Source organism: Microcaecilia unicolor, chromosome 5 (genome assembly GCF_901765095.1).
Source record: "Microcaecilia unicolor chromosome 5, aMicUni1.1, whole genome shotgun sequence".
NCBI classification, from domain to species: Eukaryota; Metazoa; Chordata; class Amphibia; order Gymnophiona; family Siphonopidae; genus Microcaecilia; species Microcaecilia unicolor.
The window spans coordinates 234570213-234642301 of record NC_044035.1 but is presented as its reverse complement, the minus strand read 5'-3'; the positions used below and the strand labels follow the sequence as shown (position 1 = coordinate 234642301).

The 72089-nt window shown below is 43.7% G+C and overlaps 1 protein-coding gene across 1 annotated transcript; it reads left to right on the top strand.

The window, feature by feature from the left end:
* Positions 1-23952: 23952 nt before the first annotated feature.
* Positions 23953-64242, top strand: MAB21L3 (mab-21 like 3). Its single transcript, XM_030204949.1, has 7 exons — positions 23953-23998; positions 25372-25507; positions 40492-40632; positions 42149-42440; positions 57334-57515; positions 59619-59813; positions 63578-64242. Exons 2-7 carry the CDS (start codon positions 25460-25462, stop codon positions 63809-63811), a joined length of 1092 nt encoding a protein of 363 aa, XP_030060809.1. The 5' UTR covers positions 23953-23998; positions 25372-25459; the 3' UTR covers positions 63812-64242.
* The last annotated feature ends 7847 nt before the right edge of the window (positions 64243-72089 follow it).

Sequence of the window (72089 nt, the reverse complement as noted above, 5' to 3'; positions counted from 1 at the left end):
ATTTTTCACATTTTTTGTCCTGACTAAGGTGTTCCAACTAAAGGCTCTTTTTATGACTGTGACTTTCCCAAAGAGCTTACATTTGTTTTATTTTGCTTTGGAATATTTCGTTTTTCTCTCTCTATTTTTCTATCACTTCTATAGTAATTTTCAGGGGCTTTTCCCTGGGACATACTATACTTTTATTGTTTTCTTATATACCAGTGTCACGCTATAACCATTGGGTTTGATACCGATGTCTGGGACTCACATCCATCGAAGGGGATCCCTCAATGGATGACGGTATCTCATTTATTAGATTTTGAGCAGATTTCCATTCCATTGTCGGAGTGGCCTGCGGTTTCGGCATTATTGCCCACCTATGAGTTACTTGTATAGATGAGCGCGGGGTTAATAAAGAGACGTCTAATGACTTTCGTTGCGATTGTATACAGGTTGACTAGGGCATTCAATATTCTTGGACGGCTAGTTGTAACAGAGAAAATTCATAGTCTTCCAATGTTTTTAGTTGGGTTAGTGGCAACAGAGAAAATTCCTCACCATAAATTGTTCAGTGTTTTGTGGTAAACGAGAAACATTCCAAACCACTGTTGGTCCATTGGAGGGGTTAGTGGTAAAAGAGAAGATTCCTAATCTGCGGAAATCCATTGGACCGCTGCTCTTCAATTCATAGGACCTTATTCGCTGGTTTTTTGAATTCATTTTGGGAGTGTTTGCAATGTCCCTTTTTGGGGACTCTATCATGGCCTGGGGCTCATGGCCAAGTAACCGGGAAAATTCTTGGCAGGCAGTAGAAACCGAGATTTATTCCTGTCTTTAGAAGCACACTCTGGGGAGTAGTATTTATTAATTTGGGATAGAGTAGTATAAATATATAATAGCTGACACTACGTATTTATTTACTTTCGTACTGTCTCTCTATGCATATTTCTGTTTGCAGCTTTTGTCTTGCTTTCTCCTAATGTCACTTGCGGTCAAAGCGTTGAGCTTTCCGCTAATTGGTAATTTTTATTTTAGGTCCCTCTGTTGGAGCACATTAATAGATGCGTGAGTATGATTGTGTCTCTGTATGTTCTACTATCAGGATAATCAGTGCATGTTTTTGTAAACTGTTAGCACATTTTCATTTCTAGGTCTCCCTGCTATCCCTGAAGCTGCCTTTTGAACCACTGACCTTGTACCGGGTTCTGTAGTTCATTGTCACGTTAGTTGTGATAATCTACGGAGTTGGTGATTTTTAGTTGTATTCATAGTTGGATTTCTATTGGCAATTTTATATTCGGATTTCTTGTGGAGATAATAGTAACAGATTGTAGTGATATAAGTGTTTTATAAGACTAGATTTGCTAATACAATTTGACACAACCCAGATATCGGTGTTCTGGTACCCAATTCATTATGCTGCCTCTTGAGAGAGTGATAAATCACTTCCCAGGAGACCACATAAATCTTATAAAGTTTTGCCAAATATGGCATTCCTGGAATAAGTTTCAGCCTGGACTCTCGTGGCCCCGTAAGGGCACCTTCAATACCAAAACTCTGCAAAGGTTATTAAACTTTATTTACACATACACACCCGATTCCACCCGTCATCTCCACTATCAGATTCTCAGTAGATGGCTATTGACTATCACTGATTACGTGATCCCAGACACTGTCGATCTGACATCGTTATTGATACCTAGTGAGGTCAATCTTAATCCACGACCTAGTAGACGGCCCCCTGCAAGAGGCGATTCACCCATTCCTCATAAATTCAATGCTCCTAGTGTTAACAATCAGTGCCGGGACTGTCGCCACCGAGCTGAAGTACAGTGCAACCTTTGTTTCCAATTGGGACATTGCACCCTGGAATGTCCATGCTGGCACTTTGCTCATAGTCAAAACCGTCAACCTCCTTCAGACTCCCCATCGCTAGATGTCTCGCGGTTACAGATACGACAGCCACAGAAAGACCGCAAGCGACCGAGTGACCTCCCCTCGTTAGACAACCCACCTCGCCAAGACTGTAGGAATGATTACCCTAATAATCGTGGCCGCCAGTCTCAACCTGAAAAAGGCCCACCCATCGCTAATAGACAACCTAGAGACTACTATTCTGGCCCTAGTCCTGATTGCTATGCCAATATCCAGTGTTATCGCTGCCAGCAATATGGCCATTATGCCGTTCAGTGTTCTCAACCACGACGGCATCTGCCCCGAGCTCAAGTTCGGGCAATGCGGCTATTACGCAGCCGTCTGTCCACGACCATGACTAAGCATACCTAGAAAACACAGAAGAGAAGACCATTCTGCATCACAGTGTCTACTACCCGTTCAACGCTGGCCCAGAAATCAAAATCGCCCACCCCACCCGTCCATACTAACTGACGTAGTCCGAACCCGATCTGATTTTGTTGCTCTCAGTTACTCATACTACTCAGCTCCTCATTTAGTATCCAGAAACCATTTCTCTGTATATGTATTGGTATGATGTTTCTGTTTCTATTACAGGTGACATGTCTTTATTTTATTTTTTCTAGGTTTAATTGCAAGTGTATATTTATGGTACCACACAAATGACCTAACTAAGTCAGCAAGTTATTTATTTGTTTCTAAGCATACCTTCCCAGGGGAGTTCTTATCAACTGCAGGGAAGAGCAATCCCCAGAGGATGTTCATTTTATGTTTTTTTTATATATACCTGAACTGACTTATTTATGCCATTTTACTTTATACGGGATCCCTTTTAAATAAAAGCTGTGTATTGCTCATGGTTAAAATGTTTTCTGCTTTAACTGTTACGCTGTTTAAATTGATGTTTAAATTAATGTGACATTCACTTCTTTAGTTTTTTCATGAATATAAAGCCTTCATTTTTGACATTCATGTGTGACATCTGAAAGCTTTTCATTATTTCCTTGTCTAAGAAAGAAGAAATATTTAATAACCATTATCCGTTATATGGAATGAATGCGAGAAATATTCCCTTGAACTGGCCATTTGGGGGAGCATTTTGCGCTGATCATAGATTTTGTAATATTCTTGGACTGAGAATTGGTAAAGCTTTCAGACATAAATTGAGAAAATTATACACTCCACTTTCTGATTCCTTTCTATTCAAAACAGGTTATCACAATATGGCAACTATTACTCTTTTTATCTCTCTGTCTTTCACTGTGAGTGATTGTGAGAAGAACTGGTGTACATTATTCGTGTGCAGCGGTCCTGGAATTTATGCTTTGTGTATTTAACTAACACCTTGCTTCACCTAACTCTTACCACGTGGTAGCTTTGACTGATTGAAAAGGGTTACTTAAACTCTATGTGAAGGTCAATCAAGTGGCTGCACTTTTTAATGTTTTTTCCTTTCCATTTGTCTTTTTCGAGGAACCTTTTCCTTGCATTGCCATCTGAATATGCCTTGCCGCAATTCAGATGTATAATATTTTGTTTTATTTTTATTTTCAATTTTTTTGTGTGTAAGCCTATTTTTATTTTTATTTTTATTTTTATTTTTATTTTTTTTTTGGTTTTTCATTTTCGATGCTTTGTTTCTTACCAAGCCTCTTTCCTGGCCCCCATTTATACCCACAACCCACCTCCTAGCATTATGACTTCCTTCAATAAATTTACTGGTCTGTTTTAGTTTTGCCTTTCTCCAGATGGATACACGAATTCCGCTGACGTTCCTCACCGAGGACACGACTGCTAGCAAAGAAGAACTACCCGATAATGTACAGTGGGGGAAATAAGTATTTGATCCCTTGCTGATTTTGTAAGTTTGCCCACTGACAAAGACATGAGCAGCCCATAATTGAAGGGTAGGTTATTGGTAACAGTGAGAGATAGCACATCACAAATTAAATCCGGAAAATCACATTGTGGAAAGTATATGAATTTATTTGCATTCTGCAGAGGGAAATAAGTATTTAATCCCTCTGGCAAACAAGACCTAATACTTGGTGGCAAAACCCTTGTTGGCAAGCACAGCGGTCAGACGTCTTCTGTAGTTGATGATGAGGTTTGCACACATGTCAGGAGGAATTTTGGTCCACTCCTCTTTGCAGATCATCTCTAAATCATTAAGAGTTCTGGGCTGTCGCTTGGCAACTCGCAGCTTCAGCTCCCTCCATAAGTTTTCAATGGGATTAAGGTCTGGTGACTGGCTAGGCCACTCCATGACCCTAATGTGCTTCTTCCTGAGCCACTCCTTTGTTGCCTTGGCTGTATGTTTTGGGTCATTGTCGTGCTGGAAGACCCAGCCACGACCCATTTTTAAGGCCCTGGCGGAGGGAAGGAGGTTGTCACTCAGAATTGTACGGTACATGGCCCCATCCATTCTCCCATTGATGCGGTGAAGTAGTCCTGTGCCCTTAGCAGAGAAACACCCCCAAAACATAACATTTCCACCTCCATGCTTGACAGTGGGGACGGTGTTCTTTGGGTCATAGGCAGCATTTCTCTTCCTCCAAACACGGCGAGTTGAGTTCATGCCAAAGAGCTCAATTTTTGTCTCATCTGACCACAGCACCTTCTCCCAATCACTCTCGGCATCATCCAGGTGTTCACTGGCAAACTTCAGACGGGCCGTCACATGTGCCTTCCGGAGCAGGGGGACCTTGCGGGCACTGCAGGATTGCAATCCGTTATGTCGTAATGTGTTACCAATGGTTTTCGTGGTGACAGTGGTCCCAGCTGCCTTGAGATCATTGACAAGTTCCCCCCTTGTAGTTGTAGGCTGATTTCTAACCTTCCTCATGATCAAGGATACCCCACGAGGTGAGATTTTGCGTGGAGCCCCAGATCTTTGTCGATTGACAGTCATTTTGTACTTCTTCCATTTTCTTACTATGGCACCAACAGTTGTCTCCTTCTCGCCCAGCGTCTTACTGATGGTTTTGTAGCCCATTCCAGCCTTGTGCAGGTGTATGATCTTGTCCCTGACATCCTTAGACAGCTCCTTGCTCTTGGCCATTTTGTAGAGGTTAGAGTCTGACTGATTCACTGAGTCTGTGGACAGGTGTCTTTCCTACAGGTGACCATTGCCGACAGCTGTCTGTCATGCAGGTAACGAGTTGATTTGGAGCATCTACCTGGTCTGTAGGGGCCAGATCTCTTACTGGTTGGTGGGGGATCAAATACTTATTTCCCTCTGCAGAATGCAAATAAATTCATATACTTTCCACAATGTGATTTTCCGGATTTAATTTGTGATGTGCTATCTCTCACTGTTACCAATAACCTACCCTTCAATTATGGGCTGCTCATGTCTTTGTCAGTGGGCAAACTTACAAAATCAGCAAGGGATCAAATACTTATTTCCCCCACTGTATCTGATCTGAAGGCTATGTTGCAGCAAAGAATCGCTAAATTAAAAGACAGATGCACAGACCCCAACATTACCTGGTGTGAAAAACGAGACATTATTGAGCGTGAGTTTCAACAGATGCATCAAGTGGTCCATGAGCGAAAGAGACAGGCTCTCCACTTATTAGAGTTACAAAAAGCTTTGGCCTCTACCTCTCTTTCTGAATCATCTAACTCGTAAGTCCTGCTGGCCTCCTGCAGCTGAGGGCTCAACCCTTGGTGAATGGTAGTCATTACAGGTGAAGAATCCATACCTACTGGCTATACATTGCAACGCATTATCCGTGCCTTTTTGCCTATTTCTGTTCACCATATTCCTTGCCCTCCATACATCAATAATTGAACATTTACCATCATCTCTAAATTCTAATTGTTTTTTTGTAAATATAATTTCATATATACTATTGCTATTTATGTAAATTGGCTTTTCATTATTGAACCCTTCTGGTTTCCCTTTTGCTTTTGCACTTAATTAGCACTGTTTTCTCCATGTTTACATTGTCTTTCATGTCTATTCAATTCACACTGATTATGCCCACTAAGATATAGCAATGTATCATTCAGGCATACAGTTATTTTGCTTATTCCTTTGCCAGCCTCTGGCTCTTGATGGACTGATTATGATGGTGTATGCCTAGAATAAAGACATGGAAAGATCCCACTTTATACACCACAAGTACGTCTTCAAGATCTATCCAAATGATGTTAGATCCCCCAAGGTTGTGGCAATAATCTTTACACCTTGCAAACTACTGGACCACATGTGAAAGATATACGTGTTTACTCAGCCGCAGAACCAGATGTTACCAGCCTAACCATCTCAAGACCGTCCACTTCCTTCAACAGGCCAGCCTGAAAACCCTGCCCTGTTAGATCTTCCAGATCTCCGTCCAGATTCTTCAGCGCTTCCACCGCCTCAACCATGATCGATGAAAGAACCGATACTTAATTTGAAATTTACTGTTGCTGTTTATGGACATTATAGATTCATATTTTGTTCTATTTTCAGTTTAGCAGTAATCCTATCTAGATATTGAAAAGGTTTTATTTTATTTTCCTATTATTTTCTTTATTGTTCTTTATTGTTCTAATTGTTTTTCTAAGAGTTTCCCTATTATTTCTGTTTAGGTAATTTAAAATTGAAGTTGATATTGCTCAGACACAAGGGTAACATCAAACCCTAATACTGGCTAAGATATCATAATGTAGATGTAAACTCTGTTAGTATCAATCAGTTATGCAATTGTTTAACTCTGGTGTAGGCATGTCTTTCTGTAGGTTTGACTAAGCTCCAAGTGGGGTAATGGATATATAAATTGCTTCCCATACTTCCAGGTCATTATGCATATGTCAAGATCCATGCATGACCTCTGGTGATATGAATTTTTCTAGGATTGACTCTTTTTGCTGTATGAGGCAACCTCTTGCTTACTATCCACTTATTAGTGCTCATGATTGGATGCCAATGATGAGTAATAGTAAGATCCAAGAATTCCGACCTGTTTAAGGATTCTGAATACCTATAACCTTAAACAGCAATTTGAATACTAACCACATATTTGTTGAGCCACCATAACAATGCTTAATCAAAACCACTATTCCTTCTCAAGACCACTGAGATACATACATTAGATTATCTCCCTATGTACTATGCAACAGATACAATAGAAGTCATAGAAAGACCTGAAAGTATTAGTATGACCTATACTTCATGAGAGTTTGTAGATGAACTCATGGTTTTGTCCCATTCATAAAACCTCTATCACTACAGGTTTGAGTACGCCTCAAGAGGGGTAACATCAAGATTAAGGCCCAAGGGGTTGAGTAATATAAAGGGAATTCCATATGCCCAAAAATATACCACCTAAGATTGAAGTTTTCTGTCTGGCATAATATCTGCTAGCAATCCATAAGAGCAAAACTCCCCCTCTCGTTTGAAAGCTTGCCACCTTCTGGAATGGATGATGACAAGCTTGACGAGCTTTGTGTCACCCCTCCTCAGAGGGGGTGACAAGTGGGGAATGTATAATTATAGTACAGCAAGAGACCCTCACTGGATCCACCGGAAGGGTGGGAAGGCCAGATTTTAGGACTCAGGCTGTAAAAATACCAGCTAGGTTTAAAAATCTATGACTGGCTGCGCAAGGACTTGCTTTTCCTGTAAGTTAATATGTGTCCCCGCTTGGGATCCATCCACTGGAATAGTGATGGGTCAATTTACATACCTTTAACAGCTAAAATAACTGAAAAAGTACTGACTAGGCCAAACAACAAGAAAGTGATTTAATATTTGAGAATCTGCAAAAAGCAGGTCTGAACAATGAGTCCTGACACAAACTGGTACAACTGTCACTTTAAATCAGATGAACAAAATGGAGTTTATTAGTTTTGTATAGAAGGCTACAGAGGTTATACAGAGTTCTTAAGATGGTGTGAAAAGTATTGCGACACAGACAGATGTGGAACTGTTATCTCAAAGCTTCTCAAAACATGCTGATAAGACTGCATGGGAAAGTATCATCTCAGAAATTGAGAGCTAGGTATCTCACCATTGACTTCTATGGAGAGTTTGTGTATAAAAGAGGGGACAATTTGCCATAGCTTTGGTATCCGCCCCAACGCTTATCTCAGACGGCGAAGCTCTGTCCGGTTGTACCCAGAATCTGTCTGCTGAATGTACCTGATTAAAGTCTGATGTACAAATAAAATCCTTATTCGAAATGATGATTTGTGGGCTTAACTTAATGATGAAAGGCTGTAAGTATAAATGCTTCTGCTGTATCAGGCTATCACTCGCTGCATTATATAACTTGTAACCTAAATCCAGTTTGTCATAAGGCTGGTATCTATTCCTTGCTAGTGCTGAGAGGCGGACTAATGCGGGTCTCTTAGATCTAACGTCTCTCTCAGTGGCAACTCCTCTTAGAACTTCACAACCCCCTGATTGCCCCAGTTCTAGGGCTATTTAGAGATGGAGTCAGATTAAGGTCATTTAAGCCTTCTTGGGGGGGCTTGGGACCCCTTAATTCTCAACAGTAGTTTTTACGGCTTTAGGGAGTGCATTCCAGAGTTGCGTGCTTATATAGGAGAAGCTGGATCCATAAATTGATTTCTACTTGAGTCCTTTGCAACTAGGGTGGCGATGATTTAAGTATGTTCGTGATGATCTGGTTGAGTTTCTGGTTGGCAGGTCTATGAGGTCAGTCATATATCCTGGGGCATCACCATAGATAATTTTGTGGACCAGGGTGCAGATTTTAAAAGTAATATGTTCTTTGATTGGGAGCCAATGTAGTTTTTTATGAAGGGGTTTGGCGCTTTTGAATCGTGATTTTCCAAATATAAGCCTGGCTGCTGTGTTTTGAGCGGTCTGAAGCTTCTTTATAAGATTCTCTTTGCATCCCGCATAAATTCCATTACAGTAGTCGGCATGGCTTAGTACCATTGATTGTATCAGGTTGCAGAATGTTGCCCTCTGGAAGAATGGTTTCACTCGTTTAAGTTTTCACATTGAGTGGAACATTTTCTTGATTGTAGAGTTAACTTGGCTCTCGAGTGTAAGGTTCCTGTCGATTGTGACACCGAGGATTTTCAGGTTATCTAGAATAGGGAGGGTGTAGTCTGGGGTAATTAAGTTTGTGGGTATGTTTGTATTGTATCGGGATGAGAGGATGAGGCAGTGTGTTTTTTCTGTATTGAGTTTTAGTTGGAATGCATTTGCCCATGAGTTTATAGTATGCAAGCCGAGTTTGATTTTATTGGTGATTTCTCTCAAATCATGTTTGAAAGGGATGTATATTGTAAGGTCGTCAGCATAGATGAATGGGTTGAGGCCCTGGATGGATAAGGATTTGGCTAATGTGGGTCATCATTAGGTTGTAAAGGATCGGTGATAGTGGTGATCCTTGAGGTATTCCACAGTCTGCTTTCCACAGGGATGATATATTTTAATTTGATTTCACTTGGTATGTTCTGGTGGTTAGGAAACCCTTGATCCAACTGAGTGTATTTCCATCAATCCCGAAGTAATCTAGGAGAGTAGTATATTATGGTCAACTATGTTGAATGTACTAGACATGTCGAATTGGAGGAGAAGTATGCTATTGCCTATTGCTATTTCCTGCCTGAATTTGGCCAGAAGGGTGGTTAACACTGTTTCGGTGCTGTGGCAGGGGCGAAATCCCGATTGTGATTCATGTAGTATAGAGAATTTGTATATGTAATCGGTAAGCTGTTTGGTTACCATACTTTCCATCAGCTTGACTACTAGTGGAATAGATGCTACTGGGCAGTAATTGGTAATTTAATTTGTTTGGTTTTTTTGGTATCTTTTGGTATTGGGGTGAGTAGGATGTTGCCATTTTCCTTGGGGAAGAGACCTTGTTGGAGCATGAAGTTTAGTTAGGAAGTGAGATCAGTGAAGCGATCTGGGGCGGATTTTAATAGGTAGCTGGGACAGGTGTCCAATTTGCAGTGAGTGTTGGAGGCTCTATTAACCACATGGGTAATTGTTGTGGCAGTGAGGAGCGTGAATTTTGACCAGATTCAGTCCTCTGGGTATTCTCCTGAGGCTGGGTCCAGACCATTTATGAAGTTTTCAAAATCGGTGGTGGTTTTTCATTGAAGTATTTGGCAAGTTCGTCTGCCGATGGGATGTCTGAGTTGGTTGTGGTGACCGAAATAGTGTCCAGTAGTTTATGTACGAGTTGGTATATTTTCTTCGTGTCTCTATGATCAGGTCCTATTTTAGTTTTATAGTATGACCTCTTGGCTTGTCTTATTGCGTATTTATATTTCCTGTGTATTTGCTTCCAAGCGTTAAGTGTGTAATCGTCTTTTATTTTTATCCATGCTCGTTCAAACTTTCTGGTTTGTGTTTTTAGTTTTTTCAGTTCGTCGTTGAACCATGGTACTGGATTATGTCTATGGGAAGTTATTGTATGCAAGGGTGCTATATTGTCTAATATGTTTCTGCATCTTATATCCCATTCAGAAAGGAAGTTTATGGAGTCCGTCTGTGCTGTCCATTCATTATTGTATCTCTGTTGCCAGAATGTGTTTGGATCTATTGGCCCCTAGTGATGTAAGTTGTTTGTTCTTGTGTACGATATGGACCCTTTTTATGCCATTGCAGGGATAGGTTTAGTTTGTAGTGGTCGGACCAACGTGTTTCTGTCCATTTAATATTCATTATTATTAGGTTCTGGTCAGTAGACAATTTATGTGAGATGAGGTCAAGTGCGTGCCCTTTAACATGGGTTGCTTTCATGTGTGGCCATTTAAGATCCCATGAGTGGAGGAATTCCTTGCAGTCGCATGCGTTGGTAGAGTTTGGGTCTTCTAGGTGGAGTCTGATTTCTCCTAAAACTAGTATATTGGAGTTGGTTACACAAGTGTTTGAGATAAAGTCCATGAAGTTTGACTGGCTTTCGTTCCAGTTACCTGGTAGTCTGTAAAACAAGACACAGTGCAAGTAGTCAAGCAGGAATTTATTGTGGATTCTAATTGAGTCAATTTCAAGTCGGGTTGTCTTGGACTCGGCAGTAGTATCGATGGTAAAGTGGGATCGGTAGATTAATGCTATCCCTACGTCTCTCTTTTCCTTTCTGGTCCAGTGAATGATTTTGTATCCTGGGAGAGGGGGGGGGGGCAAAGGTCAAGGATTATGGGGTCTTTTGATCATGGATCCAGGTTTCATTTATAAAGATTAAATCAAGGTTTCCTGACGTGATCCAGTCTGTTACTGTGGTAGTTTTGTTTACAACGGATCTGGCATTGATGTAACCCACTTGAACTGTTTGGTGTAGGGTTTCATTATTTGTTGTGTGGATTTTTATTAGTTGTCGTGTCTTGATATGTTTATTATGACCTTTCTTTCCGTTCAGATGATGATGTCCATGTGTTGATGAATAAATTAGAATAAATGACTATAAATTAGGACAACAAGAGAGGAGTCCTTTTACAGAGTTTTAATTGCATTTCATTACTTCTTAAAAGGCAAACACTAATAAATCACACAATATACCATATAATCTAAAGGTTCTTTTACATTAGTCTAATATCTTTACTACCTTAGCAAGTTTTAAATTATTAAACAACTCATTAATACTTAGATGCACACAGCAGTCCAGCAGCGAGAGGGTGCTATACAATTTCTTGCATTGTCACATGTATGATTATCTCCCAGTTGGTGAGACATTATATGTGTGTGCCCAATGCAAGGAGCTCCTAGCTCTTGGAGAACAAGTCTGTTCTCTTGAGGCTAGTGTAGCAGACAGACTTGGAGGAACTGAGGGACACAGAGAGGTACATAAAAGAGACCTACAGAGATGTTGTGGAGAAATCCCACCTGCAGCCTGGCAGCCCCTGTGCTGCTTTGGAGGAGGGAGGTATCCTAAAAGAAAAGCATCACCCTGGTGAAGTAAGAAGTACTCCTGTAGCCAGGACCTGCCCACCAGGGGATGCAATATCCTCTCACACTGAAGATATGTCTCCAAGAACTGCCCAGGTGGGAAAAGTTAGGAAAGCTGTTGTAGTTAGTGATTTGATCATTAGGCATGTAGATTGCTGGGTGGCTGGTGAATGTGAGGATCATATAGCCACTTGCCTGCCTGGTGCGAAGGTGGTGGATGTCATGCATCAACTAGATAGGGTTTTAGATAGTGCTGGAGAGGAGCTGGCTATCTTGGTACCATATGGGTACCAATAATATAGGGAAATGAGGGAGGGAGGTTCTAGAAGCCAAAATTAGGTTCTTAGATAGAAAGCAGAAGTCCAGATCCTCCAGGGTAGCATTTTCAGAAATGCTCACCATTCCATGTCAGGACCCAAGAGACAGGCTGTGCTCTGAAGTCTCAATGTATGGTTGAGAAGATGATGCAGGGATGAGTGATTTAGATTTGTTAGGAACTGGGCAACATTCTGGGGAAAGGTGAGCCTGTTTCAAAAGGATGGACTCCACCTTAACTGGGATGGAAGCAGGCTGCTGGCGCTAACTTTTAAAAAGAAGATACAACTTTTAAACTAAAGTTAAGGGGAGGGGGAAGAACATAGTCAACCAGGATCACATGTGTGAATTAGGAATTGGAGTAATATTCCTTTATGGCAAGAGAGACTGACTTTCTATAATGAGAAGCAGAATTCTTGAATAACAAGAAATGAGATGGAAGGCCAGTCTTTTGCCACAAGCTCTCAGAATGATATAACTGGAGGCGAGGGCCCTGATGATACCAGGGATGTGGTTCTTGACTGTGAACTTTTACTGTGGTAATAGATGCCATCTTATCTAGAATTGTAGACATAATGGAATTCCAAGTACAGACTTGGTTTTCCAGAGGAAGGATAGTCAAATCTGCTGGGAATTCAGGACAATTTGCTACAAATTATTCTGACAAAGTTTCTGGAACTGTCTGTAGATGAGACCTGAGGAGATAAGTAAAGTTTGTATAGGGTAGGCAAACTTGTGGAAATGGTCAGACCAAGCAACTGGGAGATTAAGAAATTTAGGTATGGATCGGGGCTTGGGGCTAATGACTAGATCAAGGATCTGGCTAGCAGCTTGAGTAGCAGATGAAGAATGTTGAATTGAGTTGGAGTCATAAAGGAAGGTTCCAAAGTCAGAGGCAACAGGATTTATGAGATCAGAGAAATGACTTTTGAAATCTCCTGAAATAAGTAGAGGGGTACTACTACTAATCATTTCTATAGCACTACCGGACATACGCAGCGCTTCACACTTGAACATGGAGAGACAGTCCCTACTCAATAGAGCTTACAATCTAATTATGACAGGACAAGTAAGGGATAAGGGTTAGGACAGACAGAACATATCAGGGATAGAGGACAGTTGAAGGTTTAGGTTTAGGAGTTAAAAGCAGCATCGAAGAGGTGGGTTTTTAGCCTAGATTTGAAGATGGCCAGAGATGAGGCTTGGCGTACTGGCTCAGGAAGTTTATTCCAGGCATACGGTGCAGCAAGATAGAAGGAACGGAGTCTGGAGTTAGCGGTGGAGGAGAAGGGTACAGATAAGAGAGATTTGCTCAGTGAGCGGAGTTCCCAGGGAGGAATGTAGGGAGAGATGAGAGTGGAGAGGTACTGAGGAGCTGCAGAGTGAATGCATTTGTAAGTCAGTAAGAGGAGTTTGAACTGAATGCGGAAATGGATAGGGAGCCAATGAAGTGACTTGAGGAGAGGGCTAAAATGAGCATAACGACATTGGCGGAATATTAGTCGTGCCGCAGAATTTTGAACAGATTGAAGAGGAGAGAGATGGCTCAGTGGGAGACCTGTGAGAAGCAAGTTGCAGTAGTCTAAGCGGGAGGTGATAAGAGTGTGGATGAGGGTTCTGGTTGCATACTCAGAAAGGAAAGGGTGAATTTTGATGATGTTATAGAGGAAGAAACGACAGGTTTTAGCAGTCTGTCAAATATGTGAAGTGAAGGAGAGGGAGGAGTCGAAGATGACCCCAAGGTTATGTGCTGATGAGACAGGGAGGATGAGCGTATTATCCACAGAAATAGAGAAAGGGGGGAGAGGAGAGCTTGGTTTAGGTGGAAAGATAAGAAGCTCAGTCTTGGTCGTGTTTAGCTTCAGATGGCGGTGAAACATCCAGGCAGCAATGTCAGACAGGCATGCTGAATCTTTGGCCTGGATGCCTGCTGAGATTTCTGGTGTAGAGAAGTAGATCTGGGAGTCGTCGGCGTAAAGATGATACTGAAAACCATGGGATGAGATCAGAGTACCAAGCGAAGAAGTATAGATGAAGAAGAGTAGAGGTCCCAGGACAGATCCCTGAGGTACACCAACTGACAGCGGGATAGAAGAGGAGGAGGATCCACAAGAGTATACGCTAAAAGTACGTTTGGAGAGATAAGAAGAAAACCAAGAAAAAACAGAGCCTTGAAAACCAAGCGAGGATAGCGTATTGAGGAGTAAGCTGTGATCGACTGTGTCAAAAGCAGCAGATAGATCAAGAAGGATGAGGGTAGAATAAAGCCCTTTGGATCTGGCCTGGAGAGGGTCGTTGGAGACTTTAGTAAGCGCTGTTTCGGTTGAATGACGGGGGCAAAAGCCAGATTGAAGTGGATCAAGAATTGCTTTAGATGATAGGAAGTCGAGGCAACGATGGTGAACAGCACGTTCAAGCATCTTGGATAGGAAAGGGAGGAGGGAGATGGGGGGATAGTTGGAGGGACAGGTAGGGTCCAATGAGGGTTTCTTTAGGAGTGGTGTTACTACAGCATGTTTGAAGGCATCGGGAACAGTCGCAGTGGAAAGTGAAAGATTGAGGATATGACAGATGAAAGGGATGACAGTGGGTGAGATAGTGTTGAGTAGATGAGTGGGAATAGGGCCAGAGGAGCAGGTGGTTAGTTTTGAGGAGAGGAGGAGTGTAGTTTAGTCTTCAGTGATTACAGGAAAGGAAGAAAAGGAGGCGGGGGTTTGGGGGGGTTGAGAGAATGGACTTAGGGAGGGAGAGGTGGGGGTGAACTGGTTGAGAATTCAAGTTTAATCTTGTGGACCTTATCGTGGAAGTACTCAGCTAGAGTCTTAGGAATGGCGCAATAACATAGAGGGCCTGAAATTTCATATGGCTCATAGGAGGTGGAATGTAAATTAATAGGACAAGAAGGGGCTGTGAGTGAAGGCGAAAGGTGATGCCTTCAAGTAAAGAGGAAGAGTAGGAATTGAAGTAGGGTAGTCTGAAAAGTGGAGATGAATGCCAAGCCACCACTTGCTTTCTTCAATCTGCATCCGATTGAAGAAAGAAAGAAAAACTGTAAGTAGGGGTTCAAGCCAGCTCTAGGAAAAAAGTATCTGAATCAGTAAGCCAAGTTTCAGTAAAGAAGAGGAGCTAGTTTGTTGGAGGGTAATGAGGTCATAGGTGTGACTTGCCCCTCAGAGAGCGAATGTGGAGGCAAAATTTTAAGGGAAAAGTTGAGGAGGAGGTAGGGTAGTTAAAGCTCTCCTTCAGGTGCTGAAGAGGTAGGGGAGGATGATGCCCTCATAGTACAGGGATGGAGAAAGAATTCTGAGTTGAAGGATCCAGTGCACCAGACATCCGAATATATAAAAAGTAACAAGATAGCACACAAAAGAGCACAACATGTTCCTTTGTCATGCTCCAGCATGTGCCGCAGGAGAAATTACTGCTAATTTAAAAGAGACGGTGAGGGTAAGATGGTATCTTACTTCCTGTGACATCAGTAAAAGGGGCATGGCCTAACTGCCATATTTGCAGCCCCAGTAGCAGCAGCAGAGAGCAGTTCAGGGGGAAGAATTCTGCAGGGAGAGAGAACACAACATTGCTTAATAGCATTTATTATTGTAGTAAATTTAAAACAAATTGGATAACATATTCACTCAGTGTGTAATTAAAGTCTGAAATTCATTGCCAGAGAATGTAGTAAAAGCGGTTAGCATAGTAGGACTTAAAAAAGGTTTGGACAAATTCTTAATAAAAAAAAAAGTTCATAAGCCATTATTTAGATGGAGTTGGGAAATCCACTCAAAATCTGTTTCTCTGTTTGAGTTTTTGTCAGGTACTTGTGATCTGTATTGACAAATGTTGGAAACAGGATACTGGGCTTGATGGACTTGCACTCTGTCCCACTATGGCAATGCTTATGTTAATAGTTTATCAGCATGCTATGCTGTCCTGCATACATTCTTACTAGCTCTGCATGAGCTTGCACTTATGGAAGTTAGTGCACACACTGTACCACCTGAGAAAGCTGCAGAGCATGCAGCCAAGCAACTGGAGTGTAGAAAGCACATGGCAATGGCAACCTGATGCTTTTGATATGGTGTCTAGGACCTCCTCTTTGGGTTTTGAGATGCCAGACTTGCCTAACTGCAGGCCTCTGACCTAGAACAAACAGTTCAGGAGAGTCTGGCAGACATCCCATGCCGGGGAGACGATCTTTTCAGTGACAAGATGGAAGAAGTTGCTGACCTCATCAGAAACCATGTTGATACTGTTAAGTCACTAAGAGAAGTAGCATAGAGCTCAGGAGTCTGAGTCAGTTCCCCAGTCAAAGCAAGAGACAAGCTTTTGACTGGCTCCAGGAGGGCAGGGCCAAAGCATCTGTTCTGGATGGTCTGCCTGTAAGAGGGAGGCTACATTTTTTCCAAGAAAGGTGGCCCCTTGTAACCTCAGACCAGGGGTTCTCCAACTAGTCTGGAAAGTTACTCCTTTCATTGGTGGAAAATCTCTCCAAATTGCCCACCAAGAGCATTGAAATTAAGTGCACAGCACCAGGAATTATTTATAAAGGAGCTTGTTTCCCTTTTACAGGCCAAAGCAGTTGAGCCTGTGCCACCAAGCGAAAAAGGGAAGGGATTCTACTCCAAATACTTTCTAGTTCCTCATAAGACAGGAGGATTTTGTCCCACCCTAAACCTGAGAGCCCTGAACAGTTACCTGTTACTTTTCATGATCTCAGGAAAACAATTGGTTTTGTTATTTAGACTTGGTTGCCTATACCTACATTCAGATTCATCATAAGGAAGTATCTCATATTTCAAGTAGGGAAGGACAACTACCAGTATTGCATTTTACGTTTTAGTCTCATGGTCGCTAGTGTCCTGCCATAGTTGCAGCATCACTATGCATACTGGGAGTTCATGTGTTTCCCTGCCTAGATGATTGGCTGGTCAACAGCACATCAAACGAAGGAGCTCATGAATCAGTGCAAAGAACTGTTTGGGTGTTGGAGCTGCTAGGGTTCTTCATAAACTACCCCAAATCCTATACACAACAACTGGAGTTCATAGAAGCCCTGCCAGAAATGGCTTAGGTTTGAGCTTTTCTTCTGGACCAGTTAACAAAGTGTTTCCCAAGTCTGTCCTGGAGTACCCCCTTTCCAGTCAGGCTTTCAGGATATCCCACTTAATATGCAAGAAAGATTTTCATACAGTGGAAGTAGTGTAGGCAAATCAGTCTCATGCACATTCATTGACTGGCAAGGGGGTACTCCAGGACTGACTAGGGGGATGTATTAGTTTCCATAGCACAGCAAGTTCTGTAGTGGAACGTGCTTAGGAAAGAACAGACAATCGCAGAACCTAGCATAGGAGCCGACTCTGTGGGTGCTTGAGCACCCCCAATATTGAGAAAATTCCTTGTATGTGTCCAGGGAGGGGTTATTTCCACTGGGCTTAGCACCCCCAATAATTTTGAAAAGTTGGCTCCTATGGAACCTAGTAATACTCTGCCAGACAGAAATTTACCTAGCAGAGCAATTCTCTGGACTTTGTGTGTAGGGAATGGTACTACAGAACACCAAACGGGTTTTGTTTCACACTGATAGTACCCCACTGCAGAAATATGCCAGATTGGAAATATACAGTGGGGGAAATAAGTATTTGATCCCTTGCTGATTTTGTAAGTTTGCCCACTGACAAAGACATGAGCAGCCCATAATTGAAGGGTAGGTTATTGGTAACAGTGAGAGATAGCACATCACAAATTAAATCCGGAAAATCACATTGTGGAAAGTATATGAATTTATTTGCATTCTGCAGAGGGAAATAAGTATTTAATCCCTCTGGCAAACAAGACCTAATACTTGGTGGCAAAACCCTTGTTGGCAAGCACAGCGGTCAGACGTCTTCTGTAGTTGATGATGAGGTTTGCACACATGTCAGGAGGAATTTTGGTCCACTCCTCTTTGCAGATCATCTCTAAATCATTAAGAGTTCTGGGCTGTCGCTTGGCAACTCGCAGCTTCAGCTCCCTCCATAAGTTTTCAATGGGATTAAGGTCTGGTGACTGGCTAGGCCACTCCATGACCCTAATGTGCTTCTTCCTGAGCCACTCCTTTGTTGCCTTGGCTGTATGTTTTGGGTCATTGTCGTGCTGGAAGACCCAGCCACGACCCATTTTTAAGGCCCTGGCGGAGGGAAGGAGGTTGTCACTCAGAATTGTACGGTACATGGCCCCATCCATTCTCCCATTGATGCGGTGAAGTAGTCCTGTGCCCTTAGCAGAGAAACACCCCCAAAACATAACATTTCCACCTCCATGCTTGACAGTGGGGATGGTGTTCTTTGGGTCATAGGCAGCATTTCTCTTCCTCCAAACACGGCGAGTTGAGTTCATGCCAAAGAGCTCAATTTTGTCTCATCTGACCACAGCACCTTCTCCCAATCACTCTCGGCATCATCCAGGTGTTCACTGGCAAACTTCAGACGGGCCGTCACATGTGCCTTCCGGAGCAGGGGGACCTTGCGGGCACTGCAGGATTGCAATCCGTTATGTCGTAATGTGTTACCAATGGTTTTCGTGGTGACAGTGGTCCCAGCTGCCTTGAGATCATTGACAAGTTCCCCCCTTGTAGTTGTAGGCTGATTTCTAACCTTCCTCATGATCAAGGATACCCCACGAGGTGAGATTTTGCGTGGAGCCCCAGATCTTTGTCGATTGACAGTCATTTTGTACTTCTTCCATTTTCTTACTATGGCACCAACAGTTGTCTCCTTCTCGCCCAGCGTCTTACTGATGGTTTTGTAGCCCATTCCAGCCTTGTGCAGGTGTATGATCTTGTCCCTGACATCCTTAGACAGCTCCTTGCTCTTGGCCATTTTGTAGAGGTTAGAGTCTGACTGATTCACTGAGTCTGTGGACAGGTGTCTTTCATACAGGTGACCATTGCCGACAGCTGTCTGTCATGCAGGTAACAAGTTGATTTGGAGCATCTACCTGGTCTGTAGGGGCCAGATCTCTTACTGGTTGGTGGGGGATCAAATACTTATTTCCCTCTGCAGAATGCAAATAAATTCATATACTTTCCACAATGTGATTTTCCGGATTTAATTTGTGATGTGCTATCTCTCACTGTTACCAATAACCTACCCTTCAATTATGGGCTGCTCATGTCTTTGTCAGTGGGCAAACTTACAAAATCAGCAAGGGATCAAATACTTATTTCCCCCACTGTATATATACTAGTAAGAAAGGCCCGTTTCCGAAACCAATGAAACGGGCGCTAGCATGTGGCTTTTTTTTTTGTGTGTATGTGTCAGAGTTATTTTGTGTGTGTGAGTGTGGGGTGTGTGTTCAGGTTGTTGATGTGTATCTTTTTCTTTTGTTTTGTTTTTTGGGTGGGGGGTTGGGGGATGTGCTGTGCTGGCAAAGTGGGATGGATTGGTGTGTGGCTTTGAGAGTGTGTTTCTGTTGTATTGTGTGTGTGTGGTTTTGTCTGTCAAGGTTTGTGGAGGGGGGTCTTTCTGTTGGTGAAATGTAAATGTGGTTGTAGGGGGGTCAGCCTTTGCTGAGTGGTGGATTTTTTTTCCAGGTTTTTTTTTTGTGTTGTGCTGAGGCAGCAGTTTTAGATGGGCGGAAGGTAGAAGAGCACGTTCTTGGTCTGTCAGTATTTTTTGGCTGTTTCAGGGCTGCTGTAGGGGAACGCTGGAAGAGAAATGTGCTGTTGGAAGCAGCGCCATCTTTTTCCATTGGGCTGGGGTTCTGGGCATCCTGGAGGTGGGTGACGGCTTGCCTGAGGACGGGGATGGTTGTTTTAAGTTGGCAGAAGGGAGAAGAGCACGGTCTCGGGCCGTCGGGGGGGTGATCCGGTATGTTCGGTCCATTTCAGGCCGGCTGCAGGGGGATGCTGGAACATTTATGCACTGCGGGAATCAGCGCTGTCTTTTTCCGGGTGCTCGGGGAATCCCCGAGGTGGGAGGTGGGAGACAGCTTGCCTGAGGCTGGGGATGGTTGGGCACGTCCTTGGCCGCTTCGGCAAAAGGGGAAGAATAAGGGGGTGGGGAGTTACCTTTAGCCGCGTGAGAAACCATGTATTCTTTGTTTGTTTTGTATTATTAGTTTGCATTTCTGTTGAAGAAAGAGTGGATGCCTTTCGAATGATGGAGGTGGTGCGTCGGTGTGCGGTTGTTTCGTTAGTTTGGCAGCCAGTCTCCAGTGATTCCTAGGCAGGGAAGAAGTAGGGAAAAACGCTCCACGTGTTTCCCTACTCCTCCCCCTTTGTTGGTCGCTGTTTGCTGCTGGCTGGGTCGCGGGTAATCCTTCCAGCTGGGCCGCAGCTTGTCCTGTTCGCCCATGTCCCAGATGGTGAGGGGCACGTTGTTTTCTGGCTCCTCTGACCACGTCAAGCGATCCCAAATATAGTCTGTGCTATAGGCCCTCTGGCACTCTTCAGTACCGGCATTAGGCATTTAAAAATTTCTCCCCCTCCCCCCCCTCCATGCTGCACAGATAATGAGCCATTCTGCTGGGGAATGCTCCTCCCTTATTGTCACGTAGTTTCCTCTGATTGGTCCATCTTGCGTTGCCTGGGAACGGTGTTGTAATAGTCCTTTGTGTTTCAGAACGTTGAGGGTGTTTTTTCTGATTGGTCCGTCATGCGATCCGTCATGCGAGGGCGGGGCAGAGAGACATGGTCAGTGTTGTGGCTTCACCACCATGAACTGATGAACCCTTCAGGGAGTGACTGAGTGACTTCAGAACGTTGTCTTCAGAACGTTGAGGGTGAGTTTTATTATAGTAGATATATATTATAGAATAGTAATAATTAGCAAAATGGCCAAGAAACGCACAAAATAAATACTGCTAGGATTGCACCAAAGATCTGAATAAGAATTACACAAAAATAGATATCTGCATATATATAGATATAGATATATATATTCTGTTACAGTACTAAGAATTATACCTGAGAAGAGAATGCTTAAAAGCATGGTAGACTTGGCTAATAAACCATGCCCATGAAAGCCAACACAGCCTTTGGCAGACTAGAAATTGTAACTAACTGTCCCCAAACTACAGAAGAGAACCCTGATTTCTCACCATCCCAAGCCATGTGCTCCACAGCAGGGTCTCTGGATGAAAGACAGGATTCTACCCTTTGGCTCAAGCTGTGTCGACAGTAAGCCAACCAGTAAGCATCTGGTTAGTGTAGAAATAAGTTACAGCTCTCAACAGCACTGGTAGCTGGGGTCTCGCACAAGGTTAGAAGCCGTAATTCTCAGCTTAAACTTCTCTGTAATGTGTGTCTCGCTCTCTCTCCAGAGCTATCAGCTGTGTCCACACTGGTGCCACAACAAAACTCTTGTGTTTTTTTTTTTTTTTTTTTTTGTTCTTCACCACCAAGTCCAGTACCAGACTTGTGTCCACTGTCCTTATGTGAATGTTTTGGCCCAATCATATCAAACATTCTTCCTGTCCAGCAGATGAAATGCAGGCCTGGAGAACAATGATGTCTATAGTTGATGCAGGCACCAACTAAGGAGGCTCACAAGCCTTATCTCATACTTGAATAGGTTTAAATCTGTCTTGTTACTAACTTCACACCCAAAGGTGAAATGCAGATGCACTCTGGAATCCAGTGTGTCTTTGAGTTGGCTCTGATGAACTGTAGGGGTGTCCCCAGTGTTATCACCTTTTGTGTACCGAGGCCTATGAATCAAACTCTGACTAGGCCAGGAACCATCTTTTTGGAAAATATTATCATGGTTGCCTGAATGTTTCCTACACTTCTACACTGTCCTTGAGCTGGAAGGCAGTGTAGGAACATCCGCCAAACTTTTCTTTTCCTTGATCCTACTAAGCAGACAGGCCCTGCGTGGTGCCTCTCCAGGGTGCAGGGCAGGGTGCCACCATTTTTCAAGATGGCGGTGCCAGAGGCAAGAGCATGTGGGCATCACTCCTGCCTCCCATGATGGTTTGGAGGGTGGGAGGATGCCATTAGACATGAGGGATTTATTTCTTTTACACAGGGAAAGGGGGGAGTCATTAGACTACCAGAGAATGTTTTTAACTCTGGATGGGGGGAGGGAGGGGGATCACTACTACATAGGGGGGGGGGGGATGATGCTGGGTATCTGGGGCAGGGTGGTCAAGCTGGGGGGGGGGGGGGGGGGGGGGAGGGGGTGCTGGTAGCCACCCACTCTTCTAACCCTATCCTTCTATGCTGCCCCAGATCCTGGTATAATTTTTCCTATAGTAGGCGTTTGTCTAAAGTTTGTTTTGGTGGTTTTGAAATTTTGCATTCACTGCATCTGTGTTCATTTCAATGGTGTGTATGGTCAGGGTTTCTGCATGAGTTAACACCTACAGTGAAAACCTTTCTGCTTGCCATGGTAAGGCTGTTAAACCTGCGGTAATCACGCAAGAAGCTTTCTGCATCAACCCCTCAGAGCTCTCTTGCATGCATCCTGCCATGCCACCATCTCAGTCATTCCTATGTCCTGTGTCTGTGTTAACTTGCCTGAAATACTTGAACAATCATGATGGCTGTGTGCGAGAAAAGACGTTAAGAGTGCATGGGATACTGAAACTCGACCTGCATCAAGGAGCCTCTGATCCATGTATGACACAAGCTGGTCTAGTTGGCAGAAATATCCAAGGCAAATATTTCTGAAATTAACTTCAGCCCTTTGGTCTTAGTTTTATCATTATGTGGAAAGCAAAGAGAAATGGCTTGTGGATATGACCTGAGTATTGATCTGCTGCCAGCTGTGCACCAGCTGCCACATGAAATTGGGGTCAGTATCAAAATTAGCTCATGTAGCTCCTGGCTTCTCACTCCCCACCACTAGCCCCTTCCCTAATCTGTTCCATGGTGCTGCCCTTCTAATCCTTGGCTCTGTTTCTAATGTAATAATGAGAAAGTTCTAATGAAGCCTGTCTGTCATCTACTGGTTACTTCTTAAATCTCCCAGTTTTATAGCAATTCACAAACCTGGCTGGCACATGGGAGAAAGTCACATCAAAAACAAAACCATCTTTACTACAAACTATAAAATGTGTTGAGGTATCATTTCTGCAAGAAAGGCAGTACCTTCCTTCAGATCAAGAAGTCTTTGGTTTTGATGTATCTTTTTCTGGGGGTGCTATATAATATATTTTACCTCCTGTTTATCTGCATCTTGATATCCTCCCCATCAAGAGTACCAAAACTTATCTTCAAGCTGCTCCTGTCCTGGTTTTTAACAGCATTTCATATGCATCAAACTGTAATCCTGCTTTTTTTTTTTGGGGGGGGGGGGGGGGGGATGAATTGGATTTTAGTTTGTTTTGGTTCTTTTTTATGAGGAGAGGGCAATGCAAGCAGTTGGGAACATTGCAGCTCTGTACTAGGTCCTGTCCCACCACCTACACTACTGGTACTGGCTGTGTTTTTGGTGGTCATGCTGGAGTGTTGGAAGTCACCAGATGAGATCACTGATCAATAGGTTCTGTGTTATCCTACAATGCTGTGAATATCTAGTAGCATTAGAGAAATGGGTTGCCATTCTAGTAATAAGCACAATTGATTTTCTTCAGCATTTACAGAGGAGAGACAAGCGCCAAACTTCACAGAAAATGACTTTATTAAGGCAGAGGAAGATATTGTCCTGGATTCAGATAGAAAGGGCCCTGGTGAAATGTTGGAGAATTCTCTCTAGGGATTGTTCGTAAACCCAGAGCAGTAATTGCACAGTCAATTGTTGTCACTTAATATATAAAGCTGACCCAACTGAGTGTGTTGACAGTAAAGAGAGCATACAGTTGATATGAGCTGGTAGTAGATGACGTACTGTTTAATGTCAATAAGACCAGAGAGCTGAAGGGGGACCAGCTGAGACAGGAACACAGAGAACCAAAGAGGGATCAGGTAGGACAGCAACACGAACAGTCCAGAGAAACCAGGTGAGACAATGGCAACAAGAATTAAGAGGGAAAAGATGAGACAGCAGCAGAGACAGCCTAGGTGATGCTACAGCACAGACAGCTGACAAACACTAATTGACAGCCAATAGGAATCAAGTGAGGTAGCAATGCAGAGAGCCAGTGGAGACAAGAGCCAGGTAGCAAGAGTTCAGGTTAAGAGCAGGTTTTGTATTAGAAATGTTTATGGTGAGGAGGTGTAAAAATTTATAGCCATGAAATAAAACTTTTTACAATTCTGCTGAATAAGCAGCATTGGCATAATTAGGCGTTACCTAGTTGTATGCAGGAAAAAGTCACATTTACTTGCATAAGTGGGTACTTACATGCATAAATGACCTCTTATGGAATACCATACCAACTAGCGAAAAAGTACACACCATGATTGATGCCCTGGACTTTGCCAATGGGCGTGCGTGTAGGGAAATTTTTTTTGGGGGGGAGAGGGGGGTAGGTGGAAAGAGCACACAGGGATGCATGTAAATTATAGAATACTATGGGCATGTACACCAGCTATAGGTGTAAATGGTCACCCTGATATACATGAATTCTGTGTCACTTGCACAAGTTTTCTGTCAAGAAAAGTGGGTGCCTACATTTTTGAATAGAATACGCTTAAAATAGCGACCAATGCCTTCTAAATACTTAAATCACAATTCTCTGCTCCTAGAAAAGCCAGCAATTTTTATATTTTATTCAGATGAATATTTGGAACCAGGAGAATCTTTCTTTCTTTCTTAAAACTGACAGAGCAAACAATAAATCAGTATTTCCTATGTTGGTCCTGGAGTTACCCCCCTTGCCAGTCAGGTTTTCAGGATATCCACAATGAATATGCATGAGATTGATTTGCAGCCATTATATGCAAATCTAATTCATGAATATTCATTGTGGATATCCTGAAACCCTGACTGGTAAGGGGTTACTCCAGGACCGACTTAGGAAACACTGTAATAAAGAATCATTTTTGCTGGGTTTCTTTTGTTGGTTTGTCGGGTTTCCAGCTCGGCCAGAACTGGCCCTTATTGGTGCTGTGAATTAAATGGCTAAATTATGCCACAACACAGGGTTCTCTTCTACCTCCCTGTGTAGCTCAGCATGCCAGTGACAATCCTTTGACCAAGATTGCCCCCCCAGAACCCAGTACATGTGCAAAATGACTGGGATGAATGCCCTCCTAGAGATTGGACGCTGCCTCAGTGCAAAGGCTCAACTCAGAAATGGAACCTGGATTTTCGAAGTGGTGGTAGTGACCTGCCACTGAGTCTTGATGCCAGACTCTGTTCACTTTTTAAAGCTTAACTGCTAATGAAAAGTGTGTTTCAGAAATGGTAAATAATTCAAACCCTGTTCAGCTTTATTCTTCCAGACATCTGACAGAAATTCTGATGGACTCTGAACTTCAGGACTGGAATTCATAGTTTATAAGGCGCACATTTGAAAATGAAGGATTTTACAGAAGAAGGTTTAGACTATTATCTGCAGAAGAAGGTAAGAAGGGGACTGAATAACTACCAGCATGTCTATCTGCATATTTCTGTGTTTTTGTCACACAAACATATTAAACAAACACTGAAGAAGTTGATACTCATACACTTTTATGCCGTGTGTATGCCTTCTTTCAAGCACACACAGTCCTGTCTTTCTGACTTTCCACACTGCCTCCTTTATCCATCTCTCACTCTCTTTTTGATCTCTTGAGACCCCCCTTTTGCTCCTGTCCAGAGGAGTAGCTGGGGGGAGGGGGTGTGCAAGGGGAGCAGTCGCTCCCCCAAATGGAGTTGATGAAATGAGATTGACCCTTCAGTCTTGAACCGGTGCCTATTTTATAAAATGTCTGTTCCCCCTGTTGACAAAACCTGGCTCCTATCCCCCTCTTTCCCTGACCTCCTCCCTTAATCGCCCTCTTTCTGCCTAAATCTCCCCACTGAATCTCACTTTCTGCTTACTTTTCCCCATCTTTCTAGAACTTCTCCCCCTTTTTATGTCCATCCCCCCCCTCTCTCTCTCTCCTTCTCTTCCTTTCTGAATTATGTGATCTCTCCATTTCTCCTCTTTCTCTGACTTACCCCTTGATTTTCCCTTTCTGTCCATACTACCCCGTTAGTCACACTTATATCTGACCATCTGTTTTCCTCATAATGTCTTTTGTACAAGTATGTTTCTCTCTTTCTGACTCTCCAGTCAATCTTCCACTCCTCTTCCCTTCTCTTTCTGCACATATGTTGACTTCTCTAAGCAGTTGTGTGACAGAAAAAGGAACACGTTTTTCTCATGTCAGTTGGATTGTACATTTAACATCTTGTGCAAAACCTCTTGAAAACTGAAAATGTTTTATGCTGGACTGCAGAGAAGCTACTCTTCCCTTGCATAGCATACATTACTGTTAGCTCTTCTTCAGAAATTGTTCTTAGTTGTATAATAAGCTGTTCCTTAGCATCCCTCCGGACCGGTCCAGAAAATGACTGATGGGTTGTGCATGCCTTCCAGCAGGTGGAGACTGTAGAATCTCGTGAGAATCAATAAGAGCCTTGGTTGGCCCAAGATTCAGTATTCTCAGTCTCCAGCAGGTGGAGAGCGCTTTAGTCTCTTATCTTTTTTGTTTCCTTTCTCTTTCTGTCTAATCTTTCCCTTTGAGTTTAAAAAAAAAGGGGGGGGGGGGTTAAATCTGTAATGTTTCTACTTCTGTGTACCAGCATTAAAAACAAAAAGGAAAAAAAAGAACAAGACTGTTGGCAACAGAGGCTGAGGCCTTCGGGGTTCTCTAAAAGCCAGGTCCTTCCCCTTCCCCACGATCTCCTCCCATTTTGGTTACTAGTGCTGGCAGCAGGTTTTTTACTAGAGCCGCATTGCACTTACCTCAAACCCTTCATGGGAAGGGTGTTCTGAGCTCTGGGAGAGACAGCCATGTTACTTTCTTGATTTGAGAAAACAAACTAAGCGCGAACGAGCAGCTCTGCTTCGTGCTAGACTAATCTTGGGTACAGCCTTTCCTGGTGTACACTTGGGGGATTAGCAGCTGTCTTCAGTTCCCTTTTCTTCTGAGTTAACAGCTGATTCGGCCTCCATGGTTTCTCAGATTGAAGAGAGTACTCGTCTGTCACAAGCTCTGGTTTTTGCGGGAAGCTCTGCCATTTCATAGCATCAGCCTGTTTTGTTGGTGCAGCCTGCTTCTGCTATGTTGCAGTTGTCGGAAGCTTCTTCACTGCCCATAGCTGCACAGGGGGGAGTTCCTGAGGGGCATTCCCTCCTAAATTTGTGCTGCTGATGTATTGAGAAACAGGGGTGATATAATACAGACGTGATATGAAACAGGAAAGGAGAAACAGGGGTGATATGATGCAGACGTTCAAATATTTGAAAGGTATTAATCTGCAAATGAACCTTTTCTGGAGATGCGAAGGCGGTAGAACGAGAGGACATGAAATGAGATTGAAGGGGGGCAGACTCAAGAAAAATGTCAGGAAGTATTTTTTCACGGAGAGAGTAGTAGATGCTTAGAATGCCCTCTCACGGGAGGTGGTGGAAAAGAAAATGGTAACGGAATTCAAACATGCGTGGGATAAACATAAGTGAATCCTGTTCAGAAGGAATGGATCCTCAGGAGCTTAGCCAAGATTGGGTGCCAGAGCCGGTGGTGGGAGGCGGGACTGGTGGTTGGGAGGCGGGGATAGTGCTGGGCAGACTTATACGGTCTGTGCCCTGAAGAGGACAGGTACAAATCAAGGTAGGGTATACACAAAAAGTAGCACATATGAGTTTATCTGTTGGGCAGACTGGATGGACCGTGCAGGTCTTTTTCTGCCGTCATCTACTATGTTACTATGTTACTATGAGCTTTTCTGTTACACAAATCAGCTCCCTCTTCAGTACTTCCTTCTGAAGTATCAGGGAAGCTTAGGTCATCCCTCAAACAGCCTAGGGTCTCCTGGGATCTGGAGGAAGACAATGCTTCGGACACAGATCCTGAAATGCCCTTCCTGGAGAATGTTGCTGGTGTGGATGTGCTAGAATGCTCTGAGGATGCTGGGCCTTCAGATCCAGTAGCAGATGTGCTCCTCCCCAGAGAGGACCCCTCCTTGGTGAGGATTTTCATAAAGAAGATTTGTAGGAGTTCATATCTTTGGTTTCTTCTACTTTAAATTTTGAAGAGGTGGCCATGTAGGAGCGCAAAGTTGATCTTCTTCTGGTTAAGGGCATTAGAAAGCCTGTCAAAACCTTTCCTATGGATCAGGACATCAGAGATATTTAGGCACAGTGGGAAGTTCCAGATGCTCCATTTCGCCTTTCAAGATCCATGGTTCGCCTCTACCCAGTATCGGATCAGGAGAAATCTCTCCTCAAGCCACCAGTGGTTGATGCGGTTGTCTCTGCAGTTACCAAGAGAAATACAGTGCCTGTGGATGGGGGCACGGTGCTGAAAGATGTGCAAGATCGGCGTATAGAGTCTCTTTTAAAGAATAGTTTTGATGTCTGTGCTCTGGCAGTACAGGCAGCCATCTGTTGTTTCTTGGTAGCCAGGACTTGTTTTTGCTGGTCTGAAAAGGTTTTGGATAGGATGTCAGATGATTTCTCCTTAATAGACACAGAGATGCTGAAGATTGAGATGGGATCTGCTTTCCTGGCGTATATCCTGTGTGATTTGCTGAGAGCTTCTTCAAAGTCTGTGGCCTTAACTATGGCCACTCATCGTTCCATGTGGCTTTGAGGATGGTCTGCGGATGCGGCCTCTAAGTCTAAGCTTAGTAAGTTTTCCTTTTGTGGATCTTTCTTGTTTGCTGAGGAGTTGGACAAGTTGATTAAGAGTTTTGGAGGTACTAAAGTTCCTCGACTTCCTGAGGATTGTCCGCTGTCAGCAGGTCATGGGCTCCTATCCGGTCGAAGCCATGGTGGGGAATTTTGTCTGTTTAAAGCTGGCAGAATGGCTCCCGCTCAGAAGTCTAGGTTCTTTAAGATGTCCCAATCCTTTTGATGGACTCTATGTGGAGGCAGAGATGCAGGATCTTCCTTTCAGTCCCCTGTGTGTCCTTCTCAATGAGGATGTCTGGGCCCAGCCTCTAATCCCTGCTTAGCTCAGTTTTATCGGAGGTGGGCCCAGATTACCTCTGGGTGCTAGAGGTTATTCGCAACGGGGTACGTCTTAGAGTTTGTATGGCATCTGCCAGATGCCTTTCTGGAGTCTCTTTGTTGCTCTCATTTAAAAGTGGGGTAGTCAGGGATACCCTGGAGAGGCTTCTCACATTGCAGGCCATCTGCCCAGTTCCAGCCTCAGAGATCAGAACAGGTCTCTATTCCATTTATTTTGTCATCCCGCAGAAGGGAAGGCTCCTTCTGTCCAATTTGGATCTCAAAGCAGTGAACTGGGTGCTCAAAGTCTCCAGTTTTCATATGGAGACTCTTCGCTCAGTGAGGGGAGTTTCTAATGGTGCTAGACTTAACTGAAGCCTGTCTACACTTTCCCATTCATCTGCACCACTAGTATTTCCTTCGCTTTGCGATTTTGGGCAAGCATTATCAATATTGAGCTCTGCCTTTTGGGCTCGCTATGGCTCCTCATACCTTCATGAAGGTCATGGTGGCAGCGGCCCTCAAAAAAGAGGGCATTCTAGCATATCCATACTTGGACGATTGGTTGATCAGGGTGAAGTCATATCAAGAGAGTGTAGGTCATAGCTCGAATGGTCCAGTTTCTTCAGTCCCTTGGGTGAGTGGTAAACTCTCTCAAGAGTTGCTTGGTACCATCTCAGACTCTCACCTATCTTGTAGTCTACAAGGATGAGTGCTTCTTTCACAGAACAGGCTAACCAAGCTTCAAGATCAGGTACAGAGTCTCTTGCTGAAATCGGTGCCATGCAATCTTCAGGTGCTGGGATCCATGGTGGCAACTATAGAGGTGGTTCCTTGGGCCAGAGCACACATGAGACCTCTACAGAGGTTCCTGTTGTCCTGTAGGTCTCCGCAGACAGATTCTCTGTATGTCAAATTACCTCTCAGAGTGCTGGAACACAGGATCCTCCTTTGGTGGATTCAGGTGGCAACCAGTGCCAGTCTCAGGGACTGGGGAGCTTACTGTCAGGGGTATCTTGCGCAAGGCCTTTGGAGATGGGAGGAAACACACTACTTGATCAATCTATTGGAAACCAGAGCAATTCAGTTGGCCTTAGAAGCATTTTGACATCTTTTAGAAAGCAAGCCAGTGCGCATCCTCTCTGACAATGCAACAGTGGTAGCTTATGTCAATCATCAAGGAGGGACCAGGAGTCGTCAGTTGACACAGGAATCAGCTCTGCTCATGACTTAGGCAGAACTTCATCTCTTGGGGCTGTCGGCATCTCAAGTGGCGGGAACGACGAATGTTTAAGTCACCACCCTCTGGACCCGGGAGAATGGGTACTCAGTGCGTCAGCGTTTCAAGCAGTTTGTAATCGTAGGGGAACTCTGGTCATAGATCTTATGGCGACAAATTTCAATGCCAAAGTGCCGCGGTTCTTCAGTCGCGGAAAGGATCTCACGGTGGAGGGCATAGATGCTCTTCTTCAACCTTGGCCACCAGGTCTTTTTTACGTTTTTCCTCAGTGGCTATTTTTAGGATGTCTCATTCAGAGGATCGAGGTGCACAGGGGACTGGTAGTCTTGGTAGCTCGGGACTGGCCGCACAGGCCTTCATATGCCGATCTCATGCACCTCCTCATGGACACTCCGCTGAAACTGCCACAGTCTCCCGGGCTCCTGTATCAGGGACCAATAGTTCATCCAGACCCTGCTCGGTTTTGTCTTACGGCTTGGCTCTTGAAAGGGGCATGGTTGACGAAGAGGAGTTAATCACCGAATGTGATTGTCATCATGCTTTGGTCAAGGCAACATTCCACTTATGTGAATTATATTCGAACTTGGTGTGTGTTTAAGTCTTGGTGTGCAGATCGGAATGAAACATTTCTTCATTTCAAGCTCTAGTAGCCCAGATCTTGGATTTTCTGCAGGTTGGGTTGGACAAAGGCTTTAGCACTTGTTTCTCTTAGAGTGCAGGTGGCAACTTTGTCTTGTTTTCGCAGTCGCATCAAAGGGAAATCCTTAGCTAGTCATCCAGATGTGGTTCGTTTCCTGCAGGGGGAGTGGGTTTGATCTGCCCTCCTTCTAGGCCCGTGTTTCCGGCTTGGGATCTCAATTTGGTTCTTTCGGTTCTTACTAAGCCTCCATTTGAGCCTTTGTTGGCTTGTTCCCATAAGGATTTGATGCTTAAGATGGTGTTTTGTAGCCACAGCCTCTGCTAGACAGGTTTCAGAATTACAAGCATTTTCCTGCAGATCTTCTTTCCTAGAGTTCTCCAAAAGAGGGTCATTTTACGTATCATTCCTTCTTTCCTTCCTAAGGTCTTGTCGCGATTCCATTTAAACCAAGCTATTATTTTGCCAGTGCTTGGTTCTTCATCCGGTTCAGAATAACAGTGGCTGTTACATAAACTGGATGTCAGGTGAGTTCTCAATCAATATGTGCGGGTTATAGAAGAGTTCTGACAAACAGATCGTCTTTCTGCTTCTTGGAGGCGCTCGCAAAGTTATGGTGGCGTCTAAACCCACCATTTCTAGGTGGCTTAAGTTGATGATTGCTTCTGCTTATATTCTTTCAGGAAAATCAGTTCCTCAAGGAGTAAAAGCACATTCTACCAGGGCACAGGCAGCATCATGGGCTGAACGCTTCTTGGTGCCTCCTTTGGAAATCTGTAAAGCAGCGACGAGGTCTTCTTTGCATTCCTTTTCTAAACATTACAGTATTGATGTCCAGAGTTGTCAGGAGGTGGTGTTCAGCGCAACTGAACTTACAGCTGGGTTATTAAGGTCACTTCTTTGAATGCACTTGACCTGTTACTTCCCATCAGTCATTTTCTGGGCCGGTCTGAGGGGACGCTAAGGAAGGAGATCTTAGCTGCTAATTTGCTTTCCTTTAGTCCCTCTGGACCAGCCCAGATCCCTCCTGCTGCTTTGGTATCCAGTTGTATTGCTTTTTGGTTTGTTTCAGATTCTTTTGGTTCTGCGTAGAGCTGCTTCAAGCATTTGTTGTTTATATACTGTTTTCATAACCAATTTTTTTAAAATGCCTCAAAAGACACATTATTCAAGGTTGACCAGTGTTTATGGGTGTCTCTAGGAGTCCTGTAAGTGGTTGTTCAAGCTCACCGGATGCACAGACATTGCTTTTTCTGGGTTTTCTATTCTGCTTTGTAGAGATAATACTGAATCTATCTCAGGCCAGCCAGGGCTCTTATTGGCTCTCACAAGAGTCAGTCTCTACCTGCTGGAAGGCATGCAGAACCCATCAGTCATTTTCTGGGCCAGTCCGTAGGGACTAAAGGAAAGCAAATTAGCAGGTAAGATCCAATTTCTCCTTTTCAGAGTTAGAATCATTTCTTTCCGCTTATTACTCATCTGCAGAAGGCCTACAGGATTTGCAATCTGGTAATTGTATCTCTGTTTCTTGTGGCCCAAACTTCCTAGCACTGCAGTTGGTCATGGCCTTTTAACTAACCTGAGCCTGCTTGAAGGTGACCACCTGCAAGTATCCAGCTCCAGGACTGGTGTCTCCATCACCCTAGTCTAGATAAAATCCTTCAGCCTCTCTGTACTGCCTCCTTTGTGGTACGAATATCAGTGGCCTCATTTCATGCCTGATATTAAAGTGATCAGATATTTTGCAGATCTCTTGGCTCACAACAAAGCCAATGTCAGACAACCTTTGTCGATGCCAAGGCTTTGTGACACCATAACCACAGGCTATGGATGGCACTAATTATACCCTAGCATGTAACAGTACAGCAGGTGGCCTAGGACAGTGGGTTCTTAAACCTGATGTGGAGGACCATCAGCCAGTTGGGTTTTCAGGATGCATGAGAGATTTGCATATAATGGCATGCAAATCTGGCTTGTGCATATTCATTAGAGAGATCCTGAAAACCCTAATGGCTGGTGGTCCCCCAGGACAAGTTTGGAAACCACTGTCCTAGGATATCACACAGCCTTTTATGCATGCCAAATAGTGACTACAACACTCAGTAGGGTTTCTCGGGTACTAACCTAGGCCTAGGACAACATAGGCCTATGGAACCATAAGCCACAAAAGGCCCTAAGATGAAGCCTCTCCCCCCCCCCCTCCCCCCCCCCCCCCCACTACTCTCTCTCTCTCTCTCTCTCTCTCTCTCTCAAAAGCTTTCTACAGTTCTTTAAAAATGCTATTTGTATTTGTAATTTTGTTTATAGTCGCAAATGGAACTTGTTGAAGATGTTCAGTTACCTTTGTGGAGACTTACACTATTGCCTGTAATAAATTAATAACAAAAAAAACAGTAGCATTTTTGCTAGACAGCCAAGTTGTGATGTTCAGAATATATTAAGATACTCATTAGTTTGAGCCATTACAGCTTATATTGAAATCTTAATTAGTTGCAGTTGTGCAGACAGGAAGCACTAAGGTGCACTTTTCCAACTTAAAAATACACTTAGGAGTTCCAATTAAGGGGGTCATTTCATAAGCAATTTGAGTATATAGAGCAGCATTCTACATACTCAAATACTTGATTAAATTGCCCCAGCACATAAAAGCATTAAGATAAGTAGAAAACATAGCACCTACTGTTGTGCAATTCACACATACAACTGTTATCAACAAAAGCTCAGATTATGTGTGTGAGGAACAGGTTTGAGAGAGATGGATTGGCCACACTGATCTGACAGCATCAGCAGGGCATGTATTTCCTTGAACAAGCCAGGGAGGTGAAATGGGTCCCTGCAGGGATCATCCTTGCTGTTGAAGCTAGTGTTTTGGGTTTTTTTTTTGTTACATTTGTACCCCACGCTTTCCCACTCATGGCAGGCTCAATGCGGCTTACATGGTACACATATTGAAGTGCAACCATTTTTGTTTTTGTTACATTTGTACCCTGCGCTTTCCCACTCATAGCAGGTTCAATGCGGCTTACATATTATATACAGGTACTTATTTGTACCTGGGGCAATGGAGGGTTAAGTGACTTGCCCAGAGTCACAAGGAGCTGCCTGTGCCTGAAGTGGGAATCGAACTCAGTTCCTCAGGACCGAAGTCCACCACCCTAACCACTAGGCCACTCCTCCACAACCATTGATTTGTGATGATTTGATACAATCATTTAAAAGTATTAAAAATTAATTAGTATAAAGACAGGTTTGTATTGTGAAGAGAGCAACGATACTGAATATTTAGGACTTTGAAGGAAGTTTTTTGACCAACGAATGAGACCGTGGGTGTGTATTTGAAATTACTGGTATCCTTGAATATGACCAGCATTTATATTGTCAGTTGACTATCACAGCCAGCTGAGGTCTTTTTTCCCTCCATTTTAGAGTTTGAAATTTTATAGTTTCTTTTTTGCCCTTCACATACATAATCTGAGCTTTTTTTGAGAAGAGGTTGTATTTTCCACTGTCAGCTGTTTTGGTATTCAGCCTTTTATAGTGGATTTTTTTCTCCTTTTTTTTAATTTCTACTTTTGCAATTCACATATAGTCATTTCTGGGAGTGATGAATGGGTCGAAAGAGGCAGGATCAACTCATGCATGTATTTTATAAAATAAACACATGTGCATCGATTTCTATCAGCGCACACATGCACAGATTTACTCCTGCCTTGGAGTGGGTGTATGTGCAAAAGTTTTCTGATGTGGTATCTTTATAAAGACACATGGACAAATATGTTTACTTTTATAAAGCAATATGCTTCAATATCACTTTAAAAAAAATTGTAATCAATGGAGAGAAGTATCGAGTTCTGGGGTAAATCATGTATTAGGGAAAAGACTAGGCCCCAATATAGAGACCCTTTTACTAAGCCACGCAAGCATCTACCCAGGCCCAACACATGCCAAAATGGAGTTACTGCCCGGCTACTGTGTGGCTCTTGCAGTAATTTCATTTTTGGCGCATGTCCGATACGTGCGTCTGAAAAATAATTTTTATTTTTGGACACGAGTATCTTCTTATGACCAAGCCATAAAAAGGTGCCCGAACTGAACAGATGACCACCAGAGAGAATCAGGGATGACCTCCCCTTACTCCCCCAACGGTCACTAACCCCCTCCCACCCTAAAAAAAAATTTTTTAATATTTTTTCCAGCCTCTATGCCAGCCTCAAATATCATACCCAGCTCTATGACAGCAGTATGTAGGTCCCAGGAGCAGTTTTAGGGGGTACTGCAGTGCACTTCAGGCAGGCGGACCCAGGCCCATCCCCCCCTACCTGTTACACTTGTGGTGGTAAATGTGAGCCCTCCAAAACCCACCACAAACCCACTGTACCCACATGTAGGTGCCCCCCCCTTCATCCCTAAGGGCTATGGTAGTGGTGTACAATTGTGGGGAGTGGGTTGGGGGGGTTGGGGGCACAGCACACAAGGTAAGGGAGCTATGCACCTGGGAGCTTTTTTGGAAGTCCACTGCAGTGCCCCCTAGGGTGTCCGGTTGGTGCCCTGGCATGTGAGGGGGACCAGTGCACTACAAATGCTGGCTCTTCCCACGACCAAATGGCTTGGATTTGGTCGTTTCTGAGATGGGCGTCCTCAGTTTCCATTATTGCCGAAAATCGGGGACGACAATCTCTAAGGTCGACCTAAATGGTAAGATTTGGGCGTCCCCGATCGTATTATCGAAACAAAAGATGGACGCCCATCTTGTTTTGATAATACGGGTTTCCCCGCCCCTTCGCGGGGACGTCCTGCGAGGACGTCCTCAGGAAAACTTGGGCGCCCCTTTCAATTATGCCCTCCACATCTTTTTTGAGATGCAATGACCAGAATTGCACACAGTATTCAAGGTGCAGTCTCACACGATATAAAGGCATTATAACATCCTCGTTTTTATTTTCCATTCCTTTCCTAATAATACCTAGCATTCTAGTTGCTTTCTTTGCTACTGCAGCACACTGAGCAGAGGGTTTCAAAGTATCATCAAAGATGACTCCTAGATCCTTTTCCTGGTCGGTGACTCCTAATGTGAAACCTTGCATCACGTAGCTATAGTTCGGGTTCTTCTTTCCCACATTCATCATTTTGCACTTGCTCACATAAAACATCATCTGCCATTTGGATGCCCAGTCTCGTAAGGTCATCTTGCAATTTTTCACAATCCTCTTGCTATTCAATCATTCTTCCTATATAATAATTCTCACCACCAATGTTCTAATGTGTCTGCCTGTGTCCGTGGCTCCTTCGGAGTTGCTGAGCTAGGCTCCATAGCCAGGCTGACGTCACTCACAGCTGATTCCCAGGCAGGGGGAGGAGTAGGGAAACATGGAGCAAGTGGCAGGGAGGGGCGCATCAAACAACGACCCTCCTCTCCCCTGCCCCCCCTCCAGCCACCCATGTCCTGCGACCCTCCACTCCCCCTGCAGCCACCCATGTCCAGTGACCCTACTCTCCCCTGCCCCCTCCAGCCACCCATGTCCAATGACCCTGCTCTCTCACCTGCCCTTCCTTCTTCCACCTAGGTTGTGTAACCAATTCTTCGGGGCAGGCAAGAAAGATCCCCGGTCCTGCCTGCCTGCTGCTGGTGCTAGTGCTGACGCTCCCCCGCTGCCGGATTGCTGTTCAAAATGGCCGCCGACACTTACAAGGGCAGCCTCCAAGACTTCAGCAGAAGTCTCGCGAGTCCACCATTGGAAGTCTTGTTGGCCATTTTGAACAGCGATCCGGCAGCGGGAAAGTGTCACTGCCAGCCGCCAACAGCGGGCAAGCAGGGATCTTTCCTGCCTGCCCTGAAGAATTGGTTACACAACCTGTGTGAATGAAGGAGGGGCAGGTGAGAGAGCAGGGTCGTTGGACATGGGTGGCTGGAGAGGGGGGGCAGGGGGAAAGTAGGGTTGCTGGACATGGGTGGATGCAGGGGGAGAGGAGGGTCGCAGGACATGGGTGGCTGGAGGGGGGGCAGGGGAGAGGAGGGTCGTTGTTTGATGCGCCATTCCCTGCCACTTGCTCCGCGTGTTTCCCTACTCCTTCCCCTGCCTGGGAATCAGCTGTGAGTGATGTCAGCCTGGGTGGCTGGAGGGGGGGCAGGGGAGAGGAGAGTCACTGGACATGGGTGGCTGCAGGGGGGGCAGGGGGGAGGAGGGTTGATGGACATGGGTGGCTGGAGGGAGGGAGGGGGTGAGGGGGCTCCTGAGACCAGAGAGGTGGGGGGGCCTCAAACCATAAAGGGAGGGGGGAGGGGGCACACACTCACTCACTCTCTGTCTTTCACATACACTCTCTCTGACACACTCTCTATCACACTCTCCATCTCTCACACACACTCTCTCTCTCTCTCAAACATACACTCCGAGGAAAACCTTGCTAGCACCCATTTCATTTCTGACAGAAATGGGCCTTTTTTACTAGTTTTGAATAACTTTGTGTTGCCGGCAAATTTAATTACCTCACTAGTTATTCCCATACATAGATCATTTATAAATATGTTAAAAAGCAGTGGTCCCATTGTGTTGATGTGCACATTATAAAGCAGGCATAGAGCCTTGCCTGCCTATATGTCCTGTTTATAAAATTACCCTTCCTGTGAAAACTAAAAACTCAATTGACTCGAAGTACTATGCAACGGGAATTTGAAAATATTATCTGCTATTGATAACACTAGTTAACTTGCTCTTTCTTAGCACTCTTTTACAAAGCCGCACTACCAATTAGAATACAAAGAAGCCCATTGGAACTGAATGGGCTTCGTCTCATTTGCCACACCGGAATTGCTAGTGCGGCTTTTAAAAGTAGTCCTTCATGTGATGCACTTCTGAATGGGGGAGTACTGAGAGGAGGAGCTTTCTCTGCTGGTGAGCAAACCTCTTTTTGCTGTGAAATTTTGTAACTTAAATCTTGAGAGAGGAGGGATTGTAGGTAGTGTTAGATTCCATGTTTGATTGCGTAAAGATTTAATTATTTCCTAGGTTTAAATTGTTTTAAAAGAGGTAGGTTATTACTGTATTGAGCTATGTGAGATGCCTCTTTGAAACCGATAAATGTAAGCTCCTAGTTCAAGCTTGGCTACTGTCAAAGTTAGATTATTGTAACTTGATTTTTCTGGGAAGTGCTAAGTATAGGATAAGAAAGCTTCAGACGTTAGAGAACACAGCAGTGTGTTTAATTTTCTCTTTTAAAAAAATCTGATAGGATTTTAGGGTACTTTGTCAAATTACATTGGTTACCAATAGAAGCTAGGGTTTTGTTTAAGTTTGCTTGTTTTTATTTAAAATTTTAGATGGTGTAGTCCCAAATTATATATTGGACAACATGCAGTTTCATCTTTGTCCAGATCTTGGAGAATCAACAGTAATTCTCCTTTCCGTTTTTCTTCTGCTAAAGGTTCTAAGAGATTGAAAGTTCACGAATTATTATTGGTATATCAAGCTTCTAAATTCTGGCAAGAATTTTCTTCTTGTTTCTCTCAATTTGATTCCTAAGTTTTATTTAGGAGGAAGCTTAAAGACTAATCTTTTCCAGAAGTTTGTTTTGTTTAAATAATTTAGAGCAGTTTGTTATTTTTTGCTGTAATTCCTGGGAGATTGTCCTGGCTTCTTAATAAGTGTTGTGAGCTGCTTAGAAATTTGTGGTTATAGCGGTACACAAATATCACTGTTATGTTCTGTTAAATATCTTCCCCCCTCCCTCCCTGTATAGTGTATTTGGGTTTTCAGATGGCATTTGATAAATTCCCTCATGGGACACTCATCAAGAAACTAAAAAGTCATGGGATAGGATTGGATTGGAAACTGGCGATGTTCCCAGGGCAGTAGCTGAGGGTACCCCCCAGACTTTCACCCCCACCACTAAGTGCTCACCCCACCCGAGCACCCCCAGAGTTGAAGCTCACCCTCTCCCACCTGAAAGATTCATGGTCCAGGATGGGAGCCTTCCTGGGTCCGAGGGCTCTTTGGGCAGGAGCAATGCCCAGTCACGCCTGCCCTGTCCAGTGTCGCCTTCAAAATGGTGCCCCTAGTGGTAGTAGCATGGGAAATCAAGGTGCAGTAAAAGGCAAACTTTTACAGCATCTTGATGAATCCCCTCCTTAATGATAGATGAAATGTAATGTGGACAAGTGCTACAGATAAGGAAAATGTATCTTAACTATAGATACAAAACGCTGGGTTCTGAATTAGGAATTGCTACTCATTCAGGAAAGCACTAAAAACCCATTTATTCAAGCAAGCCTACCCAAAAGACCCAGATTAATATTATGAACCCATCTACCTTACATATACCGAAGAGAAAACGACATTGACCCAGACTCTATCTACCACCTTACCTTCCTCTCTATCACCTACCTCTACCTACCCATCCATCCTATTACTACCCATCATTACTATGTTATACTTAATTTCCTACTTTACATAACAAAATTCTGTGTTACCTATTACTATGTAAGCCGCATTGAGCCTGCTTTTAGTGGGAAAGTGCGGGATACAAATGTAATAAATAAATAAATGAAATAGATTGTGGGGTAGAAAATATACTGGAAATTTTAACCCGGTTGGTGCCATGGCTGCAAAAATAAATACATAAAATAAAATAAAAAAATTAGGGATTACTAAAAAAGAATGGAGACAATATAATATCTATGTAGATTCATGAGGTGATTGACTTATGTATTGTGTGCAGCAGTTCAAGTTTCTCTGTCTCCAAAAAACCATGCTATTGTTATGTTGACAAAATTGTGTTAAATCTGTACCTGTTATGTACAGCCTCAGATGAATCTCTTCATAAAGGCAGTTAATAAATCCCAATCAATAAACTAGAAAAGTTTCAAGGGTGGCAAATTTATGAAAGGAATAGGACAACTCTCTTTATAAAGAATGCTAAGCAGGTTAGGGCTCTTCATCTTGGAAAAGAGACAACTGAGAAGGGGATATGACAGAAGTTTATAAAATCATGTGTAAGGTGGAATGATTAAATAAGGAATGGTTATTTAACCTTTCAAACACTAAAACAAGAAGTACAGTATACAACTGCTAGCAGATCAAAAACAAATCATAGAAAATAGTTTTTTTCACATAGTGCTGAATTAAGCTGTGACATCTGTTGCTAGAAAATTTTGTCAAGGCTCTTGGACAAATTACTGGAGGAAAAGTCTGTAAAAAATTATTAGCCAGGTTGACTTGTGAAAGCTATCATTTGTCCCTTGAAACAGCTATAAGATGTTGATTCTACTTTTTGGTATCTTCTGAGTGCTTGTGACCCAGACTGCCCTCTTAATGGAGGCAGGAAACTGGGCTCATTGGTCATCAGTCAGCACAAATTTTCCTATGTTTATATGTTCTTATATTCAGGGCAGGCTAATTAAATTCTCACTGCTGGTTGAGAAGGTCTCACTTTTTGGGTTTATTGGAGTGGGTACTTTTTGCCTTAGCATAAAAACAAGCTTTATTTTTTCATGCTGCTCTTCAGGAACATCTCTGCTCTCTTCATTTACTGCAGATGGATCATAGACACTGTCTGGTCTCCAGAGTGGTGGAAGAGGTAGAGAAGACCATCCAGCAGCTGACCATGGAAATTAGCACCAAGGACGCACGCTTTCAGCCGATCTCTGAGTCTGGCATCTACAATAAGAACATCAAGGTGAGAATAATTATCTTATTTCATTGGGTCATGCAAAAATAGATCAAGAAATGGCACATACTCTCCAGAGAACATATGATTGATCCTCCATACCAAGGCAATCACTTCTACACTGATACCAATCTGATACAGCCAATTTGCAAACAGCAAGTGTTCAGTTGTCAGTAACTGGCACTGAAGGACTCTTTACAAAATCCACGTAAATCAAAGCCTGCTAACTTCTAAAGAGACAATAGTATGAACTAGCGGTTTTATAGCATGCCTCTAAAACCAACAAATCTCCAGCCTCACAAGTTGGGAGGCCTCAGTGGTGGGGTATATGAGAGCAGTATGTGATTGCATGTTGACACTTTGAGTGCACGTTAAAGGGAGTGCTGAAGGGCAGTGTATGAGGTGGGAGGTCTTTTTCTAGGGGGAAATCCCAGAGAGGGATGATTGTGGTATATAGAACTGGATCATCTCAGGGGAGATGTCACTGTGAGTTTTGGATATTAGTGTGTGAGGTATGAACTCAGTGTTTTGCAAATTAGCATGTAGGAATTTCCTTTCTTTTGATGTGTGTGCATATATATAAATCTAATATAAATGATAAATATCTTACATATTATATAGACTTACAAAACAAATCTAGTAAAAAACAAAATTCACTTGATAATGTCAGACAACTTCATAGAAGGATACTGCCTATAGGAAGACCTGTGTGCCATTATTTTTGTGACTCTTTCACTGCTCACATGCATCTGCCCCACTTTCAACCCCCACACTTTTCTTTACCTCTCATGGTCTCTACATTGGTCAGGGATAACATGACCTACTGGCCAAGTGGATGACCCTGATGCATGGGAAATGCCAACCTCACTCATCTGCTTAACTACTAGTTAGTTAAATCTGTAACTTCCTTCCTTAATCTACATCTCCTCCCTTCCATTTGCATGATACTGCAGCAAGGCATAATATAGTGTGAGGATGTTTCCTTTATGTTCAAAGCTAAAAAAGAATACTTCATATGAGGAGAAGAAACCCAACTTTTCTTGGCTGGCAAGTAGGTGTTTTTTCATTTAGTTTCTGGACAACGCCATCATCCTTGGACCACAAATTTACTAGTTCTCATGCAAACAATAGCATATCTCTGATAGCACATATGTTGTTGGCCACAGAAATTAAGATTTTTTCTGTTGCTAGTAACAAGCTGCCTCCACTCCCTCCCAGCATCTCTGCCAAAATGTCTTGCACTAACTTGGGTGCATTAAAGTTTTAACCTATCTGGAAGGTATCTTATTAAAAATTCAATTCCAAGACTTGGCATTATATTGATAAAGTGCTTCCCGGCCATTGCTAGAACCTCAGGCCATCTTTTAAGTTAATGGAGAATATCCATCAGCTACAGTACCTATAGCATTGGTATTCTCACTTTATGGGCTTCAGTTACAGGACATCAACTCATTGCATTGAGAGTACTGCGGTTTCTTTCCATGTGACTGTACCTTGTTGCAAAGGCTTCTTTTAATTTTTCTAGGTTTTGGCACCTGCTCAATTACTCATCACAGTTCCCCTGTGTGGCCTAGCAGGGTATAAGCAGCACAAGAGGAGGCGCTGGCGCTACTATACTCTGAACGGTACCAGGCTGGTCTCACCTGTCATGGGCCCAGAGAAATTGCACCAGTGGCTGGAAATGGAACAGTTTTTGAAACGCTCATGGCAGTGGTGTGAGGCTGACGTCATCCTGGAAGGTGACATTGTCCCTGCCAAGGTCTTGGGGCTCTTCCAAGCACTGCTGGAGACGTCCATTACATCATGCAATCTCTCCCGTGAGTTATTGTGGTGCTGGCATGAAGGTAGAGCCAATGCAGTGAGGTGATGGAGCCCCACTTTACACAACACATAGAGATCAGAACTGAGGCATCCAGGTTGGGATGTGCTCAGTTCTGCTGGTGTTTTATAAATTATATTTTTCTAAAATAGCTGCAAGTGTGCACATGTGATTGTGCAGTAGGAACTCTACAAACCCTGCAGCTTCTATATGGAGGTGCAGAACTTAAACATGAAAGTGGCAATTTCACATCATCCACATGTCATGGACCTCTTGAATAAATTAGGGATGAGGGTGACCCCAGAGGCAGATACACAACAATTTTAGTGGTGTCTCTGACAAAAAATGTAGAATCCCCTTAAAACCCTCTCCACAAAACAATAAATGGTCCCTTGATGGCTGGTTATTTGCTTAATATATTTTTGCAGGCCTACTAATATCCCTTAATATAAATGACTAAGAGAGACTAAGGGATATTAGTAGGCCTCAAAAATATATTAAGCAAATAACCAGCCATCAAGGGACCATTTATTGTTTTGTGGAGAGGGTTTTAAGGGGATTCTACATCAAGGAAATCTGATTCCTGTCCCCAGAGAAGAGAAACAGAATAATGCTGCTGCTAGCCTGCAGTCCTGATGAAGAAAGGATTGAAGCTAGAGAGTGGTGGATCTGTTGGAGACCTGTAGGAGCGTGGGGGGGGGGGGGTAAATATATGGAAGATTTACCCAGAACTTGCCCCCCCCCCCACCCCCCCCCACCCCCACCCCCACACACACACTCCTACAGGTCTCCAACAGATCCACCACTCTCTAGCTTCAATCCTTTCTTCATCAGGACTGCAGGCTAGCAGCAGCATCATTCTGTTTCTCTTCTCTGGGGACAGGAATCAGATTTCCTTGATGATCTCTCCTTCCTCCTCTGTATGGCATACTGCATCTCAGGAGAGCACTCTGGACCAGACTGGCAGTCCCTGATTCTTATTTTCCATAAATGAGTACAGGCCTCTCTTATTTTCAGTAAGTCCAAGGTGACAGCTGTGGCTGTGAACCAGACTAGCAAACCCTGTGCTTCCTCATCATCTTCCTTAGCCCTTAGAACATTGAACCAAGACTCAGGCCCCAATGTGACAACCCACCCTGTGCAGTTCTACATCTCTTCCATACTGAACTCATTGGGGGAGGAAAAGCCCTGGGTCTTCCTTTAGTGTTGGGTTTTTATACTTCCCTCCAGTTCTTCAGAATCTACTACTATTGGTTGGGGCAGGAGTGATCTCCACTTGTTCCTGCCCATGCCGTGACCTCCAGCAGTAATCTTGTGAGACTGCCGCTGGAAGTCACAGCAACCATTTTGACTGAGGAAGACAGCATGGGCAGGAGAAAGTAGGGGATTGTCCCTTCACCAAAGCTATACAGTAGGCCTAGGGGGAAGGGGGATTTTCCTCTATTCAGGGGGAGGAGGGAGGGAAGAAGTGGGAGCTCTTGGTTTGGGGGCAGTGGCAGCAAGGGTTAAGATGGGTTAAGATGGGAGGGGTTAAGATGGGAGGGGAGGAATTCCTGGACACCACAGGAGAGGGGGAAGGGGAGGAATGCTTGAATATAAACCTTCAATTTAATTTGAGTTAACATTTTTCCCCTAAGAAAGAAGGAAAAATGTTATGAGTTCATATTCAAATACATACAGTATATGATATATACGTGTAAATGGTGCTTTTTTTACATATGGATATATGTCTAAAATAATGGCCAAAGTTGTTATAAGTGTGGCAACTACAGAGTTACTGGGATTGCAAGAAGGGATGTGGGCTGAGCACTGAATATTCCCTAACACCGGAAACAAATAATGTGATTCTAGTTTGTAACAGTGGTGTAGCAACAGGGGGGTGGGCTTGCCCCCTCCCCTCCCCGCCAACTTTGAACTCAGGTCCCCTCCAAATCTGCACCTTGCATTCAATGGCTAGTGTGGATGCTGAAGCCTCCACCAGCTGAAGAAATCTGCTGTCTGAGCCATCCCCTTCCTCCTCATACTGCTTCATGAAAGAGGAAGGCAGCGGCAGTGGCTGGAAGCAGGCCATGGACATTCTCACTTCTGAGACAGCACCAAGAGGAAGAGGGCGGCTTAGGAAGCAGATTTCTTCTGCTGGCAGGGCTTCAGCATCCCCTCCAGCAAAGGTATTATACTTAATGCATTTGGGGGCGGGAGAGAGGAAATTACTACTACTACAAATCATTTCTATAGCGCTACCAGTCGTACACAGCACTTCACAATTGAACATGAAGAAAAGACAGTCCCTGCTCAAAAGAGCTTACAATCTTAATCAATGTGTGCCCACCTCCACTCCCACCCTGTGCCCCCCCACCCCTCCAAATGGACTGCTGGCTATGACCCTGGTTTGTAATAAGGGATTTTATACTATTTAAATTGTTTATCCAATTAAATGAATATTGTGATAAACTGTATATCTTTTCAAATGAAACTATAATATCAGACTGATTTGATAAATCTGTCTTTTCTTATGATGTTGGTGTAGCATCCTAAACTAAGGTGCATTACAACAAGCTAGATAAAGATATGTGGCCCTACTGAAAGGTTCTCTCCCATTTTGTGTCAAAGGGAAACATACTTACCAAAGAAGGGCCTAAAAGAGAGCTTATGCAACATCCTCACTCCTCCTGTTATCTGCACTGGAAAAGATTTTTGCGGGTGGTTTTTTTTTCCTGACTTGGGGAAAAGGTTAAAAGGGGGGAGATGCACTTCTAGGACTTGTTGGTATATGGCTAGAGAAACTGGACCATTCTAATGCAAAAAGCACATGCACAGGAGTTGTTTCAAAGGAATTAATCTTTACTGGAAATAAACTTTTATGGCAGTGGTTCCCAAACCTAGTCCTGGAGGCACCCTAGCCAATCAGGTTCTCAGGAATCCACAATGAATACTCATGAAAGAGATTTGCATGCACTGCCTTCACTACATGCAAATGTCTCATGAATATTCATTGTGGATATCCTGAAAACCTGACTGGCTGGGGTGCCTCCAGGACCAGGTTTGTTACCACTGTTCTATGGTGACAGTTTCACAGGGGATGTATTTAGCAGGTGCTGAGTCAGTCCATTAAGAAGACATAACACATCCAGAACAGCTTCATAATCTTTACTTCTCACAGAAAATACTATTAGGATGATTTTTGTAATAACTTCTCTGTCAGACACTCTTGGGGGATCACCACCAACACTTATCCCCTGGTTCTATAAAATTGGGGCTCAACTGTACAGTTAGGGGTAAATTCTATAAGTAGCACTGAAAATTTTACACGCTGAGAGTTATTCTGTAAAGGGTACATATCCTTTATAGCATTGTTTCCTAAGTCCGATCCTGGAGTACCCCATGCCAGCCAGGTTTTCAGGATATCCACAATGAATATGCATGAAGACATTTGCATATAATGGAGGCAGTAAATGCAAACCAGGTTCATGCATATTCATTGTGGATATCCTGAAAATCTGATTGGCAAGGAGTACTCCAGGACTGGACTTGGGAAATACTGCTTTATAGCATAGCACATAGGGCATAAACTGCATCTAAATTTAGGCGCTGACAATTATGCCTGCTACAAACAGGTGTAAGTGCCACAACTAAATTAGGCGCGGTTCAGCTGAATTTATGCATGTAAATTTATGCATGTGAATTTATGCATATAAAATTTTGGAACAAGCTCAAAATGCCCTTAGCCACGCCCCCTCCTAAATTTACATATATTAGTATTTGTGCACAGATTGTTATAGAATACGATTTGCATATAAATCCTAATTAAGGCCAATTAACAACAATAATTGGTGGTTAGCAGCCAATTATTGGCATTGTCTTAAGCAATTAAGTTGTGTGCGCAAATCATCTATGTGCACTGATTTTCATGAGTATGTCTAAAACCAGTTCTGGCAGATGCACATTCAAAAACTGAAATATACATAATACATCCAAAACTTAATTATTATCTTCTCATTTCTATCTTCCAAAATTCCAGACAGCAGCTGTACAGATTAGCAGGACCCCAAGCAGTCCAAAACAAGTAAAGTCTGAAACACAACTTACACCTAATTATTCAATCACCCTTAGGATTCACCTTTGGGTTTAAAAAACAAAACAATGTACATATAAGGACTGGATAAACGAATTAAAACAAAGTTTAAAGCAAATGTCCTTAATATGTAATTATTGGTAGCAATACTAAAACGGGGATAGAATATTCACATAGTAAGCAACCTGAGCCAACAGATTTATTTTCCATTGAACATAATTAACTTTATATGAACTTTTGCAGCTAATAGTGTGCTGAACTGGACATTGTTGGCACATTTAGACTGACTCTGGACTTCTGCATGAAGGTAGCTCTGCCCTCATTATTCAATATCCTATATAATAAAAAGCACCTCCAACGTTCTGAAGCTGACTCCGTGGCACTGAAACCTGAAGCATTCGTGCTCGCTGTATCCATCTCCTGAATTGACATCACGTACTTCCGGGTTCATCACAAGCAGCAGTGACCAACCACACGAGGGTTCATAATTGCCCTGCCTTCGAGGGAACTCTGTAGAGTTGCCAGCCCCCACACCTCCCTCCCTCTCTCTCTCAGCTCTCCAAGCACGACCTGTTCTCCGGCAGCCCCTTGCCTTCCTAGCGCAGGAAAACATCGGCTCCATGATGGAGGAAGGCCCCTCTGCCTCAGACACATTAGCACACTCAGCACTACAAACTCCCACTGCTGAATGCCGCTTCCCACAACAGGAACAGCATTTAACAGTTTCCGCTGCCATGCTGCTACAAAAAAAGAAAATCAAAGCTAGCACTTACCAGCTGATCCCCCCTGCAGTGCAGCACTGACAGCTGGAGCCAAGGGAATCGCTCTGGCTCCGAGAACAGCAGCAGTCAGTCAGACAGGAACTAACTCCCTAACTCTCCGCAAATTCTTTATTTAAAATAAATGTTATGGTTCTCAGATTGTTTTTCTTTTTTTAAAGTGAGGAGAGAATGAGAGAGCCAAGCAGAGAGCACAGAACAGGGGCATAGCCACGGGCGGGCCCGGGTGGGCCTGGGCACACCCAATTTGGGGTCAGGCCCGCCCAGCTGCAGCACAGCGATTCCGGTCACAGGCTCCGGTCCCCATCATCGTCCCTTCCCCCGTGGCGTGCCGCAACTTTCACCCCATCTTCCCTCACCCTCCTTGCAGGTCCGCCCAGCAGCCATTCTGATCACAGGCTCAGCTTCGGCTCGCACACGCTGCCTGCCGGCTGCCGCTCAAATCTCCTTGCAGCTACTAAGCAGCAGTGCTAACCCGGAAGCTCAGGCTTCTGGGTTAGCGCTGCCGCTTAGTAGCTGCAAGGAGATTTGAGCAGCAGCCGGCAGGCAGCGTATGCGAGCCGAAGCTGAGCCTGTGATGGGAATCGCTACTGGGCGGGCCTGCAAGGAGGGTGAGGGAAGATGGGGTGAAAGTTGCGGCACGGCATGGGGAAGGGATGATGGGAAAAGATGTTGCACGGGGGAGGGAAGATGGGGGCAGCAGCTGCACGGGGGGGGGAGATGGAAGGAAAGATGCTGCACAGGGAGGAGGAAAGATGAGGCATGGTGGGTGGGGGAGAAGCTGCACGGGGAAGAAGGGAGAGATGCAGTAAAGGGGTGGAGGTGTGAGGAAGGGAGAAGTCTTGGCTGCATATGAGGTGGAGGGGAGGGAGACATGCTGTATAGAGAGGGGGAGGAATTTTGAACATAAGGGTGGAGAGGAGGGGAGAAATGTTAGAAATGATGGTAGAGGGGAGGAAGGGAGAGATGCAGCAAAGGGGTGGAGGGATCAGGAAGGGAGAAGTCTTGGCTGCATATGAGGTGGAGGGGAGGGAGACATGCTGCATAGAGAGGGGATAGGTGGTGAGAGGGGGAGAAATGTTAAACATAGGGGTGGAGAGGAGGGCAAAATGGTGGGCATAGGGGTGGAGGGAAGGGAGAAATGTTAGACATGATGGTAGAGGGGAGGAAGGTAGAGATGCTGTATGGGAAGGGGAGAGAGATGTTGGACCCAGAACACAAAGGAGAGGGGGAGAGAGATGGTGGACAGTGGGAATGAGAGGGGGAGATAGACATGGGGGTGGATGAGAAGGAGGGAGAGGTACACAGTAGGTGGTGAGGGGGAGAAATGCTGGGCCATGGGGGAGAGGACAGGAATGAAGAGAGAAGGGGCAGGAAAATATAAGGCTACCAGGGTGGGGAGGGGATCAGATGCTGGTTAGAAGGGTGGAGGGAGAAGACGATGGGAATGGTGGAACCCTGTGGGAGAGGCCAAGAGGGGGAGGAGGGGGTGGCAAGGAAATGAATGAGAGATAGTGATTACAGAGGGTAGAAATATGGTAATGGGAAGTAGATTAAAGATAAAAGAGAAAGTAGAGATGGGGAGGAGTAAGATGGGGAATGGGAGAGCTAGTGGGTGAAAGAAGAACAGGGCCGTGCCGATGCGGTAAGCGAGGTAAGTGCCGCAGGGGGGCGCCCACCTCTGGAGGGCGCCGCCGCGGTGCTTACCCTCGCCCCGGTGCCCCAGCCCAATCGTGGACTTCGGACTTCCCTGCTGCCCTCACAAGTGTAGCGCTTTTGCGAGGCAGCTCGGGCTCTCCCTCCTTCCTTCCTTGGTTCCCGCTCTGGCTCCCCGATCAGCAGCCCCCCCCCCCCGCATGTTTTAACCTTTACTTTCCGACGTGGCAGCGATGTCAATCAATGAAGAACGTACAACAGACTCGCTGCGGCTTCCAGCTTCTCTCTTCACACAGTGTCCCGCCCTCGCGGGAACAGGAAATGCATCATCGCTGACGCTGAAGGCGGGACACTGTGTGAAGAGAGAAGCTGGAAACGAGTCTGTTGTGCGTTCTTCATTGATTGACATCGCTGCCACGTCGGAGAGTAAAGGTTAAAACACGCGGGGGGGGGGGGGGCTGCTGATCGGGGAGCTAGAGCGGGAACCAAGGAAGGAAGGAGGGAGAGCCAGAGCTGCCTCGCAAAAACGCTGCAGCCTGCCACATGTAGGGGGGAGGGCAGGGGAGAGGAGAATTGTTGGCCATGTATGGATGCAGGGCAGGGAGAGAGAAGAAATCACTGGACAGGAGGGGAGAGGGCAGAGCAGGGGAGAGAATTGCTGACATGGATGGAGGGGAGGGCAGGGAAGAGAGGAGAATTGCTGGGCATAGATCGAGGGGACAGGGGAGAGAGGAAATTATCTGGAGATAGATGGAGGAGAGGGCAGGGGAGAACGGAGAGTTCCTGGACATGGATGGATGGATGGAGGGGAGGGCAAGGGAGAGAGGAGAATTCTGGACATGGATGGATGAATGGGGACAGGGGAGAGAGGAAATTTTCTGCAGATGGATGTAGGAGAGGGCAGGGGAGAACGGAGAGTTCCTGGACATGGATGGATGGATGGATGGAGGGGAGGGCAAGGGAGAGAGGAGAATTCTGGACATGGATGGATGAATGGGGACAGGGGAGAGAGGAAATTTTCTGGAGATGGATAGAGGAGAGGGCAGGGGAGAACGGAGAGTTCCTGGACATGGATGGATGGATGGAGGGGAGGGCAAGGGAGAGAGGAGAATTCTGGACATGGATGAATGGGGACAGGGGAGAGAGGAAATTTGCAGGATATGGGTGGATGGATGGAGGAGAGGGAAGGGGAGAATGGAGAGTTGTTGGACATGGATGGATGGAGGGGAGGGACGTCAGGAAGGAGATGCACATGGATGGAGGGGAGGGAAGAGAGGAGAAATGCTGGACATGGATGGAGTGGAGGGCAGGGAAGAGAGGAGAAATGTTGGACAAGGATGGGGGGAAGGAAAGATAAAGGAAGGAGATGCACACGGATGGAGTGGAAGGGAGAGAGGAGAAATGCTGGACATGGATGGAGGGGAGAGAAGACAAAGGTTGTAGATGCACATGGATGGAGGGGAGGGGAGTGAGGAGAAATGCTTTATATGGATGGAGGGAAAATTGCTGAATTTAAAGGCTGGATTGGAACACTTTGAGGGCAGATGTTGAAACTGGAGAAAGGATAGGGTGGTAGACAGGACGCATAAGGACACAGAAAGATGGTGGACATGGTGAGAGAAAAAAATATCAAATGGAAAGAAGACACTGGGACCAAAGCTAATAGAAAAACTAAATGCTCTGACAGCAAAGGTAGAAAACATTTTTTATTCAAAATTTATTAATTGGAATATGTCAGCTTTTGGAAATGTACATCTGTGATATTTTGCATGTAAGTTTCAATGTTTCTAGTATTGCTGCATGCTGAGTCTGACTTCTTGTATTTTGCCTTCATATCTGTTAAGCCGTGTGTTTTTCATGTGTGATCAAGATGCAGTATTCTGCTAGCGTGAAGTATTTGCAGCCCTTTTTGTTTTATTTTGGTTTCACTAGGTTGTGTACTGGTGTTTTAGAGCCCGGTGTAATTATAGTGCTGCCTTTCCACACATAAAGGTTGTAGCTCATCCTGTCTTTGGAATTAGTGCTGTTATGGTTTGGTAAGGCTAGGAGTGTGTTTTGCACAAGTTTGTATATAGTGTTTTGCAGTGGAGAGATTGTGTGTTGGCCTTACTGAGGTGGCACCAAAACACCAGAAAGGGTGTACAGCATAAATCATGACACACTACCTATTGAAGGATCTACATATGGTCGTTAATAAAAGGAGCTCATTGTGAACACTAGCCACCCTAAAAGGGTGTTTTTTGGCTCTACACGTATCATGATATTATGATCCCTTGTTTCATATTGTTGACGGTCTGCATGTTCCGTATGGTGGTATATTGGTGTATTAGGGTCTTCCCAGTGTAATATTTATGGTACAGTAAGGTTCTGAGTGTGTTTTTGCACAAAATTGTGCATAGTGTTTTGCAGTTGAGCGATTGTGTTTAGTATATGCTTTGAGCAACCACTTTATTCTTTGACATATGATACATATCTAATATCTAAATTTAATAAAATGTATTAACTGTGACTTTTATTTTTACTTATTTTTTTTCTGTGTGTTGTCAAACACTTATGGAGGTAAGCCCCGCCCCTGGCCCACCCCTAACCCCGCCCCCTTTAGCCTCCCCAAACAGTTGGGCCACCGACCGCCTATGGCAGGCATGGATGGGAGGGCAGAGAGACAGGCATGGATGGGAGGACATGGATGGGAGGGCAGAGAGGCATGGATGGGAGGGCAGCAGCAGGGCCCAGGGAGAGGACAAATTGCTGGAAGGGGAGGGGAGAGAGGAGGATTGCTAGCTATGGATGCAGCAGGGAAGGGCAGAGAGGGACAAGGATGGACATGGGGGCCCAGGGAGAGGACAATTTGCTGGAAATGGAGGGGAGGGGAGAGAGGAGGATTGCTGGCTATGGATGGAGGAGGGAAGGGCAGAGAGGGACAAGGATGGACATGGGGGCCCAGGGAGAGGACAAATTGCTGGAAATGGAGGGGAGGGGAGAGAGGAGGATTGCTGGCTATGGATGGAGGAGGGAAGGGCAGAGAGGGACAAGGATGGACATGAATGGGAGGACAGGACCCAGGGAGAGAGAAGAAATTGCTGGAAATGGATATAGAGCAAGAAATGAAGAAGAAAGGAGGAAAGTAAAGAAATAAATGGAAAGGAAGCCCTGGAAATGGAGTTAAGAGGACAGATAGCAGCAGACTCAGATACTGGGCCAGCATGATCGGAAAAAGAAAGTCACCAGACAACAAAGGTAGAAAAAATCATTTTATTTTCATTTTAGCGTTTGGAATATGTCCACTTTGAGAATTTACATCTGCTATCTTATTTTGCAATGTATAGCAATTTGTTTCTAAGAATATTGCTGACAATTCCTGTCAGTGTGGCAAGTGGTGAGCGATCATTTTCACCGGGGGGGGGGGGGGGGGGCGCCAACTGATAGTCTGCAGGGGGGCGCCAGAGACCCTAGGCACGGCCCTGAAGAAGAAGATGGAATTTTGATAGGTAGTTGAAAAGTAAAAAGGAGACGAAGAAGGGTGAGAGAGAGGCAGAAAAGAGCTACAAAGGAATGATCACTATGTCAGAGGCAGGAATAGTGAGGGAACAGACAGGAGAGAGGAGAAAAGACAAATGGACAGCAGCCGCTTGAAGAAGAATTAGCAGACGAAAGCAGAAAAGAGAAATTGGAACCAGCAAGATGGAAAAAGAAAATGTCCAGACAACAAAGGTAGAAACAAAGCATTTTATTTTGAATGTTTTAAATGGAATATGTTAGCTTTTGGAAATGTGCATAGCAAATGTCTTTGTATTGTGTTCTGTAGAAAAGGAAATGCATCTCTGTTTTATGTCTCCAGTGTTGCAGTAATGCTATGTTTAACTTCTTGGGGTTCCTTTTCAATTTTTGTCTAAATATTTTTATTTCTAATTTGTGATCCCTTGTTCTGTATCTGGTGAAGTTCTGTTGGTGTGTTTGTAATGGCAGGTGGGAAATTGGAAGGGAGGCAAAGAGGAGAGGGAATCAGGGAGGGGAGCCTTCCTTTATTTTCTGACCTGGGCCCAAGCAGGTCTAACACCAGTCCTAACCCTTGCTGTATAGCTGGTGAGGATTCCCAGACATCCCCCGCTAAGGACCTCCTCCAAAGGCGGCCAGAACTCCCTTCTACCAAGCTCTGGCAACAGCATCCTTGAGCCATCGCAGCTAAGCATGTGTGGGGTGCTGGCATCAGTGGCTTAGGGTCATTGCTGCTGCCTGCCAAGCTTGGTAAAAGAGAGTTCTGGCCACCTTCAGAGAAAGTCTTCAGCTGACTGAGCTTGAGGATCCTCATTAGCTAAAGTATTTATATTTTGAGGTGGAGGTAGGGGGGAGCAGAGAAAATTTTGTGCCCACCCACTTTGGGCTCAGGCCCACCCAAAACTGGCTGTCTGGCTACGCCACTGGCACAGAATCCTGTCAGATGAGAGTACAGGATGAGGCAGGGACCTTGCAGTAAGGTATGCCCACAAAGGTGACTGAGGGGGTGGGGGGAGGCTGAGCTTAGGAGGGAGGGGGGGGCCCTGGCATACAGACACACTTGCACCCAGTCTCACTCTCTCTCTATCACACACACACACTCACACACACATTCACTCTCTCTCTCTCACACAGTCACTCTCACACACACTCTCTCAAACATACACACTCCAAGGAAAACCTTGCTAGCGCCCGTTTTATTTGTGTCAGAAACGGGCCTTTTTTCCTAGTCTCTCTTATAAATAGTAGTAATAAACAATATTAAGTGCATTTTTATAATATACCACTGCATTCCACAAAACAAAAGGAGCAAGTTCCCACAAACCATCTTCCTCTTTTGATCTAGGCACAGGAAAAGATTTTAAGTGCTGCCAGGTTTCAACCTAATTCATGTTTAATATGGGATATAAATATCATAAGTAAAATACATAAATAGTTAGAAACTGAATGTTGAGCACCTGATTCTCATAACATGATGTCTCTTTCAGTATCCCTTTACCCGGAGAAAATAAAACTCTCTGCACAAATACAACGCGTGCTAGGGTATCCCTATAACCAGTACTTCCAAATGACACACTGATTACAATTTATAGCAAATTAATACTCTACCTATGAAAAGGTATTCCATTATTATACTTCCTCTGTGTATACATCTATATGCTGCACAAGCCAACATGTTTGAAAATATAAGAGGGATCAAATAAAAATGGTACCAACAATAAAGAACAAGAACATGAAAAAAGTAGCTCACAGGTTTGGTTGCTTTGTTCTGAGGCTCCCTGAAGACAGTTGCTTCCGTCTGCCCTGGTCTGTTTTGCTGCTTTGTCCCATTCACAGGAAGTTGAAAAGCTGGGATGAAGCAGCGACGAGACCAGAGCAGCTGGAAGCAGCTGTCTTCAGCGTTGCCTGTGCCACGGCTTACAGCTGGAAATAGGAAGGAGAGATAACTGGCTGGACCTGAAGGAAAGGAGGGAGAGCTCAGCTGCCTGACTGGGGAGACAGCATGTAGGGAGCCTGAGGAAGCAAAAACCCGTTTGGCTGGCCACTATTGTTGGGGGAGGCTACACCACTGGAACAAGCCATAGGGGAGGAGGAGGAGGACAACAATGCTGAGAAGGGACTCAAGCCCAAATTTTGGAAGCTGGTTGTTAAAGTTTAACAAGTGGCTCTAAAATTCTTTAAAAATTAATAAATGGCTCATGCAAGCTGGCGTGAGCAGGCTCCAGCACACCACTGGTCCTGCTTGCCTCTGGGCTACTCCCACTCTCAGGTTATTCCCCAGTGATTTCTAGGACACTGGGGCTACACTCCAGGGTCCCACCCTCTGTATTCTGTCCAATAACCACTTCCTAATCCACAGAAAGACATTGCCTCCTATCACATGACTTTTTAATTTTCTCAGGAGTCTCTCATAAGGAACTTTATCAAAAGCTTTCTGAAAGTCTAGATACATTACATCAACCAGCTGACCTTTATCCATGTTTATTTACGCCTTCAAAGAAAAGAAACAAATTGGTAAGGCAAGACCTCCTTTGGCTGAATCCATGCTGACTCTGTCCCGTTAAACCATGTTTGTCTACGTGTTCTGTAATTTTATTTTTTATAATAGTTTCCACTATTTTCCCCGGCACTGAAGTCAGGCATACCAGTCTGTAATTTCCCAGATCAACCCTGGAACTCTTTTTAAAAATCAGCATTACATTGGCCACCCTCCAATCTTCAGGTACTACAGATGATTTTAACAACAGGTTATAGATCACTAACAATGGATCAGCAATTTCATGTTTTGAGCTCTTTCAATACCCTGCGGTGTATGCCATCCAGTCCAGGTGATTTATCATTCTTGTCGATTTGGCTCAGTATGTCTTCGAGGTTCACTGAGAACTAGATATTGTTGCTAATATGGCCTTATTTTCTTCATAATTCTCTTTTATGTTTGTTTTTTCCACACTTGATATACCGCTGTTCTGTAGATACAGTCAAAGAACTTTTGTGTTGGGTCCAAACTATTTTATGATATATTAAATTTTTAAAATTTTGTTATGTGGATGTTTCTTAAAGGGAGTGCCTCTGGATGACTGGTAATACCTGGAAGTTATGTGGTCTGCAATAGGGTTGACCTGGATGATTTTCCCAGTCAACATGCAATAACCTTATCATTGTAGAGCTCGGGACAGAATGTAGAAGAAGGGGTCATACTGAAGTCCACCCCAAATTACTATTCAAAGAGTATGATATGAAGTGCAAGGTGAGTTGAACAAAGGAAAGTGGATCAGTTTACCATCTACAGTCCCATCCATTACATAGAAGTAATACTCCTCCTTTTAAATTCACATCTGGAAGGACACATTCTGGGCCTGTTATTCAAAAAGATTTAACCAGGTAGGAGAGGCTCCTGCCTGGTTAAATCTCATCCTTGCAGAGCCGGTGCAGTCCTGGAAGTTATGTGGGCACTGTGGTGATGCCCAGATAGCTAACTGGCCAAGTAAGACCACTTAAATAGCAGTCCAAACTTTAGATGGTTGGCTAGGCAGGAACAGCACTGAGTATCGGCAGTAGCCTCGTAACTTCCATGTATTACCAGTGAGCCATTTATTCAATGCCAGTGCCCTGGACATGGCCCAGCATTATCTGGGTGTAACAGCTGGTGGGGTCAGTGTTTAAAAAACCACTTACAATGGCCAACTGAATATTGACCTGTTTGTCATAAAAATATCTGTGAGTATACCCCTTTCCCTGTGCTTAGCTTATATCAGAATAGTTATTTTTTGCCTCAGGAAAAGAGGCTTATGAGATTTTACTGAATGTCTTTGTGGGTGGCAGTGTATGTATTTTTATTTGGAATTCTGGGACCTAAATCCACCAAACTGTGTGTGATGTTAGATGCTTAGGTGAACATCAGTTGTCTACAGTTTTGAAAATCTGTGAGTGCTTTGTAGAAGTGTGGTAAGGGACAAAGTTGTTTCATAAAATCTTTGTGTATGTCCTACTTATAAGTTTGAAACAGGTAGACCCATCTGCATCAGATTCTGTGTAAAGCTAAGTTCTTTGGGGGTAGGGGGGGGGAGAAAATGAGATTTTCCAGTTTGGAAAGTTAGTTTTAGGGTTTTAAATTTAATTACCTTACATTCAAAATCTGAGCTCAAAGCGTGCTACATACAGTAGATATTTCTCTGTCCCTAGGGGGCTTATTTAAGTTTTATACTTGATGCAATGAAGCATGAAGTGACTTCCTCAAGGTCACAAGGTGAATCTAACTACTCCTGTGCTCCATCAACTCAAAATTGGTAAATGATTTTGTTGGGAAAAGGCAGGGGCTTAGCCAGAAGTCCATTTTGGTAGGGGGCCAGGGGTGGACTGAGACGACTATGTATTTCCTCTTAGTACTTACCCCTCTGCCCATTTAAATCATACTTTTGCTGCTAGGGATGCCCAAACTCTGCCAGCCAAAGAGGTCCACTGTCTCAGTCCTTGCCCATGTTGCCTGAGCAGCACGAGAGTTGGTAGCATGCTTCAGCCACTGATGCTGGCAATTCCACACATGCTCAGTCACTGAACTAACCATGTGCAAGAGTGGGCTGAAGCATGCCACCAACATAAGCACTGGTCAGGCAGCCCGGGCAAGGACTCAGACAGTGGACCTCTTCAGCTGGTAGGGCATGGTCATCCCTGCCAGCCATTACACTGATGCTGCAATTTTGGAAAGGGATTTAGCCCAAAGTGGGAGAAACCTAGCCCCTGAGGTCTCACCCTGTGGCTACACCCTTGGGGGGAATGGGTGCAAGAGTGAAGGAGGCTCAAGACGTAGTTGGTAATTTTGGTATGAGAAATGGATAAAGAATTGAACTGAGGCTCTCTAGAAAATGTTTATCGGTTTCTCTCTCCTCTAGATAAAGTTAGTATAATAGAGACATTTGGCCCAGTGATCAAAATCATTGTGGAAACTTCTGAGCTGCAAGTGGAAGTGGAGCTTGTTCCCACTGTGGAGATCCCAACTTGTTGGCCCAAGAAAGCACGCTGGCCTCGCTTCTTAAAATGGTGGCCATCCAAGGAGAAATCTCGATGCATCAAGGTAGCATGGGAAAGATGTAATGGCTTTTATCTGCATTGTTCATGTAGCAACACAGCTTCTGGGACATAATGTAGCCCACTGCAGCTGCTTGGGGTCATTCCAAATAGGAGGGAAGACATTTCTGCATGGTCCTTAGACTAAAATTTGCACTTGATTGATGTTCCAACAGAAATAAAGCTGCTTCATTAGTGACAATTTGATACAGTATAAATGCAACCCAATTCCAAGTACATCTCTAGACTGGCAACCACGAGTAGTGTACTAGGTCAGAAACTCATGGACCCCTGCAAACCATGGTATGGATTCTCCAGTAGGGGGAAAATATACCTTCAGAGCCCACGACATTTGATAACTGTTCCAATGAGACATTTCACAAAGTACTGGTGTTCACAAACAAAAGTCTTTGCTGACAACTTTTTAAAATTTAACAGGTTGCAATTGTACCAATCCTTATTGTAAACTCCAAGTTATAAAGTTGCAGAGATTAATCAAGATTATTTTCTGATCCTTGACTCTGCACTTTCACTGGGATCCCTTCACTCCCTTTCCTGTGACTTAGGCTCACTTTGGACTTAATGCTGGGTTGTACCATTTTTTCCAAATGCTTGAATCATTGCTCCTTTTAGCCCTCTAATTTGGGGCATCATATAAGCAGTTCTATCTTATCCCTTTTTCACTTTTCCTTACAGCTTGGCACCTGATACACATTTCTCACCACTCCTGTGAAAAATTTCATTCACTGTTGGTTCTCAAATGAGGTTCCTCTTTTCCTATGAAAGACACACCTGGAATAAAGGATTTACTCCTTCAAAGTGGGAATATTCTTCACTCCCTACCTAGATCCCTTAGGAACAGCTATTTTATTGTAATTTCCAAAGAGCATCGCAGAGACTTTAAGGGGTGTTCCCAGGAATTAGATGCAGTGTTCTAGGATACCTGCATTTAAAAGCATAGAAACACGAGGGTAGGTAAGAGCCAAATGGCCCATCCAGTCTCCCCATTCACAGCATCCACTATCTCCTCCTTTCCCTAAGGGATCCCACCTGCCTGTCCCATGCTTTCTTAAATTCAGACACAGTCCTCGTCTCCACCACCTCCACCAGGAGGTGATTCCATGCATCTACCACCCTTTCCGTGAAAACGTATTTCCTTAGATTTAATCCTGAGCATATAAACTCTTAACTTCATCCTATGCCCTCTCATTCCAGAGTTTTCCTTCATTTGAAAGAGGCCCACCTCCTGTACATTAATGCCACAGAGGCATTTAAACGTTTCTGTCCTCTCCTAACTTTATTCCAGTGTATACATATTGAAGTCTATAAATCTGTTCCCACATGCTTTTTAACAGCGACCACTGACCAATTTTATAGCCGCCCTCTGGACCAACTCAATCCTATTTGTATCTTTTTGTAGGTGTGGTCTCCAGAATTGGACACAGTATTCTAAATGGGGCCTCACCAGAGAGACATACAAGGGCACTATAACCTCTTTTGCTGGCCATTCCTTTCCCTATGTACCCGAGCATTCTTCTGGCATTCACTGTCACCTTTTCTACCTGTTTGGCCACCTTGAGATCATCTGACACAATCGCCCCCAAGTCTCGGTCTTCTTTTGTACACAGAAGTACTTCATCCCCTATACTATACCATTCCATTGAATTTTGGCAACCTAAATGTATGACCCTGCATTTGTTAGTATTAAATCTGAGTTTCCAATTGCTGGACCTTTCTTCAAGCTTCACCAGATCCTTCCTTAGCATGCCTAACTGTCATGAGTTTGGCATGAAATATGCATTAAGCCAGTCCTAACCAAACCTGGTCCTGGAGGCATCCCAGCCAGTCAGGTTTTCAGGATATCCATAATGAATATTCATGAAAGAGATTTGCATGCAGTGGTGGCAAATACCTGGCAACAACTGTGAGAAAAGCCAATGTGTTGGTAGAAGAGTAAGCTTTGGGTATGCTTTGAATTGCATGCATTAATTCCATCATTTATGTGTTCTCAAGTCAAACTCCTACACTTTATTTCTCAAAATATAGTCCTGACTGTTCACCCTTTTTTGCAGCTGGGTTCTGTTTTAATTTTTGCTATTTTAATTTGCAGTCATTTGGGTTTGATCTGATGGCTCGCTCTAATTACCACTGGCAGTTATCCTTCTTGCGGGCAGAGCGTGTGCTGATAGAAGGTATTGATGATGATGGTGGCTGTCGGATGAAATGCTTCCGGATTATAAGGCAGATGAAGGAGGACATCTGGTGCACAGCAAGCAAACCCGTCATCACATCTTATCATCTTAAGGTGCTTACAGTAAGCAATGTGAGAGGAGGGCTGAATGGTACACATGTAAGAAGAGAGCTTTAGTGCTGTAGCCATTGGAGGACAGAGAGCATTGTGTAAGCTATATATTGGGACAGGGGGTGGGGTGGAAGGGGAGCCACCAGTATTGGCAGGAAGACCCCCAAGGCAATGAGAACAAAAGGTTTGGCCATTGGTATTCAGTGTGAGTTTGTGTGTGGAGGGGATTATCCCTAAAGATATAGCTGTTGGGTTCAGTGGACAGGACAGAATTACCATCAGTACTCAAGGTCTACTGAGATGCATGAAATTGGTTAGCTCTAGGTAGTATTATCCTTGAAGGCAGTTAGTAATTAGGGGCTAGGACAGGGGTACTCAAACCTTTTGTCAAGCAGTCCACCTTTCAACTGCCGAGTTGTTCAAGGTCCACAATATTAACTGGCCTACCTACACATTTTATTGCAAATCTAAGACTAAACAGGCCAGTAGGCTTGCATCCAAAGTATTTATCAAAATGTTAAGGTTGCCTGACTTCATTGGGTTTCTGCCATCAAATGCTATTAGTTGAAGCTGATGGAAGCTCTGCAGCTCCTGGTCTAAAGCCGTAATCAACACCAATTCTGCATATTTACTGCCCTCACGGTTTACTTGAGCCTCCAGGACACGCAGACTCTCCACAGTGCCCCAAGACATCTGTTGGAAGTACAACAAGGGCACCTGTACCATTCATGACCACAAGTTTAAACACTAGTGTGCGGTCTGTGGAGCCCCTCGTCCTCTCTCCCTGTGCCACAAGCAGCCCTCTTCAAAACAAGAGAGAATTCTCAAGCCCTAATGTTTTCCAGTTGAGTCCATGGCTTCCTGGTTGCAGCAATACCCTAAGAAAAATGAAGCACAAATCATTCCTGTGCCACTGCCAGAAGCAATTCCCTGCACCCCACAGCGACCGCTTCTAGGTCAGCTGCTCCCTCACTCCAGAGCAGCAGGAAAGAGGCAGGACTGGGCCCAGGGAACATCACCACAGTCCATAGGAATCAGGTTCTCCGTCTGGACTTTGAGTAACCCTGGGCTAGGAAATGCAGCAATCCTCTATGTACTGTGGAGGGAAGAAGACCCAAAGAAGCCACAGAAAAAGTAAAGCAACACTATCAGTAGTGGAATGAAGACCCAAAACACCAAGAAAAGTGAAAGGAAGGCAGAGGAGGAAGACTGACATCTATGCACAAAGATACTGATTGCAGAGGATGATAGCATAATTGATGGGATCATAATGGTGGATCACTTAAGTCAGTGTTTCCTAAGTCTAATCTTAGAGTACCCCTTGCCAGGCAGGTTTTCAGAATACCCACCATGAATATGTATGAACTTGATTTGCATACACTGCCTTTATTATAGGCAAATCTTTCATGCATATTCATTGTGGATATCCTGAAATCCTGACTGGCAAGGGGTACTCACTAATTTAGGTCATGAGTAAATAATATTAGAATGAGCAAGGTCAGAGAACGGAGAAGGATTCAGCAGAAGATTTATGCCAGGAACTTCCCAAGTAACATCAGCATGAGTCCGCTTAAAAACCTTCTCTCTCTAAAAAAAAAAAAAAAAAAAAGTTAAAGCATCGTTACAAGCACTGTGGCCAGTATCCAGCCTGTGGCGATCAACGTTTTGCTGACTGCCGCTACTGCTACACCCAGAAATTCAATGTTGGGCCACCTCCAGGCTTCAGAATTGAATTTCTGGATTTGTGTTGTGTGATATTTTTTATTTTTTTATTTTATTTGCCGCACTTCTATCCCACATTTTCCCACCCATTTGCAGGCTCAATGTGGCTTACAAAATGTTACAACGACATTCACATTAATAGAATAAGAATTTCAGAATATATTCAGCACTTAACCGGCTATGGGTTACTGCATAAAGATAGGACTGACTTTTATGTGGTCCTATTGATGCAGTTAACCTGGCTGGTTAAGTTCTGAATATCAGCGCTTAACAGGCCAAGTACTGATTATGCCCCCAAAATAGCCAGTTTTTAATTTAGTTCTAACCAATTAAGTGCCTCTAAAACTGACAGGTTAGCTCCAAACAGGCGATTTAACCAGCCATGAGCTGTTTCTGGCTGGTTAAAGTGAGTTGAATATTGACCCCCATTATCTTTAAAGGCCTGTACTTTTATTTACGAGGTAATTTTCGTAAGAAACATTTTATGCGTGTATATTGGCATACACACTGAGAGTGACTTTATAAAATTACTCGCTTAGGGCCTTATTCTATAAAAAGGTTATGCTCCTAAATTTATGCTCCTAAATTACGAGCGTATTCTATGCTCCAAAATAGATTATGCACCTAATTTAGGATCATAATTTTAGGAGCGTAAATTTAGGAGCATAACCTTTAAAGAATAAGGTCCTTAATGCCTTGCATAGGTAAATGAATAATTATGTCTCTCATTGGGTATTAGAAGTAGGTCCTCAAGAGCTGTTTGCCACTGCCTACCTTGAGAATGCCTAGTCCTACACTCATAAATTGGCCTCTTTGAAAATGTATTAGGACCGAGTGCATAACTGTACACTCAAAATTTCACTAAATTCTTACATTCAGGAATATACATAGTGGGTGGCAATAGGGGTAGATTTAGGGCAGAGGAAAAAGTTAGGAGCTTAGCACTGATTTTCAGCATTAGCAGACATGTCAAATCATATGTATTAGATGTGTGACAAACGCATCTCCCCCCCCCCCCCCCCCTTCTCCAGCTCACATGCCAAAGCACCCTTTCCTCCAGCATTGGCTCCTTGCCCTCATACTCACTTCCCTCCTTCCCCTTCTCTCAGTTCATCGTCTCTCACTCACTTCACCACCTTCCTCTTCTCCAGCGTCCTTTAAACTCGCCTTCAATCCCCAGCATTTGCAGCAATGCTGAAAACAGGCTGCCTGTGACCAGTCCACAGGGCCTTCCCTCTGTCGGTCCTGCCCCTCCAGAAACAGGACGTAGGATCAGAAGAGGCGGGACTGTCAGAGGGAGGGCCCCCATAGACTGGTCACATGCAGCCTGTTTTCAGCATTGCTGCTGCCCGTGCTGGCGCTTGAGGACAAGTGTGAGAGACCCAAGGGGGAGGGGGTAAAGTAAGGAAGAGATGCTGAACCAAGGGGGAGAAAGGGAGGAAAGTGAATGAAAGATGCTGAACCGGGAGTGGGGGGGAGCAGACAAGTGAAGTGGGAGAGATGCCATACTTTCAAAGTTGGGGGAGGGGAGGGGGAATAGAGAACTAAATGATGTGGTACCTTTTATTTGGTTTTCAAAGAGTGGAGTGTTGCACCTTTGATCTAGCAAATTATTGCACGTACAAGAAAGGGTGTTCCAAAAAGGTCATAATTGTGTCTTCATAAGTACCATAAATCACATACAACTCCTTACCACCACAGAGTTACTCATCCCTAATGACCTGGTGGCTAAGGAGTCCATCTGTCTTTCACCAAGAGCAAGAAGGGCAGGTTAGCATTTTGTCTGTTTCCAAAGAAGGATTAGTGTTGGCATTAGAAAAAAAAAATCAAGAGTTTGGACATTATTTTATGGAAATCATTATTGGATGCTATTAAACTCTTGGCATGTGATAATTGGGCTGTTATTACAACTGTGCTAGATGATAGCATTAATAATTTATTTGATTCTGCTGATTATGACTTTGGTTGACCTTACTCCGCCCTTCTTCCATCCACACACATAGCTTAATTCTGATATAAACTGTTTTCTTCCTGGTTTTCTTCAGACACTGCTGCTGTGGACCTGTGAAAAGTATCCACGCTCAAAGGACTGGCGCAACTTCAAGAAATGCTTCCTGCGGTTGGTTAAGAAACTGCACAAGTGCGTAAGCCAGCACTTCCTGACGCACTACTTCATCAAAGGCACCAACTTGTTCAAATACGCTAATGCTCATGAGCTGGACATGGTTGCTCAGAAGCTGGCAGACTTTCTGCAGAATCCAGCACACTGTATTAACTGAGCGCCTTGACATGAGAAGGATGGTGCATGCCTTTCAGATTTTACCTGAGCCTCACCTGGTATTCTGTACACTATGGATTTATCCTTACCAGTATAATCTTCATCCTTTAGAGCTGATATTAACACCTAATGGCATATTACTGTAAAGACGACTTGTAGAAAATCAAAAGATAATATCTCATAGTGAGGAGATAACTAGCAAATGGTAGGACTTCATGTTAAAAAAAATTGATTGTTAATTTCTTCTATGCATTTATAGACTGTCTTTCAACACCGCTAGGAACCTATAGACACAAAGCAGCTTGTAATACTATATGAGTTTCTGCAGAACATAATATGTATACAACCTCATAACACAAGTGATCATGAAAATGCTTAAAAAGGCTTTATATATAAAAACCTAACAATGCAGATTTATTTTTTTCAAAAATAACAGGAGGAAAAGACCTCATCGAACTGAGACTGCAACTTTACATTGCTGTGGGTATTACAGCTCTCAGCTAAAAAAAAGTGATCACTGGTCTAAAAAACCTCCCCAAATTTTATATTTATTTTTCTATATAAACGGTACTCATTTCTGTACATCAGAGTATTATCCAGGGCGTAGCCACTGGTTTTCCCCGTGTCTATCTCAATAGCAGGCTATGGACTCTTCCTCCAGGAACTTGTCCAAACCTTTTTTAAACCCAGATACAGAAACCGCTGATACCACATCCTCTGGCAAAGAGTTCCAGAGCTTCATTATTCATGGAGTGAAATAATATTTCCTCCTGTTAGTTTTAAAAGTAATACCATGTAACTTCCTTGAATGCCCCCTAGTCTTTCTACGTCTTGAAAGAGTAAAATAAATTGATATACATTTAGCCATTCTACACCACTCAGTATTTTGTAAACCTCTATCATATCCCCCCTCAGCCATCTTTTTTCCAAGTTGAAGAGCCCTAACCTCTTACGCCTTTCTTCATATGAGAAGAGTTCCATCCCCTTAAACATTTTGGTCACCCTTCTTTGAACCTTTTCTAATTCGGCTATATCTTTTTTAAGGTAAGATGACCAGAATGGCACATAATACTCAAGGTGTGGCCGCACCATGGAGCGATACAGAGGCATTATAATATTCTTTGTTTTATTTTCTATCCCTTTCCTAATCATTCCTAGCATTCTGTTTGCTTTTTTTGACTACTGCCACATACTGGGCAGAAGATTTCAGTGTATTATCCACATGACACTTGGATCTTTTTCTTGGGTGCTAACTCCTAGGGTGGAACCTAGCATCAAACAACTATGATTTGGATTATTCTTCCCAATGTGCATCACTTTACAATTGTCCACATTAAATCTCATCTGCCATTTGTGTGCACCGGTCCCAGTACAGATCCATGGGGCACTCCAGTATTCACCTTCCTCCACTGAGAGAATTGGCCATTTAACCCTACCCTCTGTTTTCTATCCATCAACCACTACTACTACTTACCAATTCTATAGCGCTACTAGATGTATGCAGCGCTGTACACTTGAACATGAAGAGACAGTCCCAATTCCTAATCCACAGCACAGCATTGCCTTCTCTCCCGTGGGTTTTTAATTTTCTCAGGAGCCTCTCGTGAGGGACTTTGTCAAACATTTTCTGAAAATCTAGATACACTACAAGGCATATTTTCAAAGCACTTAGTTGTACTAGATGTCCCAAATCCACCCACATCCAAATAGCAAATGTAACCATTTTCAACAACAAAAAAAGAAAGTATCTTTTTTTTAAATACCATTTTGAACAAAGTTTTGTGCTTTGAATGTTTGTTTAGGCCATTTTTGAAAAACAAATGTACAAAATCAAGCCATTGGGTTTTAGGAGGGGCTAGCATTTTTAGCAGACTGGTCCCCCAGCCATCCCAGGAGAGCAATGGGGCACCCTAGGGGGCATTTCTGTGAAGTTCATATAAATGCTCCCAGGTACAAATCTCATCGTTGCTCCCTTATCTTTTCTGCTGAACCTTCAAAAACCCACCACCCCCAACTATACAATACTACAATAGTCCTTATGGGTGAAGGGGACGCCTATATGTGGGTACAGTGAATGGTGAGTTTTGGAGGGCTCACAGTTTCCATCATAAGTGTAACAGGTAGGGGAAGATATGGGCTTGGATCCACCTGTCTACAGTGCACTGCACCCACCACTACACTATTCCAGGGACCTGCATCCTGCTGTAAAGGACCTAGCTATTTTTATTCACATTTATGGGGAGTGGGTGGGGGTCACCCCTGAATCCCTGCAGTAGTTATCTGCTCATTTAGGACACCTTTTTGTGTCTTATTCGTTATCAACATTAGAGTTCATGCTTTTTTTTTTTTAACGTATATTACATTAGTTCACACACTGGGCAAATCTGCTGTTACCATAATAAAGAATTAGATAAATGTAAGCAAAACAGAGGAAGCAACACAGGGTTTCCAGTAATGCGATGCAAAGGGTGAACAAAAATGGTACCTGAGAATAGGAGGCATGCTATTTATTCATACCAAGACACAAGGGCTTTGAGGGAAACATGTTTGCAGTAATGATTTCAACCACCCTCTGATTTCGGACAAAAGCTACCTCCACAAGATTACTGCACAGCAGAGATGCTAATGCAATATGTTTGGTTTTTCCCCTGAACCCACTGTATGCAGCCACTGTTGTCTTCACCTCAGCAGTTTGTTTCCATCAAAACTGTATTGTAATCATACATACACACAGAGCTATACACATCAAGAAAATAGAAATATGGTGTTACAGATTCAGCCAAGCTGAACAAACACTTATCATGTACTTCTCAGACCCAACCAGGTCCAATTCATCTCCGCTCACTTTATCATCTTTAGTGTGCTAATTTTCTGTGTGCCTCATTTTACATTTTGGAAAATGAATTTAAAACCCTTTTTTTGGACAGCCTTTTGAGGGAGTCATTTTCTCACCATTTCTTCACCCAGTGTAGCAGCCAGTTCTGTAACTTTTTAAAACTGTTGATCTTCTTCTCTGGCAGTGAACAGGCAGCAACCAACGAGTACACTGCTCCAGTGGGCCCCACAGCCTTCCCTCTAGCGTATTCCCGCCTCTGCGCAAACAGGAAGTCTCATCGTTGGGAAGGCTGTGTGGCTGCATTGAGCAGTATCACTGGCTGCTCTTGCTCGCTGCTGGCAAAGAACAGCAGTTTTAAAAGATACACAGGGGCAATTGAAGTACCTGATTTCTTTTTTAAAAAACAAATCGATTTGAATAAATTGCCAAAAACGAATCGCAAATTGGACAGAGCTACTGCAGGATGCCTGAGCACTTAACATAGCTTAGTAAAAAGGACTCCTTAACTAAAATAGTGTGGTAGCCATATTAGTCTGCTTTTAAATGTAATGAATAGAAATAAAACAATACAAACAAGAAGATAAGATGATACCTTTATTATGAGATTAACTTAGTACATTTTTTTACTAGTTTTCAAAGGCAAAACCACCTTCAGTGCAGAAATGTGCAAAAGATGACATTCTAATATTTATCATCTGTTACTCATTTTTGACCCGAAGAAGGTATTGCCTTCTAAAATTAGTCTAAGAAAAAAGTTATCATATCTTCTATTTCTTTATTTTATTTCTTTTCATTACCTGTCGGGGGGGGGGGGGGGGGGTCATTTTACTAAGCTGTGGTCAGAAATAGCCCTAGCACGCCCTTAGATGGGTCTTTACCGTGTGCTAAGGCCATTTTTACCATAGCCATGAAAAAGAGCTATTTTCTATATTTTTAATATAAGGCCATGCAGGGTGGCATTTGTAGGCCCTGATTGTACCCATTGAAATCAGTGCTGTAGGTACCATAATGTATCATGATGAGGTTGGCAAAAATCCAGGACAGGCCTGAAATCTCCCTACTGTGTACTGCTATGGATTTACAGCCTGTCTCACTGACACAGACTACTCAATAATTACTGTGGATTCTTTTGGATTCGTATTAGGTAAATGAGACCTTTATTAGAGGTGCTAAAATCTTCAATGATTAAGATATATACAATGATTAAATCATCTAACTAAAAGAAAGCTATAAGACAGATATATACATGTTATACATACAACATCACTGGTCAGGAATTTCAGGCCCTTATTTCATCAGCCAGGAGGCCCGTTGCAGCAAAAGCCCGAAATCTCCTTAAGACCAAGAACAAGTCTTTTCTGCACGGTGCATCCACCCACAGATGAGCCTCAAAACTCTGCTGCAACAAGCCCCCCCTTTTTATAAGGCTTAGAACTCATGTTCAGCGCTAAGGAAAATTACAAGAATGTACATGAGGATGCAGTCACATGCTTCCGGCCCAAGTAAACAAACCACTGGACAGGTGGCTCATCTCCTGAACTCCGAGCATATCCTGTTTCCCTCCTGCACAAACTGAATTGATCAGAGACATGCCTTATCTTCCACATTCCAACCTGTTTTTGTATTTACAAGGAAAGTTACTTTCGGTCAAAGACGGAAGATTTCAGAGTGTATTAGCGCAGAAAGCAGGGTTGAAAAGCAATCCTTTACATCTTCCATTACACTCCTGGAACTGGGTAACTTGGAAGCTCTGTAGTCCTTATCCTGAAAGCCTGACTGACAAAGTCCTTGGCCTGCATTCACAGTTCTTGATAGCCAACAATGAGTCAGCTTTTCAGAATATTCCTAATGAATATGCATCAGAGATTTGCATGCTTAATTGTTCAGCCCTTTCACTGACTGTGATAGACTGGAGCTTAAACCAGAGTATAGAACATCACTGTGAAGACTCAGAACTCTTGAACCCAAATCTTCTTTACTGCAAATCGAACAAAAGAAAATAACATGGTTAGGTATGCTGGACAAGAGTCTCTGCAATGCAGAAATGTGAGTCTGTTCTCTATCAGTTCACTCTGTTTACAAGAGGAACTGGGAGATCTCAGCACCAAGCTGACAGTAGATGCTGTAAATACTTTATTACAGTAGCTTGAAGGGCAGGTGGGGGGAGCATGCAACAAGCTACAGCAAGTCACCTTTAGTTCTTAGAAAAAGCATACATGCAGACACCCCACTGGAGAGAGACGTGTGCCTGCTACAACCAAGAATACACAGGGACAAGGGCCAGCCAATCGGAAAAGTCCCATAGAGCACAGGGAACAGGGACATGTGCTCAGGAAGAGCCTATCACAGAGCAGTGCAGGAAAACTAAGATTTGTAGTCCAAAAGCACTTCCTGCCTTTCTTAAAGGCACAAACACTGTAAAGTGTTAGAGGAAATGCAATCTGATAGAAACAATGTCCAACAAATACATATAAATAACAGGCAACCTGCCTCCATGTAAATGGGGGCAGAACACTAATCTCTTATGCGTGTTTATTAGGGATATCTTAAAAACTGACATTTTGACTGCCCTAAAGGACTGGGAGTTAAGATCAAAGGATTAGGTGTTCCACCAGCAAGGATTAAGAAGCACTGCCTCATCAAAATTGGGGTGACTCATTTACCAAGCCTTCATTTCTAACTTTTCGTATTTTCAATATAATACAAAATATACAATTTGCATAAGTAGAGTACAGGAAAAGAAAATATTACCCAATAAATTAATTGTACTAAGTCAGTCCACAACAGGAAGAGGGAGAAGAGCCAAGGAAAACTCAGGAAAGAATAATGTAATGTATCGTTTCCATTCCGTCAGCTCCCTTAAATGGATCAAAGCAGATTACATATAATAGTTGTTTCCAAAAAAAAACAAAAGAAGAGATTACTTTAGATACTTACCAGATAGAAATGTCTTCAACCATTTCCAAAAAGAAAAATAAGAGTTCAAAGTTCTTAGTTCCTTAGCTAAAGAGCACCAAACAAGAACAGACCTATAACAAACTGAATTTTCTAAAAATTTTCTTATAACAGACTCCCAGTACTAAAGGAAAAAAAAAATCAAACAATGATTCATTTGCTCTGGATGATTGAAAATTATTTGGAAAACAGAATAAACCAATAGATATTCTGGGATGGTGAAAGAGCATAAAGAAATCCTTCCATAAACAGAATTGCCTCATATTGTACTGACAAAGAGACCTTCACATTAACCCTCCATCTTTTGTACTCCACATGGAACCCCAACCTTCAGCAGCTTGTGTGGAATGGAGGAGCAGCCTAATGGTTAGAACAGGGTTCTCAACCCAATCCTTGAGACACACCCAGACAGTCAGGTTTTTAGTGAGATACTCTTCTTTGTGGCCTCTGTCAACCTCCAATTTATTGTAGTAGTCAATACAGATTAATAAGTATTCACTTCCTACTAAATATGTATTCCTGATAAACATGAAACCCATTCCAGAGATGGGATCCATTAACATGTACTAAGGAGGGAGGTAACATGGCCAGCCCTCGGGAATCTGACAACCTAGATGAAACTTCAACTTGGTGTGTCCTTCTCCCATATTCGTCCAGCATATCTTTCCCTACTATTCTCTACCTTGTCCCTTCATTTCCACTGCTGTTTTCACTGTTTTACCTCCACTGGGGCTGAAACTGCACACAAGAAAAAACAGGACAGCAGCAGGGCTTTGAACACCATGTTGACAGGACAGCAGCAGCAGCAAAATTAAAAACACTAAAAAATGTGAACTGTGGAGCCCTCCATGTGATTAAAGGCTCTGCCTTGTTCCACCTCATATACTGCAACAGGGTGTGTACACCAGAGGGGTGGAACACAGCAAAGCCTTCAAATGGGGGCATGAAGTCTTCATTGTGCATATTACTCTTTCTTCTCTTGTTGACTCTGCGCTGCGAGAAGAAAGAGCCACAGCTGGAAGGGAGGTGTGAGAGAGAAGATGTAGGACTTGGGTAGGTAGAAAGAGATGCTGGACCTGGTAGGGAGAAGGGTAGAATGGGCAGGAGCGGAGGATATCCTGGACCTAGCAGAGGGAGGAGAAGAGAAGATGCTGGACCTAATAAGTGATGGTGGGGGAGAGAGAGGGGGAAGATTCTGGATCAGGTGGGAGGAGGGGGAGGGGAGATGCTAGACCTGGTGTATTGGGGAGGGGGAGGGATAGATACTAGACCTGGTGAGGGGCTGAAGGGTTTGGGAAGGGGGAAGTGCTGGAACTGGTGGAAGGGAAGGGAATAGAGAGGGAGAGATGCTGGGCCTAGATGGGGGAAAGGGAGAGAGCGAGAGATGCTAGACCTGGGGAAGGAAGGTGAGGAGAGAGTATGCCAAGAGGGAGAGAGAGTACAAAGAAAAGGAAGGGAGAGAATGTGCCTGAGGGGTGGTGGTGGTAGGAGAGAGACTGCACATGGGGAGAGATAAAGAGGGGGGGGGGGGAGAGAGAGAATGCCACAAGGAAGGAGGGAAAGAGAGAGAGAGGGAAATGATTAAAGTGTGGTCACAAAAGGATAGAAAGTTTGCAGTCTTAAAGTTAAGTACCACATTATCAACCTATATAAGAAAAAACTAAGGAACTAGGTTTGTGACTACAGCTGTGCATGAAATAAAGGTAGCACATTCATATGATGGAAACAATTAATAATTAAAGCTGGGATAAAAGTTACACTTGAAACAAGGGGAGCTCTGTAAAACAGCTCTCGTACAAATCAAAGTACTATAATGCAGACTAGGAGGCAAGTCTGAGACAGCCCATCTAACTGCAAAGTCTGCAAGCACTTTCTACCTTTTGATTTAAATGTGAACTTATAGTAAATTGTATGTAGGTAATTTTACAAGATATAAATGGGACAAATAGTTCATTATAATGGGATATTGCTTTATTGTCTATCTAATGATTTTGCACATCACTTTGAATGTGGAATAGAAATGAGTTATAAACGCTTGCAAACAAAGGAGCTCTTTTACTAAAGCTTAATGTGCACTAATGAAATTAACACACACTAAATGCTAAGAAGCATATCTATCTATCTATAGATAGATAGATAGATATAGGCTTCTTAGCATTTAGCACACACTAAGCTTTGATAAAAGTGTCCCAGTTATGTACATAAATAACTTGTATTTTTTAATTTGGAGGGGGGTGAAAAGAGACAAGGAAGATGTGAGATGGGGGATAGGAGAGAGGACAGTGAAAGTGAAGGATAGGGAGAGGAGGAAGGTAGACGAGAAGTAGAGAGGAGAGAAGGATTGGGGAGAGGGATGAGTGGGAAGGGCAGAAGTAGAGAATAAAAGAGTGAGGGAAAGGGTGGTTTGGAGGAAAGAGAAGCTGGGAAGAAGAGGTGGAGGTAGAGATGAAGAGAAGAGACAAAATATGAGAGAATTATGGAAAGGTGG

Bases quoted from the DNA above. Each gene is read 5' to 3' on its own strand.
- MAB21L3 (XM_030204949.1), top strand. From the start codon at position 25,460: ATGAAGGATTTTACAGAAGAAGGTTTAGACTATTATCTGCAGAAGAAG. The intron at 40,633-42,148 runs GTGAGAATAATT...TAATTTTTCTAG, and splicing joins TCTACAATAAGAACATCAAG to GTTTTGGCACCTGCTCAATT. The intron at 42,441-57,333 runs GTGAGTTATTGT...TCTCTCCTCTAG, and splicing joins TACATCATGCAATCTCTCCC to ATAAAGTTAGTATAATAGAG.